The following is a 72,089-nucleotide window of genomic DNA, read 5'->3' as shown; positions in this document are numbered from 1 at the left end:
CCAACACAGTGTACTAAAAGTTTTGTACTGGAACAAGCAATAGACTAAGCTTATACAAGTGGCCTTGACCTTCAGTGTAAAAGTTCATTTCTTACGTTGTTAACTACTTAAATATTACAGACTTCTTACAGGCCTGGTTTTTCCCTTGATGAGGGAAGGATCACAATCAAACACCTGAGACTGAAATACATGCCGAAGTTTTAAAGGGTATGTCAACAAGTAGAAAACCCAACTCTCACTTTGTTATCTTGGTAGATTCTTCTGGATAACCCAGTCACTCTTGCTTATATTTAGTACAATATCATGTAAATATAATTTGCCTATTGTTTTACTGAACTACTTTGTAGTATGGCTGGGCAAACTTTTCAAGAGAGAGCTGTGCCCACCTGAACACAACAAATAAAAATAATATGCTTCAAACTGAAGTTGAACACTTACCAATTTAACTCCTTCCAGATAAAACCACAGAGACCATGAGGAGGAAAGAGCTTTAACATGCAGTGCAACACAAAGAATCACAGGAATCTTCTCAAGCTACTTAAAATTCTTTCAAAAGAGAAATTCATTTGAAGAGAATACCTCCTGAAATATTTCTAAAGCTTTTCATTTATTTGTTATTATACTCCATACAGTCTTACCTAAGTACAGGAGACCTTTGATAGAAGACTACAAGTATAAACAAGACTATCTTAGATAAAACCAGATAGAGTTTCAGAATACTGTCTTTTTGTCATGGTGAAATGAGAACAAGCTGTCTGCAAAAGAGAAAGATTTCACTTTGGTCTTGTTCAGATAACAGCTGCAAATTGTACGATGCAGCCACACAAAGGGGAAAATATGTAAATAATTGCTAGGCAAGTGTTTATGTCCATGTTAAAGAGAGACTGAACTAGTGCTGCTTCTTTGATTTACTGAAAAATAAAAAATATGTTTCACATACAAATATGAATATAGGTTGTTAACATGAAGGAGCTGAAGGCTTCTGGTAAGAGCCCTTTTTAAATGTCCCGAAGCACTGCAGCACTTAACACCAGAACAGCTAGTAGGACATTAAGGTAGCATTTTAATCCAAGATGATTTTAAATTGCCTGGCTGAAGCCACTGATGAAGTTCCACAGTTCTTCAGACCAACAACAGTAGTGAAGAAAGTAGTCTAAATTTGGTAAATGTGACAAAAAAATTCTGCTGTGGGGTGAGAGAAGGAATGATATGACACAATGCCAGTATGCACATAGTGATTCTGATTTTAACAACAGACATATATATAGATGTCTGAGTTTATACATTATAACTAAACAACAGTTTCCAAGCAGACTTTTCATTTGGACATAATAAAATCTGAGCAGATAAATTACTACTTCCTGCTAACAGAGAATTATGTATTATTCTTTGGAATGCAGAACATAAATTGCACAGTGTCACATAATATATGAATTTCAGTGAAGCTGCCATAGTCCACTGGACTAGTGCTTTACATCTCAAATACCTTTTTTTACCAGTATAAGTGCATTGATTATCTGTTTTCCTGAAAGAAGAAAGAGATCTTTCAAGAGAAACAAAACTAGGTTCATAAAACTTCATAGTATTGCATGATAATGGAAGCTGTATTCTCATTTCAGCTATAATGGTATAAGGCAGAATTATTTCTGTGATTTCAGTACAGTTGTACTGGACTTAATGTGGTATTACTGAGCAAGGAAGTTTTAGACACAGCCTAAAAAGTTGTTAGATGGAAAAGAACTGAAAGATACTTGGTTGATCACAGCTTAAAATTAAATAATACTTAAAATGAGAGCTATTACACTTATTCTAATTATGGCAATTACTGGAATTTTGAAAGAATCTAACACTTTTCCTTTTTCCTTTAGCAATCTAACAACTGGTGTCTCAGCTACTGCCAACATAGTTACAAGACATCATGAACCTACATGCAATCATTATAGAGTTTATATTTGGCACAAAAAGCATACAGACCTCGTGTTTCTGGTTCCTTTTTTGTCACTGTATTTTATTAATAAATAATATACACAAGCCATCCTTGCATCACGAATCATAAACTAAGACTGGATTAGTGGTTGTAGCTCACTTCATCAGCAAAATGCCCATTGTAAATCCCATTTTAGCCATCTAACTGTGGCCAGTCACTAGCAAATAAGCAGATACACAGAGAGGTAGATGTAGTAACAATGAAAATCACTTCAGCTAAGTTATAAATTACAGCTAATGTATGCATATAGACTATATATAAACTAAATTATAGTTTATGATTCTTGGCCAGAATGAAGAGGGAAAAAAACAACAACAACAACAACAACAACAAAAAGTAGATTGATCAAGATTGCAATACAAATATTAATAAAGGCAAAAATGGGTTAATGCCTATGTTAGGTTAATGTTTCACTTATCTCTTCTCCTGCCATGGTGTTTGTTTTAACTGTAAAATGGAGCTACAAACCTTAAAGTACCTGGGAAACAAAAATTAATCTGGGCTCATCATTTTCTATTTAACAAGAGATGAACTTGATACATCTGGCATGATCCAATACAGAGCATTTCTGTGTGAAAATCAAGCCAAATCATTGCCTTTTAGAATCCATGCTTTAACAAGCTATTTCCTCTTCAGAACAGAAGAACTTGTTCAAGCAGTATCAAAGAAATGAACATCCTTGAGCTGCTCTTTTTGGATGCTATGTCAAAAACAGAACCTCTCTCTTTTTTGTATTTTCCTAATAGATTCATTGAAAACTTGCAAAATATTCACAGGTACATTTGCAAGCAGAGCAGGCTGTCAGGATGTTCTGGACTTACTATGAATGCCCAGGCTGTTTGCTAATACAGCAGGGCAGTTGACTCTACCTGCAGATACACACTACAGGGAATCTAGATCTTGACCCTGAGTCAGCCTGTACAAATTGCCAATTCTGCTGCCATAAAGTCAACAGAAAAATAAAAGGCAATAGCATCTGTTAGGCAACAGATGATTTACAAAACACAGAATCTCTCACAGGGACAACAGTAGTTTTAACAAAAGCATTAAGAATGTCATTGACACACTTCTCTGTCAGAATAAGCATTAAACAGCACCTTAGTCATATTACATTTGAGTACTGCAACTCCTCATAGACTTCAGATTTGTTGTCCATTAAAGAAGAAAATTAGTCATAGATTCATCCTGAGACAATACACTTTAATTCTTACAGAGCAGAGCACATGGCTTGGAAGGTAGCTATCATTGGCCAGATAATGATTTAAATTCATACTTCCTATCATTTCTGGTTCTGAGGTTTCGAGATTCTGAGGTTTTGAGAACAGATTGAAAATATATTTTTTTGGCCTATAATTTATGGCAGTTTTTGGCATTCCTCCTCTTGATTGTGTGAATAGGAAAAAATATGAATGGGTAGCTGCTTCTTTGTAAGAGATTGTAAGAGAAAAAGAGATATATGTCTGACTTCCGTTCATATTACTGTCTCTCTATCATTTTCAGTGCAGTACCAACAGAATAGATCCAGCCACAGTTTTTCCAAGGAACCTACAAGCTACTTTTTCAGGATTGAGCTACAGGAATTATAAATTATTCTGATGGTCCTCTAATAATCTGATCACTTGGGGGAGTATCTTTAAAACCCTTCTTAGTAAGGGAACTGGCTGTGGTAGGGACTTGTTGCACATTAGTGACAAGACAAGAATGTCTTGCATACACAGAACGTGCAAGGATGGTGTGTTGCACAAGAGCATGCAAGTGATTTCTACGTGTTTTTATCACCCTGGGAATAGTAAGATGTCTTGCCTGAAATGTATCATGGTGTGTAACTCCAGTGAAGTAGAAGGGGACTTATGTGTTCAAATGTCAGTGGCTATACTGCTGTTGTTCTCTCCAGGCCATTCTTACACATTTCGATGGCACAAAACCCGAAAGAATAAACTCTGACATATGGAACAGCCTACTGTGCAGTCTTTCAGAGAAGTCTCTGACCAATATAACAAATAGTTGAGACTTTAAATGCTTCACGTTGCCTTAGTAGTTAAAAGATAATTCCTCAATACTAATACATATTTTTTGGAAAAAAAATATTAATGAAATGAATATTTTATTATTCCAATAAACATAAGCTAATCACAAGATATGGAACAGCCAAAAAGTGTTCTAGTTAAGTTGAAAAATTTTTCACTATTTTCAGACATCTTAATATTGAATTAGATGATGCAAACTGGTACCTCAGACTTAAAAATATTAAAAATATATATATATTAAAAAAAAAAAAAAAAGCAAAACAGAATGCATTATCCTTCTTTAGTCCAAAAGACTTTTATGTTGAAGTCTGCCAAATATGCTCCTATGGTAATGTAACACTTAGTTTTTGTTTACATATTTCCCATAAAAAATAAAGAATCCTGTACATTAATGTAGTCCCAAATTGCGGTCTTTTTTATTTGTTATTTTAACATTTTCTTGTGGATGTTGTCTTCTATTCCCCCTAGAGAGGGATGACCCCCACAATGATGTCCACACCTATCTTTCCTTTCTATGGATGTCCTGCTGAAACCACGTTTGAGATTTGACTACACTCTTCTATGACATATGTTTTTGAACAGTGTAACTCTTTTAATGAAAACCACATCAAACAGTAATTGTAGTTGAAAAAGTAAGCCAACATCTATCCACTCTCTAAAAGAAGAAATAAGTTTTTGTATTTTTGCAAATTGTTTTTTCATATTGGATCTCACACACACACACACAAAGAAAAAAAAAAAAAAAAAAAAAAAAAAAAAAGAGAGAGAGAGAGAGAGATTATCTAGACTGATTTTCCTAATAAGAAAAATTTGAAAGTAAAGTTATTCAGGGAAATGCCCATTAACAGCTGCGTTGTTTGCCTAAGAACCTCAGAATTTAGCCTATTAATGGTAGAGGTCATGCTAGGATGCTAGGAAAGAATTATATGAAGAGATATCATGAAATTTTAACCACTTACAACTTAAGGCAGACCTAATGTAAAATATAAGTAATTCCACTAAAATTATGACATTATACCTGCATATGAAACTTGGTTAAAATGGAACAACAGTCAGATCCTTATCTTGGTGATAGATCTCTCTCCACTGGAGATTATTGACATTTCTCTAACATTCATGTTTTTTTCTACAGTAATGTTATCTCTGGTAAAACTGTGAGAGTCATTGTTATAGCAACAGGTCTTAATGCTATAAATCACTACTATAACTGATACTAGAGATACTGGTGTCTGAGAAGGCAAGACAACATTTTCAGGAAAAGTTCCAATACATGAAATGACTTAAAGTAATATTCAATTAAAGAAAAAAAAAAAAAAAAAAAAAAAAAAAAAAGGAAGGGAAGGGAAGGGAAGGGAAGGGAAGGGAAGGGAAGGGAAGGGAAGGGAAGGGAAGGGAAGGGAAGGGAAGGGAAGGGAAGGGAAGGGAAGGGAAGGGAAGGGAAGGGAAGGGAAGGGAAGGGAAGGGAAGGGAAGGGAAGGGAAGGGAAGGGAAGGGAAGGGAAGGGAAGGGAAGGGAAGGGAAGGGAAGGGAAGGGAAAAGTGACTATGTGACTCTTTTTCTCCACCATGTGAGCTTTGGTCAAAGGCATCTATCTGAGTTTTTGGAACAGCAAGTTGTCCTTGTGAAAATTGCTTCTCAAGGAAATTGAATGCATTTTCCAGACTTTTTTTTTGGCAAACAAACCACACATAGGGAATGTCTGGAGACTAGGCTGAGTTCCTTAACAAAAAGAAACCAGAAATCTTCAAGAAAGCAATGTCTGGCACTTTTCTACAAAAAGGACAGTGGCATTTTCAAATATACCCCAGAGCTGGGGAACGTGATTTACACAAGTTAGCACTTATTTGAAGAAAGGAAGAAAGGAAAACTGACTGAGTTTGCTGGCTCTGATAAACTCAGACCAAAACAGGAAAAAAAATAAAAAATAAGAATAAAAAGGATGAAGAATACAGATTACTGTAATTGAACAGTCTATGTTAAATTCTACACATAAACAGAGATGATGAAGCAAGAGAAAGTTATGTACAGTAATACAGATCTTGATGATAAATAGCAGCTTATTTGAGTTTTATTTCTACTGCCTACAGAGGAATTTTTATAATAATTTAAACTTCACTGTTGACTCAATACTTTTAGCTGAGACCTCTTATGACATATTCCCATCATTGGTATCATTCTTTGATAAGTGACATTACAAAGAATAAGAGAATGTGTGAGATTCATTGTGCAGCCTGTGGTCTAAACCCAAACATTGTTTGAAATACTTCTAGCTGAGAAATTGAGGTTTCTAGGGCCATGTGCAGTCTGTCCATTAAAAAAATACATGGATGAAGGCTGATCTGATGATTGATGCCTTTATGACAATTTGTGTGTTACCCCTAATGTGCTACTGAGCACATTACTACTCTTATCTAAGAGAATTTTCATTTGACAGAAAGCTTTCAAATCTGGTGTTGATTACAACACCTTATCTTTCCTAATATTGGAAAAGACTTCTAAATAAAAGATCTTAATTAAAGAGGTTTTTTATTGCACAGATTTAACAATGAAGCAGATACAAACCTGGAACTCTGACAGTGTAGGAGTTAATGAAAATCAGTCACAGGAAAGGATGAAAGAGAACATAAAAGAGCCCATTCTTTTATCTATTTTCTTATAGCAAGCATAAGGGAATGAGCGTCTTACTCTACTAAGTGAGAGAAGGTTGGATGGCAAGCAGCTTCCTGGAATTTCACTAGAGACAAGGAATCAAAAAATGAGCTGCTAAGCAACTTTACAGAGTAGTAGTGAGTATAAAAAGATCCATGAAGCCAAAGATAAACTTCAATGAAATATTTCATTTCTAACTTTCTCGCTAAAAGTTTTGTGCTACCAGTAATATGGATGAAGAAAATATGCCTTTGTTATAAATAAATAAATAAATAAATAAATAAATAAATAAAACACTTAATTCGTTAATGCTTTTCACATGAAAGCAGAATTATTCTCAAGGAGCATTTGTACCCATACAATTGGAACTTCTCTTGCTTCTTCAGTCAACCTACAGTTGTAACATATAAAGTACCAATCTGTAATTATATTCCTAACATTTTTAATCATTTTAGTAGGCCAGTAAGGGTCACAAATATGCATTTTCCAAACATAATTTTAACAGTAGATTACAAGTAGAATTCCTGGCCTTTTTATGAATTCCTTTTCATTGTGTTTCAGTGCTGTGCTAAATCTCCTGGTACCTGCTTTTATGTTAGCTGAATGATTCATTTAATCATTGCAGCTAAATTTTCTTTCAAGACATCCTTCTCTGACATTGCTCCAAGATAAAATGTGTCGGAGGCTGACACATGCTATAGCAAATCTCTCAAAAATTATTCAAACATCAGCTGCCCAGAACTTCGCAAGCACTTAAAACTTACTCACCAGTTCCACCACATATGCCTATGGCAATTCACTCCTTCTGTCCCTTTTCTTATAAACAATACATCCCACTTTCCATTGTATTACACAAATATTTCTCAGTGGCCAGAGATATATTGCAACTTTCTGTTCAGAACAGTGACTGGAACATTAGCATACCAGAGTTCATTCTATCACCTGCTCCACAAAACAAGACGAAGATATTCCTTTACAAGGAGCATATTGTTGAGAACATTTACATACCTATTTACCTTTGCGTACTGTAAGCCATCCCATTGACTTGTCTAGTGTTCACATGTGTCAAATCAAGCATATGTTTAAATTCTTACAAGGTCAGAGCTTAAAGATGAGTTTAGGCAGACTCAGAATGATCTCCAGCTGTAACGGTGGTAGAACAGATTTGTATCTATTCCTCAGTTGTCCCAGTTCTTGATTCAGTGTCATAAAACATGCATGTTTGTAAACTGTAAGTCTAAGCCAAAAGAAAAAAAAAATTGTGAGAATTCTGCTAGCTTCATTGGATGCAATATTTAGGCTTTCCATAGGAGTTACTCTGCACAGAAAAATATAATTTATATTACTTTGTGGAACAACCATTCATATATTTATGTATTTTAATATATAAATCTCAATAATAAGATATAGCTATGTGCAGAAAGGTAACATAGAGAAACAATTGCTTGAAAACAATTTAAAAATGTCTCTAACAATATTTCTAAGCTTTTAAGAAATCTGCATCCCTGTGTCATTTCAAAACTATTATGAATAAATTACTATTCTCTTTCACTTAGGTCATTTTAATTCCAAACACTTTTAACATCTCTCCCATTGTGGGAATTCAGCATCGTGGGGAAAAAAAATAGAGTCTGGAGCTTTTTGCTTTAAGCTTTGATTTTCAGTGTTTTGCTACACACATACACAAACACACTGCTATTTGTCTTGTGTATTTGTGTATTACAACATATGAAAATTCTCACTTAACTGCCACATAAATCCAACATTTGACACTTAAGTGCCATTATAAATCACATTGTCATTTCAAAGTTATTCATACACATTGTGATCCAAAATGCAGAATAAATTGATTCTGCAGGAGATATGCTATTTCCACAGTTCTGAGAGACCATGACTACAGGAAGAAGGAAAAGAGAGTAGAATATAAATTTAAATATGCGTCCGTAAATGAGGGCTAGCAGACAGAAAAGAGCATGAACAAAATTCTTCAGCTGAAAGTATGGCGCTACAAGCTCCTTGTAACAGTTATGCTTGTGTCCTTTTTGAGGGGCCCCAATGGAAGAATACACACATTTTACTCTTTTGTTTTGTAGATAATTGTGTGTGCTAGCTAACAAATAAGAAATAGACGTAGACGATCCTTAAAAAGTAGATTCAACAGAGGAAAATAGATTATAATTAGGAAGAGAACTAAACCATTCAACTTTCTCCAGCCTATTTTTGCAGATGTCTCATAATTAAAAAAAAAAAAAAAAAAAAAAAAAAAAAAAAAAAGAACATGAGCTTCAAAAGCTTTGATGGGAATTCCTTGTCTATCAGGGCTTTGGTCTCAGATTAGACAAATCTCTGGGCCAGCTGTCCAGCTGCTACAAATCCATGGAATTACCCTGATTTAAACCAGGTTATGAGATGGCCAACCCTTAAATGTACAGCTCAGTTCCTTTTACCCAGATCATTTTTTCTTTTCTTTTTTTCTTCTTTTTAGAAAACCTTTTTGAAAAACAAGCTATGTATAAATATTAGGGTGAAATGTGATTTATAAGTTCAAAGTACTGTTATAACCCACCTTCACCACCACCACCCCCCAAACAGACAGATGCAAAATCTCAACTCTGCTGAGCAGTTCATAAGTTTATGTTCAGGATAATGGTGTTAGGTTACTTATATATATGGAGATATTTATGTTTCCACAAATCAGAGATAGATAATATTATTTGGTCATCTAGCACTGTCATCCAAAATGATTTCTTCTGTATATTTTCTAGTTCTCCATCAGTCTATCTTTCAATATCTGAAGCAACAGGTTTCTATATCTTTGTAATTTGTGTCTCTTGCTTTAGTGTCCCACCTTAGTTTTGTGAATGGCATGTTATGTTTCTACTTAAATCATCAGAATGGCTTAAGAAGTTCATTTTGAAGCTGAAGCTTGACACTTTAACAGTACCTAGGAAATTACAGTGGAACGATCCAAGACAACCTACTAAGCTGTTCCATTCTAGTTAAGGCATTAGCCCTCATACTGGCAAAACTATTAATTTTGAATATCTGCAAAGACACTAACAAAGAGGAAGAGCTTGCCCCAGTCTGGCACTTCCTGTATGGAACTGTATGCACAGATACCAGAAACCAATGTGTAACCAAAACCTTTAGGTTTAGACTAAAGACCAAAACAAAACAAAACAAATATATATATATATATATAAAAAGAATACCTACCTTGCTTCAGGTCTAAAACCAAATCAGGATTTTCCAGTGAGAAGATAGCAAACACAATAATAGAAAGTATTTTGAGCAAGTATAGAAGGTATTTTGAGCAAGTTTGCTGATGACACCAAACTTGGAGGAGTTGTGGACTCGAATGAGGGTGGAAAGGCTTTGCAGAGGGATCTGGATAGGTTGGAGAGCTGGGCGATCACCAACCGCATGAAGTTCAATAAGAGCAAGTGCCGGGTCCTGCACCTGGGACGGGGAAACCCTGGCTGCACGTACAGACTGGGCGATGAGACGCTGGAGAGCAGCCTAGAAGAGAGGGATCTGGGGGTCGTGGTAGACAGCAAGTTGAATATGAGCCAGCAGTGTGCCCTGGCAGCCAGGAGGGCCAACTGTGTCCTGGGGTGCATCAAGTACGGCATCGCTAGTAGGTCAAGGGAGGTGATTGTCCCGCTCTACTCTGCGCTGGTGCGGCCTCACCTCGAGTACTGTGTGCAGTTCTGGGCACCACAGTATAAAAAGCACATGAAACTGTTGGAAAGTGTCCAGAGGAGGGCTACGAAGATGGTGAAAGGCCTGGAGGAGAAGACGTACGAAGAACGGCTGAGGTCACTGGGCCTGTTCAGCCTGGAGAAGAGGAGGCTGAGGGGAGACCTCATCACAGTCTACAACTTCCTCGTAAGGGGGTGTCGAGAGGCAGGAGACCTTTTCTCCATTAACACTAGTGACAGGACCCGGGGGAACGGGGTTAAGCCGAGGCAGGGGAAATTTAGGCTTGACATCAGGAGGGGTTTCTTCACAGAGAGGGTGGTTGCACACTGGAACAGGCTCCCCAGGGAAGTGGTCACTGCACCGAGCCTGTCTGAATTTAAGAAGAGATTGGACTGTGCACTTAGTCACATGGTCTGAACTTTTGGGTAGACCTGTGCGGTGTCGAGAGTTGGACTTGATGATCCTTAAGGGTCCCTTCCAACTCAGGATATTCTATGATTCTATGATTCTATGAATAAGGATGAGGGCTGTGGTACTGGTTATAAAGTCTGTATAATGACATTATAAGGTCCTGCTGCCACAACTGTGTCAGAAAGTGGTCTTAGAATTAAAAGAGAAGCTGCCAAAACTAACTAGGAAAAGTGCTTAGTCACTTCTCAGGATCAGAAGGATTTGACATATCTGAGATTCAACAACTGAGACCACAGCACAACATGGAGACAGGTTCAACATCGGGAAAGTCTGGTCCATGGTAAATACACATACACTACAAGATTTGGTAACTCTTCAAGCTCTAACTCTGTGTGCTTCCCAAATTCACATCATTAAAAAAGCCAAACTGCCCCTCTTTGTTGCAGTAACATAGCTGGTTGGGTTGAAACAAGAATCTGATTTTTTTCAACATTCCCAACCTACACTGGACCCCAGGGCACATTACATGTTGCCCAAATATTGAAAGCAGCCACAGAATTCAGTTCACTTTTTGAAAAGCTTGCCAATTCAACATTTTAGAGCTATTTTAAGGCTCTAGTTTCCCTAAAACAGCTTATTTTAAGAACTGAAACCATGGGTAGTAATTTCATAGCAACTGAAAGAGAAACTTAAGCTTCCCCCACATACACAAACATGATGAGAAATACCAGCCTTAGAGTGCACTAAGGCAAACTTTGGTGGTTGGTCAAACCAGTAGCAAGAGTCAGGCTTCAGATCAGACAGGATTCCACAAATCTAGAATTTCTAGGGGATTATCTCTTATTAGAACTTTTTCTACGTGTCTCTGTATAGTTGATAAACTGAAAATAAAAGCTCAGAAACAAGGAAATATATATCTCCTTGAGACATAGACTTGGAGCACTGCCAATGGCAGCATTAAGTTTAATGTCCCACATGGAAAACAGACAAGTCTCTAGCACAATTATAGCAAAGAAGATGTTGACCAGACATTAATGCTCCCTTAACGTCTCACAGACTCACATGCAGTGGTACTATATGGATTCTGCCTAATGTCCTAATTCCCCTGTAATCAAAGCCAAAGGTTCACACTGCTATTAGTAGTAGTAATAATAATAATAATAATAATAATAATAATAATAATTAATAATAATAAAAAGAGCAAGAAAAAAACATTAAGCAACAGTTGAGCCCCATAAACTTGAAAAGATATGCCCAAAATTTCTTTGAGCAAAATCTGTGGGAATTTAAACTGAAGAGCATTTTTAATTGGGGACGAAAAGCCATTTTTTCATATCATATTCAGAAATGCAATTTCATGTAGCAAAGATCACAGAGATCTTTTTCAGAGCAGTAGAGAAACAAAGCAATTTCACCACTTTTTCAATACTGAATTCAAATTTACAGGTCCCTTACATCATTTAATTAAGACTCAATGATAGACATTTAAAAACCTCTGGTTTGATGATAAACCACTAGGAAAAACTGAATTCAAATTTACAGGTCCCTTACATCATTTAATTAAGACTCAATGATAGACATTTAAAAACCTCTGGTTTGATGATAAACCACTAGGAAAAACTGAAAATAGGAACAGTCTATTCAGAATGCTTCTCAGAACAGTAACCACCTATGAAGTTTTCTAAAGCTGATTTCCCCTGGGGGGGGGGGGGGGGAGTCTTTCAGTGACTTTACATCATCTGCAGTATGCTATAAGTTATGTTACTGAACATGAGAAGACTCAAAAACTGTTTAAAACAGTTATGGATATTTTTAGGTAGACCTATCTGTAAAGATGTGTTGACTTTAGTAACCCCTTCTAACAGGATCTGCAGGTAACAAACTGAAACAGAAGAGTTCACTGAGCTCTCCTGAGGCCAACATCAGCATTTAGTGCATTGCAGCCAACTGACCTGAACAGCAAGGAGCACAGAATTGTCATTTGTAGAACAGAGGACTGAATATATTTTGAAATTTTCCTATTCCATATTAAAACAGAAAAGAAAAAAAGAAAAAAGAAAAAAAAAAAAAAAAGTAAGGACAAAGGATATTTGAATTTCTACTACCATATAAAAAGACACTTTTTTTTTTTTAATCCTTAGCCTGTTTGTAGAACTAAATTGAGCTGAAGATTTATAAAGTTTTTCTCATGATCTTACATTTTTTCACTCATTTTTGTCTTTTTTGTGTTTCTAGTGTTGGAAAGGAAAAGCAAATGTCGAGATTCTCATGAAATATCCAACTGTGAATTTACAGTTTTGCAGACTAAAAGGATCAAATTAAGATCAGATGTGTAAAGCAGCAACTGCAGGGAAGTGACTGGTGATGCAGCCTCATACACCTGGTTTGAATTTTGTTGCACTCTGCTGATTCAGACACACTACCAAAAGCATTTCTCCCGGCAGCTCTTGAAAAAGACTAAAATTACCTAAGAGGGACTTAATTTAAAAAAAAAAAAGTACGCTGTATTATGCAGGAATGCAGGAAGCAGGACCTTAGAAAGTATACTAAAATTAATTTTAGGACAAAAACAGAGGAAGAGAGCTGTGCCACCATTAAATTGTGATTTTAAATCATTCATATGTTCAAACAAGCATGTATATATATTACTAGCAGTATATGTTTCAGTAGCACACATAAATTCTATTTATGGCAGCCTCGGATAGACATTCTAGAAGCAGAATTAAAAAAAAAAAAAAAAAATCATTAAAAAAAACTCCTATGTTTCCTTGAAAGGAAAACAAAGAAAAATAAAAAGGAAATTACCTATGTGATCTGTGATTTAGTTCAATAACCTACAAATCTATTCCATGCCTGTTTTCCAGCTTTCAAGACTTTGCAAATGATTGTATGAATTTTCCATATTGCATCTTATTAGACCTGCTGTTAATAGCAATTTCCTGCAGTTATGTTTTATGTTCTCTTTCTTAATGTTGCTCCTATGAAAATAGATTTGAACAAAGATCAGTAAAAATCCTTAAAAGTGCTGATGAATACCTGTTGATCAGCTGAAAGCATGTTTATTTGTTATGTCCTTATTGATCCTGACTCTCTACCGTTGAATCTAATCAGTTTTAACCACTATAAATTAAATGTAGATATTTAGCTTGGAAGAAAATAATTTTCCTTGGATGCCAAAACAGAAACAATGTTGCATTTTGCCAGTATATACTGTTCAATGCTGGAATATAAGGTGACGTGACACAGTGGCATTTGCTTCAAATTAGAAAACAACAAATCCCATTCTATTCTCTATTTAACAAAACAAGCTGCCCACATCATAGTAGAGATCATTCCAGTATAAGTGCTTTCTATGCTTTCAACCAAATTCACGCTGATAAACTTAAAGAGACAACTAGAAATCCTACAGATATACTTACAGATGGAGGATACAGTTGTACGAGTATTGCAAACCACTGGTGAAATTTGCTGGACAAATTTATTTAGTTGGTAGGGTTGTAATTATTGTCTACCAAGGCCTGTGGTACTGTGAATAGGAATTACTCTTTAAAAAGATTCTTAATACAAGCTTCAAAGTTATCACGGAGTCAGGTAAAAGATAAACATGGCTCAGTTTAAGAGAACAGTTAGGAAGTAACATATCATTCATTACTGGAAGCAGGTGTGGTATCTCATGAAAGCTCAGTTTTTTGTCTGGATGGTAGGAGTCTGCATGCTGACATGTCTAGTTCATAGCGATGAAAGTGCTTCTTCATTGCAGTTCACCAACTTTCAGGCTGTTATGGAACCCTGCCAAAGTTTAGTGCATGCTGACAGATTCAATCTATCTCAGAACTAACCTCATTTTAGCCTTATTGCTGTCTGCACCACTAGATTGATGAAACGAAAAAGAGGAAGTCTTCTTCAAGAACTTGCAAACTGTGGAAGATGTAATTTATCAACTCTACTGTTGATTTTTACCCCCTATTCTTGCGGGTGTAAAAACTTTTCAAGTGCACTGCGCAGTTCTTTTAAAGCATTACTGCTATGGTAAAAAGTTTCTGACGTTGATCTAAACAGTCAAAAATAATTAAAAAAAAAAAAAAAAAAAAAAAAAGGATAATTATTTTCTCAGCTTTTATAGGAAGAAAAATACTGCAAATTTACTAGGGAAAAATCAGGAGAGAAATATAACTTCAGAGTCTTTCACCACTCTGACCAAAAGGTAAGAAACTGCTGATGGTACATCCCTGTAGCAAACCACGTCCTTTATCCACCTACATGCAACATGATGCTCAGAAGACATAAAAGCTTCTTCTACAACTACTCTTCAGATATTCATGCCCATCTGTCTTGCACTACAGTCTATTCTCCCTTTTGGTTGTACCATCTATAGGTAAAAAAGGGCACGCATCACATATACCTGATTTGTGTAGCAAAACTCAAATCTTCCTTTGAGATTTTCAGAGCTCTGAGGATAAAAAGAGGGAAGTGCATGTGAAAATAAATAAATAAATAAATAAATAAATAAAAATTAAAAAATCCAACCAACCAATCCACTCGTCTTTCACAACATACATAGATAAGTCTTAAATTCTGGCAGAGAAGCAATTTCTGTTTATAAAAGAAAGAATTCCATCCACTGAGTAGTAAATGAAACACCAAGTTTGACTCTTACTTATTGGCAGATATCTATTCAGCCCAGTCTTGCTGGAGTTCATCTCAGAATCAGATATCCTTAGCTAGCAGAAGCACAGCAAATAGGCTTGTAAGTACTACAAGAAATATAAAATAAAATAAAATAAAATAAAATGTGCCTTTTGGTCAAAGTTATGCGTTTTAGAACTCCATATGACCAGAAACATTTGGCAGAAATGTACACACCATAAACTAAAACATTATACATTCTCGACACTCTGAAGTGGGATAAATCACTTAGAGTCAAGGTCTGTGGATTTATCTGTTAAAAAGAGCCCCGTCGCTTTGCCAAAGCACAGCTCATAAAATATTTGTAGAGCCTTGCAGACAGAGACAGACATCAGGATCTTCAGCTCAGCAGATATTTAAATGGACATGGTTAGAAGAAGGAGAAAAAGACTGTCAGCCACAGAAACTCAAATACATAAAATAAAATAAAATAAAATAAAATAAAATAAAATAAAATAAAATAAAATAAAATAAAATAAAATAAAATAAAATAAAATAAAATAAAATAAAAATAAAAATGCAGTCCAAAAACTAATAGAATAAAAGAATAGAATAGTTTTGACTTTAGTGAGAGTTAGGCCCTTAGCTACATATTTAGCTAAGTACTTAGGCCCAGGCTACCTACTTAAATACCTGTAAGGAGTAGGCCTGACTAATCACTGAAAGAGGAAGTGAGGCAGATCAGAGTTAGAAGGGGTTTTCCCCAAACAGTGTTGAGTACCAGAAAATTTAATATTATTATGAAACTGACCTCAGCCCAAGCTAAAATTCCCTGAAATTTTCAAAAAGAAGTGGTAGGACCTGGAGTTTCTATTAAGCGGGACACAAGCACCCAGACAGAGATAAAGTCTTGGGGTACTTATGTAACTACTAATATTGTCCTCTCCTCACCCAAGGTTTCAGGCAGAAAATCACACACCAAAAGATCCTTTTTTGTGCCTCCAGCAAAATTTCCTGATTTCTCTGAATTCTCTGATTTGAAAGAAGTCTTTGCAGACTCATGTTCATAGTTCCAGGTTCTGGACACTCATTTTACCCAGTATTTCTACCAAAAAGGGGGATTACTCTTGAATGATTTATCATTTCAGAAGGAAATTTACATGTTTTCACACTTTATATCTGCTTTTTGCACTTCATATGTTTATATCTGTTGGGCAAAATCCTGGCTTCTTTCCCCCCTTCTCTCCCCTCCCTTCTTCAATGCACTACAGTTCTGTGACTACAGAAATCCAGCTCTGAACTTCCTAAGAGTAGCTTTCTAGTAAAACAGAACATTGCTTTTTCTCTACCCTTTTTGGGAGTAACCAGATATTGCTATAAGGAGACATACGCAGCATGTAAATACAGCTATTACCAGAGTCTCAGTCCCAGTGTCAGTGTCACACAGTCAAATTCTTTGGGATATGTCTCATTTGTTGCATATGTAACATACAGGATGTTTTTGCCTCACCAAAACCTTATTTACTGTTTTTATTGCAGTACTTTTTGCATTCACTTGAGGAAATGTGGATTGAGCATGAGTTGTAACTGAACAAAAGTGGCAGCATCCACGAATCTTCTGTTCCCTTTGCACCCATTCGTCTTGTTTGTTCAGTTTCCATTCTTATGCACCGTGTCGTGGTTCTGCTCGAGTGGGCAGCCAAGCTCCACCACAGCCGCTCTCTCACTCCCCCTCCTCAAAGAGGAATGGGGAGAAAATATGTGAAAAGGGCTCAAGGGCTGAGATAAGGACGAGAAAATCACACATTAATTATTGTAACGGGCAAAACAGACTCAGCATAAGAAGATAGTAAGATTTATTGCTCATTACTAACAAGCTAGAGAAGTGAGAAACAAAGAAAAGAAACCAAAAGCACCTTCCCCCCCCCATCCACCCTCTTCCACCTCCTCCCCCCGAGCGGTGCAGGGGAACGGGGGAATGGGGGTTATGGTCAGTCTACAGCACTTCTTCTCTGCCGCTCCTTCTCGGTCACTCTCGTCCCCTGTGCTGTGGGGTCCCACCCACGGGATGCAGTCCTTGATGAACTGACCCAGCGTGGGCTTCCCACAGGCAGCAGCTCTTCCAGAACTGCTCCAGATATGGGTCCGTACCATGGGGTCCATCCCTCAGGAGAAAACTACTCCAACCTGGATCCCCTACGGGCAGCAGCTCCTGCCAGGTCACCTGCTCCTGCGTGGTCTCCTCTCCACAGGCTACAGGTCCGGCCCGGAATCTGCTCTGGCAGGGGTCTTCCACAGGCGGCAGCCTCCGTCGGTGCAGGGCCACCTGCTCCACCGTGGTCTCCTCCATGGGCTGCAGCGTGGAACCCTGCTCCACCATGGCACTCCATGGGCTGCAGGGGGACATCCTGCTTCACCATGGTCCTCACCACAGGCCGCAGGGGACTTCTGCTCCGGCGCCTGGAGCACCTCTCCCCCTCCTTCTACACTGACCTTGGCACCTGCAAGGCTGTTTCTCACTCCCTTCACTCTCCCAGCTGCTGTGTGGCGCAACGTTTTTTTCCCTGTCTTAAATATGCTCTCACAGAGGCGCAAAACAACATCACTTATTGGCTCAGCTCTGGAAAACAATGGGGCCCTTCCCAAACATGGGGCAGCTTCTAGATCTTTCTCACAGAAACCACCCCTATGGCCCCCTGCTACCAAAACCTTGCCACGTAAACCCACTACACCCTGTTAGCTTCATTTTCTTGGTAGTCCTACTCCTATTCTTAGCCAGAGTCAAATACGTATTTTCATGGTGCTGTTCTATCCACTCTTCACAACTCAGTGGTACATTGCCACTTTCCTAAGGAGCATGTCATCCCTGTATTTAACACACCTTTTACAGACCTTTTATAGGTTTTACAAGGCTTCTTGAGAAAGGGGCCCTATTTATTAAACTGGTGATTTTGTAATTAGGAAAGAAACCTGTATGAAAGATAATGTATTTCACACTCTGCTTTTGCAATCCTGCTGCAGCACTGCAATTTTTATTCTGTTTGCATCTCCATTTACAAATTTTCTCATAGTGCTCCCTCATTCTGAACAGCCCCTAGACAGTCATTTATATTAGAGACAGTACAGAACAGGCAAGGACATATTTCTGTTCTCACAGACTCCTCTGAGTTGCTTTCCTTCATCTTCCACTCTTCACCTCTGCTTTGATTTACTTTATTACCGCTTACCGCTCTGCCTTTCATCTTCATCATCAGTCACACTGTTTTCAATATGCTAAACTCTCCAACATACCCTGGAAGGTGAGAACAGGCTCTGGAGGCTTCACCATTCATGTAAATTCTACATAAAGCTTTCCTTCTCTTTCTATGGTATGATACCATCATATGGAAAGTGGAGAGGAGGAAGCCGTGAGAAACAGTATCTCATCCCTTCTGCCCAAATAGAGCAATCTGGACAGCATCTCATATAGCGAAATTCCTATATCCTTTCTTGGTGTTGTTTGAACCTGTAGGAGTAAGCATTTTACCCAAGGAAGTTGGGATTCTAACAATAATTTAGCTAATTGCTTCTTTAATGTCTGGTTCATTCGCTCCACCTTCCCAGAAGAGGAGGGGTGCCAGGGACTGTGAAAATCCCACTCAATCTCTAAGGCCTGCTTTAACCCTTGCAGTAAAGCTTTACACCCATTCAGTCACGTGGTCAATTAGGACAAACAAGTAACTCAGTAAAGTTTACCTGTATACTTTGGAAAGGTCAAATCCCTGGCTCCCGTCCCCCTCTAGATGGGTTACAGAAGACCTTTTTATTTACCTTTTGACATATGGTATATCCTCTGCATATATGCTTCGCTAAAGTGTATATTCCTACACAGACATACTTTCTTAGCACAACATCACACATTGCTTACACCTCCCAATGACTCTTTTGATGTAAAATAGTTAATATTTGCCTCATTATCACTTTATTCAGCATTTCTCTCCCATCAGAGAGTATCCATTTTCCTTCAAACTTCATGGCTCCTGATTCCTTAAAAAAAATCTTTCTTTTTAAAACTTTTTAGTTCTTTCTTAATTTTCAACAATTCTCTGAATCCTCTCTGGATTCATTCTTCATTTTCCCTCAGACATTAGATGCCTTAAATACCTGACTTCTCTTTCTTATTGTAATTTATTTTTCAATACTCCCAAGCCCTGCTTTCCCAGAAAGTTGAATAGCTTGTTAGTAGCTTCCTTACTGTTTTCTCCTGTCCTGACAATAAAAGATCATCCACATATTTGTAACATTAATACCTCCTTGGGAGGTTGTAATTGCTCCAAAATCTTTTTTAGAACTTACCCAAATAGATAGGTGGCCCTGTAAACCCCTGAGGTAAAATTGTCTACCTATATTGTTGCTTCCATCCCCATTTCAGGGTCTTTCCAGTCAGAGGTGAATATATGTTTGCTCTCAGGGCCTGAGAGCACTCCATTAATAACATTGTTATTCCAGTCTAACAATTTACTATTTGAATGCCCAATTTCATCATCAAATCCCTTCCCAACAAGTTAGTCCCTGCCTTGGGTACATACAATAATTGCCCAGTGACCATTTTATCCCCTATTCTCAGCTTGGTCACTCAAAGGTAGCACTGTTACCCCAGCCCCTTCTACCCCCATCACTTTTTAGGGTTTCATTAGTTAATTTAATCCCTGATACTTTACAAGCCAGTAATGACCTAGCTGCCCCAGTGTATTGGGTTCGATGGCAAGGTTCCCGGGGGGGGGGGGAGGGGGGGGGGGCGTGCAGGGAAAGAGAAGGTTCTTCTTTACGAGAATTCAGAAGCCTCCCCGTGGCAGATAAGGGACAATTTCATCCGGCCCCAAAGGGGCTCACCGCTGCCCAGAGCCAAGCCGTGAGCAACACAGTCAGTGCCTCTGTGAGAGCACATTCACGAAGACTAACAAACAAAGAAACAAAAAAAAACCTGCTGCTCAACTGCAGCTGGGAGAGCAAGGAGCGAGAAACCTCCCCGCAGACATCAAAGTCAGAGCAGAAGGAGAGGGAGGAGGCGCTCCAGGCGCTGGAGCCAAAGCTTCCCTGCGGCCTGTGGCTCCTGGTGGAGCAGGCTGTCCCCCTCCCCGATACTTGGGAAACTGACCAAACACCACAGCAAATATAATATACCAAAACTTCTAGACTGTTACTTAGATAATGCCTACATCCCCTTTCCCTGCTCATTCAACTTCAAACAGCTCTGTTAAATACTACGTGCCACACCTTTAACACCTTCAGCAACCCTTTTAACACTTCCTTTATCTTTCTCCAGTCTGTACTTTTCTAATACCAGCACCAAAGGCTCAGTCAGGGTCCAACTTAATTCCATACCTTTTCCCTCCAAGATACTGAAACAACAGTATACCATATCAGTATATCAGTATACCATATTTCATCCCATTTTCCTTCTTTCCTCCTTCTTCCACTCCAGATATTCCTATTCGAAGTGGCCAGCCTGGCCACACTTAAAACATCTTATCAAAGCCTGTCCCTGCTAGGATTCAGGCCACAACACAGGCAGCCTTCTTTGCCTGCCATTCCTTCATCTCTCTTCCTCTCCTTTCCATCCTAGCCCTGACTCCCCCTGAAGATTTTCTTCATCTTTCTCCAACCCTCTGCCTCACTACCCACTGCACTGTCAATACCATTAGTTTTGCTCTCTGCTTTTCCTTCTCATCTCCCCTCCGGACACACAGCTCCAGGGCCTCCCGCAGGAGGGTCCCCCAGTGACTGTTCACTACATCCCCCCACCTTCTGGAGCATTTTCTGCATATCTTGCCAGGCTTTAATCACACAATGAACTTTCAAGAGCCCTTGGGATACCGGGTCCTCAGGACTCATCCCCGAGAACTTTCTCATTCTGACCCCAGGTCTCTCATATGATTTCTGTGTTGCACACTGTTATTATCCCAGCCAGGATTGGCAAGTGGGTATTTCTGCTCTGCCGGTATTACCCCTGGTCCTGGAGGATGAGCTCTTTCCCATTCTTGTATAGCAGCTCTCCTCCTGATCATTCCCATTTCTTTCCCTGAAAACAACATACTTATAGACATAATTCCCTTCCCCAAGAGTATAAGTCAGGTCGTAGGAACTGGTCTAATTGTTCAGCTAGGCTGTTGGGGTCCTCGAATAAAGACCTCCTCTCCTTCTTAAAAGTCCTAACCTCTCTGCTGGTAAGGAGGGGGGGTAGTTCACTTAAGAGGATACACAGTTAGTGTTAGTACTGTTAGTATCAGGGAAGGCAAAATTCTCAACATATCTTCTACCTTGTTCTAATTCTTGCCAGAGCCTAGAGTACGATCCTTCTTTAGGGACAGTGTTAATTACAGTCCCTGTCTCCCTTCCTGGAGTGACTGCTGCTGCCACGGGTACAATATCAGGATTATAGGGAGCATAACTTGACTCCTTCTCCGAAAAAGGAATCTTATTGTTTACACATAAATTTAAAGCCTGAATTTTTATCAGACCCGTATTTTGGCCAAAACACTGCTGTTTCCTTAATTGGTTCTTTTGTCCAGAGTGATACAAAATATTTAACCTTTTTTTTTTTTAATTTTTATTTTACAATCCCTCTAATTTTGGGATTATGTTTCCAATTTCTTATCATTCTTCAGGAAGAACTATTGGCACTCCCCCAGGGATATCTCCCTGTCCCCTGGAACTCATATTTCCCATTTTTCCTGGCCCTCGTCAGTATGTTGCTACAGAAATTTCCCTTCTGCAGTGTACCACACACTAACGTTCCAATTCTGGAAAATGGGGGTGTACTGCCAAGCACTTCCCCGTGCAAGGATAACCGTACACCAAATTTCCCTGGTGTAGTGCCAGCACTTCCCTGTGCAAGGGCTTACCATACACCAAATTTCCTGAGACTCTTCACACAGAGTCTCACCCGACCCCCAGTGCAATACTTAATCTTTCTTACCTTGGTCTGTGCACAGAGTTACCCGATCGATTCTTAAAAACCTGGAGTGCCTACCTTCTTCCTTTCCCCACTACTTCATGGATCCTGCCTCTTTAACCAGTCTCGGGCCCTCTGTCAGCTTTCCGCAGAACCACCACCGTCGATGCTGAAATCAGGACTGCTAAAATCAGCGGGGCATGCCTTCCTGCTGCTGCAGCGGTGGAGCTCCCCAGTAGGTGACTGGATCCCGGACGAGCCCCCAAAGTGTGAGAAACACTCTGTAGCCAATAACTTAGGCTCAGGCAAGGATTTCAGTGAAGTAGTAATTTATTTGCAATTGCAATGGCGGGTGCCCCACAAGCAGGAGAGAGCACATCTACTAGTTCCAAAACACAGTTTATATATTTTTTGATGACAGAATCCTCCCTGTTTCCCCACTGAGTGGGTAATCCAGGTTCACAATCTATCTGATGCTTCACAAACAAGGCCTTCAGTAGCCGGCCTGTTAAATTTCAATTTCCTTTTGCCATTTTTACTGTTTGAAGTGGTAATGTTTCTTCACTTATCTGACTTGACTTAACACCGCCATTTTCACCTAATTGTCCTAAGGAGTCTGGTTGTCTGCATTTTATAAGGTTGCCTGCTAAGCTTTCTTATTACTGGAAGCATATCTCAGTATCACATTCCTTCCTTCTAAACAAGGTAACTCTGCAAAAACAACTTTTCTATTCCCACAAAGCTGTCCCAAATCCAAAACCTGATTCTTTCTGTAATCTCCAACTCCACTTATAAATTGATAATCCAACAAGAACCAGATTAGGGGACATTCTAGAAAGTTATCCAGGGCAAGACAGAATATGATTCATACAAATCATATACGAACAACTGTTTCTGATATGACAGTTTTTCTTCAAGACTTCATAGTCCATCTTTGGCACTAGGTTCAGGCTAGAGAGGAGAGCAGAAGAAACTAAGCAAGCAGTTGCCAGATCTGAAGGGTTCCTGGTGTGCTCACCATCTGCATAGATGTTATGTGCACCCTGAGGTATGCCCAGTCTTTTGGAACCCAGATAACTGGCAGAACAACAGCATCAGGAACACCTACATGAAAAAGTTAACACTGGGGCCAGACAAAAACAGCACAGAGGGAGCAGTGCTCAGTTCTCTTTTGCACTTCTTAGGCTGTACATATGGCTGCAAGCAGTGCTAATGAGTATGCAAAACAAAAGAGAGAGGAGGAAACCTAAGGACAGAGCATGCCTGCACATCTCTCCCAGTTAACACAGGACTGCTATTATCATCAGTGTCCACAGCGATCTGAAGGAGAATGAAGACATGTTCTCAACATGCTTTGTCTCTGTTCTCTGACTTACCTCAAGGAAGACCTGTAGATGATTTGTGGGGTAAAGGAATGTACTCAATCCCATTTTGAAACAGCAAGAGGTGCATAATACTGAAATACTGAAACTGTCTCTGAAAAATCTGAAACATTTCTATGGAGTGGAGAGGAAAGGCTGGAATGGGTCTGAGGTGAGGACTGGATGATGGATCAACTTAAATCTCCAGCAACTTTCTGGAAAAGCACCCAACACTCTGTAAGCATTGGGGATCAAACTCCAAAGCATTCCCTGTACAATGGACAACTATATCCATGTATGTGGTTCTAAGCACAACATAAACATAAGCATTTCCATAACATAAGCACTTAGTCCACGGATTTGCTAGTGGTCAGGTCATCAGGGGACAAAGAACGGATCCTGCAAAAGTTTTTGTGCAATATGTTGATGTTATATATGGAGTGGTAATTCGTGTCAAGAAAATGGTTGATATTGGTGGAGAGGGGGGAGATTTGGGAGTGTGGCCATGGGGATTTGGAAAGCCCCGTGGTTGAGATAGCATTAGACTCTTAACAACGAGGCCATCAGGAATATAAAAGAGTTTAGAGGGAACAAAGAAGGGTGATTCAGGAGACTCCATGCAGTCTCCGGTTTCTTGTTCTCCAGGTGGTTCTCTTGTTCTCCAGCCATTAAGGCATGGATGTTTCTGGGTGTTTGCTGTTGTTGTTACATTCAAAGTTGTTTGACCAATGAAAAGTTGTTTTGAAAAGAACTGCTGTGGAGAGAAGGGTATAAGAGGGGAGCCTGCTCTCAAGATAAAAAAGAAAAAGAAGATTAAAAAAAAAAGGCAACACGATGAAGTTACATCAATAAAGAAGCAGGAAAAAAAAAGTGAAGAGGAACAGGTTGGCAGAATGGAGACCTGGACGGGAACAGGCATATTGATCGCCTCATGAAGATAGGTTCGGCCAGACTCAGCAAACTGCTCAGAGAAGCTTATACAGAAAGTCGCTGGAAAGAGGCGCACTGGAGCTGGAGAGAAGCTCCAGCTGAGAGAAGCGGACCTGTGCACACAACTGCCTCTCGCTGGTAAGCCGTTGCGCATTATGGGGAATCATACGTCCTTAGGAACAAAGACTGTCCTGGTAACCTTACAGCTTATTCTCCTTATTAACAATTGGACAGTTTATGAGGCTGAAATATGGGACCGAACTGAGGTCAAGGTGTGGGACTCTGCAACTAAAAATGACAAGGTTGCAGTGGGATTGCTCGGCACCTGGCGAGCAATCTTTGAGGCCTTAAAGAGCCATGTGGAGCCACAGTCAGAAACATGTGGCTTGCCAGATAGTGAGGAGCTGTGGGCTCCTTTACTGATCTGACTGCTACGCCATGGGCCCCTCTGCTGCTACAGCCATCGAAGGCTTTTGCTGTTACGCCCCCTGTTGACCTGGACGTGCCTTTTGACCCAGGCCTATTGGCCTTCAAAAGGAGATGGATATGCTTTTCTTTGATCCGGGAAGAACGGGATACATAAGGCCTGAAGACCGAGTTGCTTGACAACTTAAAGCGAGACATATTGTTCAAAAGGAATGGAAAATGGAGACTTGTTAGTAATCAAGAAAAGGAATGGAAAACGGAGACTGTTAAATCATGGAACTTAAAGGATTGTTTGTTACCTTTTCTGATCATGAATATGTATAAGCATACTTGATTTTAGTAAGTTAGGGAACCTAAAGGATTGTTTGTTACCTTTCCTGATTGTACATATGTATAGGCATACTTGGGGTTAGTATGTAAAGCAATGTTCTGTATATTTAGAATGTTTGATGTTTGTGTGTGCGTGCTGGTGGAGTGTAGACTCCCCGCACACCCAGCACTGTTTACTTGCCTTTTATACCTTTTAGAAATATTTGTTTTATAAATATTACAAAATTCAGATTGAGTTGAGACCTCATTTATAACATCGATATGCAGAAAAGAGTCTTATATCAGATATCTGCCTCCTATGCTGGGAAGCTCCTAATCTTTACTAGTTAGTTATGGACAGAATAATGAGTTTAAATATACTTCCAAAAAAATAATCACCACAGATCAGAATATGCTACTCACACATCTATGTATTTAGTCTCCGTATATCACTCAAGATCAGGCATTGCATTTTTTATATCCTTTCAGCATGTTTCCCTAATTCTTCTGCATACAGTGGTGTGTTTGCTTGGAGTTTAATAGCATCTGTTAATTTAATACAACTCCTCCTTGTCCTCCACTGGGAGGCTGTTAAAACAAAAATGTAAGATTTATTACTGGCTCTTGCATTTTTGGCTCTTGAGAGCAAAACAATAATTCTACGATATCGTGATGGTTTTGACCAGTGATGAACAAGCACCTACAACCAGTTTTCTCCTAGGTGTATGACTTGCAGTGATGGTATTCTCTGTAAGGATAGCATTCAAGATTTTTTAGATTATTTGCAGAGCTTCAAATAATAAAGTTGCATGACATATTCTGAACTAGTACTAAAGACAGCATGAGGCAGAAATGCTAGCCAAAGAAAAGAAAACAGATCAGAAAAATCTGGATCAGAAAAATCTGGCTAATATGTTAAGAATTATGTTGAAAATTAACATGACACAGGATAGTAAGAAGAAGAATAGAAAAGCAGGGTGTTCTCAATGCAGCTTTCACTCTCTGCTTCCCTTGGGAAGGTTACAAAGATTCTCTTTCCTTAGCCTTTCTATTGCTAGCTCTTGTACAGTTTCTACTTTGTGAAAAGAGCACCTCCTAGCCTACACATATGAAGCTTATAAATCTGGCATTGATATGCCAATGGCTTTTAAGCACAACTATCTTTCTGAGATCTCCAGTTTTTGCAGACAATCTGGATTTACAGTTCACTTTTTCAATCACACATAACAGCAGAGTGCTTTGTCCTACAATTATCTCTCTTGAGATCCCAGACTTGGAAAGTCAATTCATTGCTTATCTAAGCTTCCACATAAATACATGGTCATCAGAACTTAAAGCCACGTTTGATGACAATGCTGTGTTACTTTCTCCAAGAACTGTGTTATAAAGTAATGCAAGATAACCTCTGGCAGTCATTGATAACAGAGAAATTACAACACCAAAGGTATTTCATGTTTTATGTGGATGTAGATATACATTTATACATTTCCTTAGTTTTTACAATATTCAAAATTCATGGATATTGCATATGGAACACTGGATAGCATAAATAGGTATTCTCTAGGTAAATCCTCACTGGAGTTTTATTTGAAAATTGATATTATCCACCAGGAGGGGATATCAGTATAAAAATGCAAAGGTAACTAGCAAAACAAATATGCATGGATATGCTTTTCATTCATAACAAGACCCCTTTATACTATACTGACCATGTGCAAGAGCTGTAGTGTGCATTTTTTCCCCAGAAGATTCCTCAACGCTGCATGAAAATATGAAACACAACAGTATAAATTAAATTTGTTCCCTGTATTTTTACTCACCAGATGTCAGTATCCTATGAAAAGCTAACTGCTGGGGGTCAACAAATCTTCCTAAAAAAGGAGACAGATTCTCCCCAAATCAGCTCAATAGTCTTCCATCAACTTCATTTGGAGCAGACCAAAACCACATTTTGTACAGATTATCTTCTGACTGGTCTCAGTTTTTATTAAATTAATGGTAAAAACTCAGCGAGGACAAAATGCAAAGCCTCAGGTTGATGGTCTGTTCATCAGAAACTTAAGAAAGCAGAATTGTCCCTATTTGAAAGCATTTGGCTATTGGTTTTTAAATCTGTCTCCCACCAGGTGCTATTCTATCTTCTTCACCATTGCCTGATGTGTCTTGTGCACTTTGCATTAAATTACCAAGGATGTATCAAACAACCTTTTAAGGCACTTCTTCCAGTGCCTTATTTAGTAAAACTACCAGGATCTTCCCCTCCCTAAAATGATACTTTGCACTTCATCATGTTTGTATTATTGGCATAGGTCAACCTGTTGCCTTGGTGATGGAGAATCTGTTTTTTGCTTTAACCTCCATTCTCCAGAGAAAGAAGATAAATGCATGAGGTAAATACCCTCCTAATTCCACATTTCATCTAAACTTACTTCTTTAAAATAGAAGTAATTAAAAATTAAGTTCAATTAAGGATTAAGTTCAAAGGAAGATATCTATTTTTCCCAAGCTGTCTGAATATAGAACATGCTGTTAGAATGTAAAAAACAGTATTATTTCAAGTGAATTCTGTCGATTAATATCTGTTTCTTTATATGAGGTTTCACAGCCCTAACGAGAAAGACCTTCTAATAAGCAGTTTTTACTGCAAGCTCCTGCTCCTCTTCTTCCTCTTACTCCAAAATACAGCAAATCTACAAAGCCAGAAGTCACAGGCAGAGTTATTTTTAGGACCATCATATGACTGAAATTTGGAGAAAAAATAGCACAGTTATTGAACATCCTTACTGTGAATGCATCAGGGGAGAGAACCTTAAATCAGTTCTCTTTCTGTAGCACAGTTGAGAAAATGCAGGAACCAAATCTAATGCATAAAATGACCAAGCTTGAGAGAGAGACTTGCTACAAAACTCCTGAAATTCCATCATATTTTCCTTAAGAAAAACAACAACAACAACAACAAAAACTGTCACTCATACGTAATAAAATGAAGTAGGGATGAAATGTACCTTCTTTTAAATACAACCATCAAATTATCAATTGGCACTCAATTATTTTAACACAATCTTTTGGATCACAGATGATAAAGACCAAGAAACAGTAGACTGTCAGTTCCTCAGGAAATAGATAAAAATTACAGTAGACCGATCACTGTAATATAAGTGATAAGAGTAGACAAACCCACACACTCCTTTGCTTTGTAGACAGAGTGAGGTCAACATGTATCAGACTCTATAAATCAAAACTAAAGGGTTTACCCCATGACATTTTATGCTATACATTTTCTTAATCACATAAAACATTAAAAGCATAACTGTTAGTTTTATAAAACCAAACACTGCTTTCTTAAATAAGGATGTGGAAAGTTTGTTTCCAAATTGCAAACTCCTCAACCCTTCAAAAATCAACGATGTGTAAGAGTCAGATAAGATCACTGCTGGAAACTAACTTGAATTTTTGTCCTAGATAGTCTACGGATTTATAGTGGTTGTGAGCCAATTGGTTACATGAGGAAAAGGGATGAACCAACAAGGACAAATGTAGGAAAGAATCAATTGTTCTGTCCATTTTGGTTCTGCACTTACCGAGCTTTCAGAGATTCAGAGATGAAAATTCTTACTGCTTCCTAAAGAATGCAAATCTCTACAGATCCTCTTTTTTTCTTTTCTCTACTCCCTTAGTTGTTCTAAGCACAGAAAAGATGGAAGTAATTCAAACTGGCAGCTGCAGGCAAATTTGGTGGTAAAAATAGGAACTAAGAGCTTGGAGCTTTTTCACAAGATCATTTCTCTAGCAGTGAGGTTTCTGTTTAGACAGAGCAAACTAGAGCTCTTAATTCTCTAGATGAGTTCTGGAAGTAATAACTGTAATAAGTGAGTTGTTCATAAAGGCTATATAATGTCCAGAATTATTACAAAATCTCTTTGTCTTGCAACACGCAACATTTGGAAAACACAAATTAGTCCATTGGCTCCCAGTCCAAAGGCTGGCCTTTTGGTTTTCTCCTGCCCAGGAGGAGAAATTACAACAGATGAGAACTCAGTAGTGGATCCAGTTGAAATGTTCCAAAAATTCAACACATTGATGAGAAGAAGTTACATTTTGTGAACATTTTTTGATCATCTTCACCGAGCAGAAGAGGCAGAGCACTGGGGATAATTCCATGGCACTCATTTAACTCTACAAAACCCACCAAGGTGCAGAATCCATTCACAGAAAGGAGCCTTTTGTACATGCCAGGCTAAGAAACAGCCCCAGGCAGCACAAGAAAGGATGCACATTCTTGGGTGTGCACCAGAGAGCCCCAAGGACTGGTAACTGAAAAACATAAACAGAAGTCCACATACAGGCACAGACATATATACACTGGCATTACAAGTTCCAGCTGGATGCCTTTTCTCTGTTTGATAAAAGAAGTAATTTTGTGCTTGGGGCAGAGGTGGTAAGGACCCTCAGTCCCCCAGGGAACCCTCTTTACTTCTGGGCCAGGCTGTGTGTGAGAGGTGCTCTCTGCCTGCTCCCTAGTTACTGTCATGGGGCACATCTATTTAGAGAGGAGGTAGCAGAATGAACTGACCCTTACTTTTCCCTGCCATGTGACAGCCACATGGCATGGGGTGGCTTCACTTCTTGCAGGAGGTGAAAGTGGTGCACTTGTGAAAGCTGTGAGCGCTTGCCCTGTCACTCCCAGCCCCCTTAGCAAGCTTCAGGCTCAGCACAGCTGGGATGCTGGCAGTGCTTAAGCTGGAGAGGAAGTTTTTAGGTACCTCCCCTGCACTGAAATCTACAGGCAGTACAGCGATCACACTGAGAAGCAGAAAACTGTGATGCCTGGTACTGCAAGGGAGCTTATTTATGCCACTTGAACTGTTCCCACTTCTGGGACAATGCCCATGAGAAATCATCTCGCCTTTAAATGGCTACAAGACTCCTGCATTTGATTGTAATAAATGCATTGTTAGGCTGGTGGAACTGTTGTTAGAAAAGCTCAACAAAGCTTGTTTTCAGTTCTAAAGCATAATAAGCTAAAGCCACTTGCATATCTGTCACAAAACAGATAAAATAAATCTCAATAAACAGAGCAGGTGAAGATAAGGCAGATGTGCATCCAGAGATCTGAGGAACTACATGTACTGTTTGTTGACAAAAAAAATAAATAAATAAAAATAAGTCTGAAGCCAGAAAAACGGTGTCTATACCTAGTGGAATTCATTCAGCTACAGGGTTTGGGGATGCCCTATAGAAAAAGCACGTAATTAATTATGCTTTATTCCTGACCTATTTTATATCAGTAAACCACAAATGCTAAGCCTAAAAGTAAAAGAAGTGCTATGTCAGCTTTCAGGGTGAAAAGCACTGTTTTTGTTTCCTCCACAAAAGTGTGTTTAATTATCTCCTGAGACTGAAGCCAGTAGGAATGTTGAACTGTGATCTGTTCTTATTATTCATTATTCAGTCTTCTCTGAATTAGAAATGCATACAGTTTACACCAATAAAATAAAATGAAATAAAATGAAACAAAATAAAATGAAACGAAATGAAACGAAATGAAACGAAATAAAATAAAATAAAATAAAATAAAATAAAATAAAATAAAATAAAATAAAATAAAATAAAATAAAATAAAATAAAATAAAATAAAAATCTAACAACCATCTTCAGGTGCATTTTTATAAAGTAATTCAGGGCTTTCTCCAGTACTACTTTGAGATTTCCCTGCTGCAGAAGTTTGAAATATGGAACTGCTGCTGTACAACCTGACTTAATACCAAAGAAATGTCACTGTAGATATTAATCCTGATGCCATACAGCAGAGCACAACCTCTGGTTTAATAGATCTTTAAGCTAGTCTGCCAGCTAATGGAGGTAGCTAAACCTTCTAGAAGCTGAGCGACACTTCAATTTAGGCCAGCTGTGGCCCAGAACAAAGCACAGTGGGCCTACTTTTGCTCTGTTCTGTGTCATTTTCAATTAAGTATTGCAAAGGGTCCACCCTTAATAAAATCATGAACTTTATCCACTACTCATGGCTTATTTTGATTATGAGCCAGCTCCAGGAGAGAAATCACAATGACTATCCAGCCATGTGTCAGAAGCCATAAAGTATTTTTGTTCCCACCAGAGCAAAGTTGGAGTAAAGTCAGTTCAGCACAAGCCTGCCTAAAAGAAAAGCAGGAGAGCAACATTTTACATTAATCCCCTAATAAAATTGGAAACGGGAATAATGGGCATTCTTATCCTGTTCCTGATTTGCTACTCTAACAGTACTGTATCTATTATCTTCTGTAATTTGTGAGCTATTTTATTTTAAATTTGCTGCAATATAACTATTACTCGGTGAAACTGAGTAAAATTTGGACCCACTGATACTTCTCTTTTGCCATCTGTGTGAAATCAAGACTGCTAATAATGAATATCTAATAAAAATATGCTGATGTAACTTTTGGATATTGAGGAATGTATCATGAGAGAAAGGATGACAATTGTTTTAAAACTCAGCTATCCCTATATACCCTAAGAAGAAACACAAGGATAAGAAAAACATGTCTGTTAATACCACTTCTAATATAAGCCTTTAGTCATTTGGATATACTACTAACCTTAAGTCTTCTATTGTTATCATTTAATATTTTTCCAGACAAATTAATCTCAACATTTTTCAGGACCGTTTTTTTTCCTATAATTTCCACAGCACTGTATCTCTATAAACCTTTATCCAGCATAAAGCTGTAAACCCAAGAATGATCGCTCAGGACACTGGTTGGTGGAGTCCCTTGGGAGGCGGTTCTGAAGGGCAGAGGAGTCCAGGAAGGCTGGGCACTCTTCAAGAGGGAAGTCTTAATGGCGCAGGAACGGTCTGTCCCCACGTGCCCAAAGACGAGCTGGCGGGGAAGAAGACCAGCCTGGCTCAACAGAGAATTGTGGCTTGATCTTAGGAGGAAAAAGAGGGTTTATAAGCTTTGGAAAAGTGGGCAGGCCACTAAGGAGGACTTTAAAGAAGTAGCGAGGCTGTGCAGGGACAAAATTAGGAAGGCCAAAGCTCATCTGGAGCTCAATCTGGCTACTGCCGTTAAAGATAACAAAAAACGTTTCTATAAATACATCAACACAAAAAGGAGGACTAAGGAGAATCTCCATCCTTTACTGGATGCGGGGGGAAACTTAGTTACAAGAGATGAGGAAAAGGCAGAGGTGCTCAATGCCTTCTTTGCCTCAGTCTTTAGCGGCAATACCGGATGTTCTCTGGATACTCAGTACCCTGAGCTGGTGGAAGGGGATGGGGAGCAGGATGTGGCCCTCATTATCCATGAAGAACTGGTTGGTGACCTGCTACGGCACTTAGATGTGCACAAGTCGATGGGGCCGGATGGGATCCACCCAAGGGTACTGAGGGAACTGGCAGAGGAGCTGGCCAAGCCACTATCCATCATTTATCAGCAGTCCTGGCTATCGGGGGAGGTCCCAATCGACTGGCGGCTAGCAAATGTGACGCCCATCTACAAGAAGGGCCGGAGGGCAGACCCGGGAAACTACAGGCCTGTCAGTTTGACCTCAGTGCCAGGAAAGCTCATGGAGCAGATCCTCCTGAGAGTCATCACACAGCACTTGCAGGGCAAGCAGGCGATCAGGCCCAGTCAGCATGGCTTTATGAAAGGCAGGTCATGCCTGACGAACCTGATCTCCTTCTATGACAAAGTGACGCGCTGGGTGGAAGAGGGAAAGGCTGTGGATGTGGTATACCTTGACTTCAGCAAGGCTTTTGACACCGTCTCCCACAGCATTCTCCTCAAGAAACTGGCTGCCCTAGGCTTGGACTGGCGCACGCTTCGTTGGGTTAGAAACTGGCTGGATAGCCGGGCCCAAAGAGTCGTGGTGAATGGAGCCAAGTCCAGTTGGAGGCCAGTCACTAGTGGCGTCCCCCAGGGCTCGGTGCTGGGGCCGGTCCTCTTTAATATCTTCATCGATGATCTGGATGAGGGCATCGAGTGCACCCTCAGTAAGTTAGCAGATGACACCAAGTTAGGTGCGTGTGTCGATCTGCTTGAGGGTAGGAAAGCTCTGCAGGAGGATCTGGATAGGCTGCACCGGTGGGCTGAGGTCAACTGCATGAAGTTCAACAAGGCCAAGTGCCGGGTCCTGCACCTGGGGCGCAATAACCCCAAGCAGAGCTACAGGCTGGGAGAGGAATGGTTGGAGAGCTGCCAGGCAGAGAAGGACCTGGGAGTGATGGTGGATAGTCGGCTGAATATGAGCCAGCAGTGTGCTCAGGTGGCCAAGAAGGCCAACGGCATCCTGGCTTGTATCAGGAACAGTGTGACCAGCAGGGCTAGGGAGGTGATCGTCCCCCTGTACTCAGCTCTGGTGAGGCCGCACCTCAAGTACTGTGTTCAGTTTTGGGCCCCTCGCTACAAGAAGGACATCGAGGTGCTTGAGTGGGTGCAGAGAAGGGCGACGAAGCTGGTGAGGGGCCTGGAGAACAAGTCCTACAAGGAGCGGCTGAGGGAGCTGGGCTTGTTCAGCCTGGAGAAGAGGAGGCTCAGGGGCGACCTTATCGCTCTCTATGGGTACCTCAAGGGAGGCTGTAGCGAGGTGGGGGTTGGCCTGTTCTCCCACGTGCCTGGTGACAGGACGAGGGGGGAATGGGCTTAAGTTGAGCCAGGGGAGTTTTAGGTTAGATGTTCGGAAGAACTTCTTCACTGAAAGGGTTGTGAGGCACTGGAACAGGCTGCCCAGGGAAGTGGTGGACTCACCATCCCTGGAAGTCTTCAAAAGACGTTTAGATGTAGAGCTTAGGGAAATGGTTTAGTGGGGACTGTTAGCGTTAGGTCAGAGGTTGGACTCGATGATCTTGAGGTCTCTTCCAACCTAGAAAATTCTGTAATTCTGTATTTTTAAAGACAAAAAAAAAAAAAAAAAAAAAACTTTTTACAAAGAACCAATGAATGTCAAAGGTCAAGGCTAGGTGCATTTTATATTTCAAAAATCTCTTAGGAACAGTTTACATTAAAAAATATATTTTTAAAAGTATTTGTTAATACAATACAACTTCACAAAGTTTAGACTTGTTCATTATGTCAGTCTTTGTAAATTATATGTGATAATAAAGTGCATTGTAGCATGGTAACATAATTCACAATAAATGAGAATTTAAAATGAATGCTTAGTAACCAAAGCCTTTTTTCAATGGTTCAAAGACACATTTTCATTTTATGACATATGTTTCCTGCTCATTACTTGGTACATATTTCATATGCTCGCATTTGGTTGAGGTGTTTAGTAAACAAACTTCAGATGATGCCTAAAGCAGGAGAAGCAAGAGTATTGGATCTGTCACCTTAGCTAACTCTTAGCTAACTCTTACAAAGTTAACAAAAATCTTATTTTAGTTCCTGCTCTGACAGTTCTCACATCAGTCTTAAAAGCCAAATGAGACAGAGACAGAGCAAGAAGGAAAGAAAACAGACAGAAAATATTTAGCAGGTTTTTAAAAGCAAATGCACTACAAAATAAGACAGACACAGAGCCCACCCTCTGGTGTATGTGGAGGGGGGTCCCAAAGGCATAGACTTTCAAAGCCAAGTCCAGAAATCCTGAGTCCTGGCAAGAGCACTTCTTGTGACTGTTGCTAACATCTCTGCCCCCCAGAACCTTAATTACAAGATAATCTATTGACACCCTTACAATATGCACTTCCTTATTTTCCAGAGAAAATTAAGTAGTTGTATGAGCCATTAAAAAAAAATAAATAAATTGGGAAATAGAAATTGGTTGCTTTTTAATATAAGAGCTAGCACACAAGTTTGTCTTGTGGCTTTTCAGGCAAGAACAAGTAAATCTCTACAAATAAGATAAATTTGTAGTCCACACTCCTACTATGCCTCCCTGTCACCTTTACCATACACAGGAGTTTATGGTCTGGATACGACATCCTTTTCAACAGATCTAGCTCTTTAGTTGAAACAACAAAAACTCCCAAATTCTGAAGTCTGAGAATCATTCCCTGCAGGAAATTCAAATAGGTAAAAACTCGCCCCCTATTATATCTTCTAATCATTCTTCAAAGCAGGATGTACAATCCTGATTTTGAAGGTCATGTGCTAGAATATAAAAGGGGAATACATAGCCTCTGATTTATCTAAGAAAGAAGGGAGTTTTTAAGACAGAACTGGACTATCAAGGGCATATCACGCACTGGATCAAGGACAGGCCATGCATCTAATGGTAGCAGCTAAGCATTGCTGTTCCCAGCAGTTCCCTAAAATCAAAAAATGTAAACATTTTTTACTGAATCTGTGTTAGGAATAGTAATGTGCAGCAAAGGCTCAGAGTGACAGATCAAACCAGTAAAGCCTGAAATGGACACCGTGAATTGGACCTATGTCAGAACCCTGTTTTTATCAAAGACTGGGGATTGGCTCAATTGTTTGCATGCAACTTAGAAAGAAAACTTAATTTAGTCTGTAGTAAAATCTGAGGTTAAATGAGTGTGAGCAGACTGGTTGTTTCATTAATAATTTCTTTATAACTTTTTGATCTACCTACCTTATACCCCCCTCCCCCAACCCTAACCCTAATGCCCCCACCAACCCCCACCCCCGCCCAAAAAAAAGCACTCTTCAGGGATGGGGATTTAACATTGATTCTTCGAGAAATTACCTTCCTTAGGATGCTTCTAATGATCTGTTGACTCTTTTACCAATACACCAGCAGATGGAAGATAATCCAGTTTGACAGAGATTAAATGTCACTTCTGCTGCACAACACAGAGTTCAGTATAAACTGAATTTAAGTCCCTGTTCTTGTTTTCACAATGCAATCTCTTCATTGCAACTGCGTCAAGGCAGAGCCTTTTTGGTTTTTGGCAGTGAAGGGGGAATCTCAGCATTTTTTCAGTTTGTGGAGACTGAAAGTACCAACCAGAGAGAGGATCTTGAAGTGGAAATCAGCAGAGGAACTTGGTGGAGGAGGTGGTGGTCATAATAGGGACAACAGCTGAAAGGAAGGCATGAGCAGGAAGAAAATCCTACTACGCAAAGACTGTCAAAATAACACAAAAGCAGAAAAATAGCATGAATTGTCCATATTGAATGTTTTGAATGCCCTAGGCTGAAGCTATTAGGCCATGATTTTCAGAGAATGACAATGATCAATAACTTGTTGCAGAGATGCGCAAAATCTGTCAGTGTTAGAAAGAATTCTTTGAGCCATTTTGCAGTGGTTTAAACAGTATTTACAGTTACATACCACCCCACAATGCAGAAGAAAAAACAGAAACACTTCATCTGAGGACTGAAACACCCGATTACAGCTGGAAACATGCAACCGATTTCTAAATAAACTTCCAACTAAAACCTAACTACACAGTACAGAAAGGCTCTAGAATATGTTTACCCAAAGGACTGCAAACAGTAACAACCTTTAGTAATTGGCTGATCATGGTGAAGATGATGTCACTGGGAATAAAGAAAGGGTTTGGACATGTATTATTTATTATTCCATTTACAAGTAGTTTATGAATAGCTAAGAGATTCTTAATAGCAGTCCTAAGCATGTCACAGACGTTGATAGTATATGCAATACTTGGTTATAAGCAATACATTGTTATAAATTATGCATGGATTTCTGGGACTTTCTAATGGCACTTTATTAAAAATCTGCTGGGTCTATTATTGACCTATTCCACACAATTTTTGAAAAAAAAAATGCAAATTTTGATAAATGTTTATGTTTGACTTTCCACTTACAGTCTCTATTCTCCATTTGATGGTTAAATCAATGGGTGAAGAAAATTAATGGAAATTACTATTTCAGAAAAGCACATTTTAACCAAGCATCATTTTTCAAGTACCTGCATTATATAAAAATGACGATGTTTGTTCAAGGTCGGAAAAACAAGCTGAAAATTACTTTGTATTCAGATTGCAAAGTGCCTTATGCTACCAATTAACTGCATCAGTTTATTTTGTATGTCAAATTCTCTGGTTGATCACTGTCTGCTGCTTTACTACAGCAAGATATAGATATAAAATGTAGCACCATTTTGAGACAGACAAAATACTGAACGGTGCCCATAGGAAACAAAGTTCTGATGCCTTTATTATCATTTTCCTTTACAAGCTGGGAACTGTTTCCAGACTGACCATTTATAATACACCTGTTTCTCACCTTCATTATTTTAGTAAAATGCTGACATTCTATATTCTACACCACCTAAAATCTGATCCCTTGTCTATGCATTTGTTGCAAAGAGATGTTTTAAAATATCATGAAATTTCATCTCAATTTCCCACAGGTGCTTGTTTCTCTCCCATGAACTACCTCCTACACTAAATATGTAAGGTTACTGTGCCCCTTAAACAATTTACTGGTGACCTACTGTGAAGAACATAAGAATTGCTCTTTAAACATTTACCCAAAGCCTGAACTGAATTAAAAGCTTTTCATTTGTTTTCTGATAGTCTGAAAAACTTCAGCAAAGACAATAATGAGAACACTTCCAGTCACTGTCGAGAAATGATCCTTTCTTCCTCTTCCTTGTCACCTTCCTTTCCACAGGGTCCCTTGCTTCATAGCCCTTTTTTATTTTCCCTGTCCTAGGGTCTTGGAGAGTTTGGGGATACAATGGCATCCCTGTGTTGGCTGTGTTCTGCTGAACTCTTGGACTTGATGATCCTTGTGGGTCCCTTCCAACTTGGGACATTCCATGTTTCTATAATTTTATGATTTTACTGTGGTGAAAATCATCAGTTAGACAAATTTACCAACCTCTAACAGGGTTGTTCTCTCTCTCAGGATCAAAAGACCCAGCACCATTCAAGGTGGAACTGAAAACAGAGAAACATTCTGAATTTCTTAGCCACTTTTCTTTCCATAGACTACAGGGCTGTACTTCTCCCATATGCCAGCACCAACTATCTGCCTTTCAGTCTACTGTTATAAATGAGGCCTGAATTCAATCTGAATTTTGTAGTATTTATAAAACAATTATTTCTAAAAGGTATAAAAGCTATAAAAGATATAAAAGACAAGTAAATAGTACTGGGTGTGCGGGGAGTCTACGCTCCACCAACATGCACACACAAACATCAAACTTTCTAAATATAAAGAACATTGCTTTACATACTAAACCAAGTATGCCTATACATTCATACAATCAGGAAAGGTATCAAACAATCCTTTAAGTTCCGTAACTTAGCAGTCTCCATTTTCCATTCCTTTTGAACAATATGTCTCGCTTTAAGTTGTCAAGCAACTCGGTCTTCAGGCCTTATGTATCCCGTTCTTCCCGGATCGAAGAAAAGCGTATCCATCTCCTTTTGAAGGCCAATAGGCCTGGGTCAAAAGGCACGTCCAGGTCAACAGGGGGCGTAACAGCAAAAGCCTTCGATGGCTGTAGCAGCAGAGGGGCCCATGGCGTAGCAGTCAGATCAGTAAAGGAGCCCGCAGCTCCCTCACTATCTGGCAAGCCACACGTTTGTGATTGTGGCTCCACATGGCTCTTTAAGGCCTCAGAGATTGCTCGCCAGGTGCCGAGCAATCCCACTGCAACCTTGTCATTTTTAGTTGCAGAGTCCCACACCTTGACCTCAGTTCGGTCCCATATTTCAGCCTCATAAACTGTCCAATTGTTAATAAGGAGAATAAGCTGTAAGGCTACCAGGACAGTCTTTGTTCCTAAGGACGTATGATTCCCCATAATGCGCAACGGCTTACCAGCGAGAGGCAGTTGTGTGCACAGGTCCGCTTCTCTCAGCTGGAGCTTCTCTCCAGCTCCAGTGCGCCTCTTTCCAGCGACTTTCTGTATAAGCTTCTCTGAGCAGTTTGCTGAGTCTGGCCGAACCTATCTTCATGAGGCGATCAATATGCCTGTTCCTGTCCTGGTCTCCATTCTGCCAACCTGTTCCTCTTCACTTTTTTTTTCCTGCTTCTTTATTGATGTAACTTCATCATGCTGCCTTTTTCTTTTTTTCTTCTTTCTTCTCCTTTCTAGAGGACAGGCTCCCCTCTTATACCCTTCTCTCCACAGCAGTTCTTTTCAAAACAACTTTTCATTGGTCAAACAACTTTGAATGTAACAACAACAGCAAACACCCAGAAACATCCATGCCTTAATGGCTGGAGAACAAGAGAACCACCTGGAGAACAAGAAACTGGAGACTGCATGGAGTCTCCTGAATCACCCTTCTTTGTTCCCTCTAAACTCTTTTATATTCCTGATGGAATTCCTGATTCCTCGTTGTTAAGAGTCAACCGCGGGGCTTTCCAAATCCCCATGGCCCCGTTCCCAAATCTCCCCCTTCTTTATTAATATCAACCATTTTCTCGACACAAATAACCACTCCATATATAACACTACCATTATATTTCTCTTCTGTGGAAAAGACCTCAGAATAGGCAGGGCTGGTGAAAGGTTTTCAAGTGAAAGATTTTTTATATTTTCTTGATCCAACTATTTCAAGACAAAATCCCACCCAGTTTGGTCCCTTAAAAAGACCAGCCAAGTCATTGTGTATATGTGCAATCACCCTTTCAGTCTAAACAAGCCACCTACAAAGTGCTAGATCAGGAATTCCATTCCAAAGGTGCAGTCTAGTGAATGCGTCAGGCAAGTCTTGTGCAGTCAGTTATCTGTTATCAACTGTTGGGCAACTCACTGTTTACACAGTATAGTCTGGTTTCTGCTTGGAGACAATACCTACTGTAGTCAGACTATGTACTCTGTAAATAGAAACAAAATTCCCCAAGGAGTCCAAGCCAGTGCCAACATTTTGCTTTAAATTATTGGACCAAATTAACCATTTCCTACAGTCTGGGATTTGATTTGATTTGTCTCATACTAATCTCCACAATGATTCAGTCACCCTCACATAAACTCCTCATGACGACTCTTCACAGGTTTTATACAACCCCATTGCCTTAAGACTTATAATTGATAAATTATTATGAATAGTATTATCAGCTAGCAGTCTGGCAGTTTAATTACTCTGCATAGTACAAGGAGTTTTATTGCTTTTGCTTTTTGGAGTTTCCATTCAAAAACAGAACAGGTTTATGAGCACAGCATACTTGAAAGTCTAGTTTGCTTCAAGCTGTTGAAATAGTGTTTCTTATTTTCCAGGTTTCTTTCCTTTTTTGGGGAAACAACTGATTTAAGCCTATCCTGGTGAGTAACTCCATAAACACATTTCTGATTTAGTACTAAGTTTCATGTTTCTACAGATAATCCAGCCTCTCCTCTAATGAACACAGCCCGTGAGTTTTACATAAAAGCATCTTATCTTTCAAAGTGACTCAAGTATAGTTCAAGATACTTAACTACGTATATTGGAAAAAAATGGGCCAATTGGCAGGACTGCTAACTGCCCAAGTAACTTTGAAAAAGAACATAACCATCTGGGTCATTCAAGGCAAAGCAATCACACCTATGAGAGTTTTCATATATTCCTAGGATTCTCTTTCAGTTTATTTCAATGAGGGAGTAAAGAGACGACTTGCACCTTTGTGCCTCTAAATAGTTTTCAGATCTAGACACTAAGCCATGCAGCCTAAAATCTTTAACATTTTTGTCCCTGAGCCTCTATAAGCCTTGGACTGGTTGACCTCTATTCCCATGTTTCTCACCAAATAATGACATAAAACATCATCGAATAAAATCAGTTTATTTAAAGTAATATTACGTTGTCATTGCTGCACCTGAACCCGCCTTCCCCCCCTCTCCCCCCCCTTGCAACAGCTTCTTACTGATAACACTGGATAATCTCTCTTTCTTTTATCATGAAAAATATCACCAATGAAAACAGACAAGACTTAGTTTTATTTGCAAGAGATAAATGAAATTCTGCAAAAACAAAGTTGAGACATGCTCCCTTCTCTTTCCCTCTTCCCTCCCCCCCCCCCCCAACAGGTTTTTATTTATTTATATATATTTTTTATTTATATGTTTACAAAGAATGCAGTGCGCTGTCTTCTTTTATGGGACACTTCACAAGAGAGTGAAGTGACTCCTTGAAGAAAAGAGAAAATATATATATTATTTTGCTATGTGATAATATGCTTTGTTTATGTTAGTCATTTGAATACTGAAGAAGTACAAGACGCACAACATAGAGCCAAAAGAGTCAGAACATACTTCTGGAGTTTATTTCTAGCACATGGTGAAAGTTCACAGTCTAGCTCAGAAAAACCATTTACTTAGCTATTTCCGATTGTTTAACTTCAGCTTGTCCCTGCCTACTGAATCATAAGGTAGCTCCCTGCAGGCATTTAAAGAAAGTCCCTCTCCATACTCCCATTGTGTCATTTAAAGGGATAAGGGGAAGCTACTATTTTTTTATCTTCCTGTAACTAAAAATATATTAAACAAAAATAATAGTTGGAGACAGTTTGTTAAAACAGTATCTCTAAAATGAGGCTTTTCTTGGTCAGTTACTGATGTTATTTTGCTTAGCAGAATGTTTTCACCATTTCCTGTACTTGTTTGAACTAAATTACATTAAAAGGTTTTTATTACAACCAAAACATCAGAAACATTTATGTAAACTAACTCTGAAACTTTTTAAAATTAAGGCATACATTTCTATTAATCCCAGAGACTTTGGCATAGGCTGTACTGGTTTCCTTCTTATAAGCATACACTTTTAAAAGTCAGAGCATAAAACCATCTCTACAAAGAAATCCTTTGGACGTGAGATAATATCTTATGGAGTTGTTCCTTCCACCTATTAACTTCTCCTCATGCTTGGTGTTATGACCAGGTTCACCATTACAGATGAGCCCTCAAGCAAGGGTCTGTTACTCAGCTTTGATTAAAACCTGAATTCTCCAGCAAAACCACAGACCTCTCACCTAAGATCTGTTTTAGTCAATTAGTTTCTACACAAACAATTCAGTGAAAACTCCTCATGAAATTTGTCTTTGATTGCAAGCCATGCATCCCTCACAGGTATCTATTTATTCAGTTCCACAGAATTAAGTGGAATTGCATCTTAAGAAAATAAAAAATAATGTGGCTTTATTCTACTCTCCCTCATCTCCCTAGTTTGACAATATGCAATTGTCTGCAGTGTAAAAGAATAAATGATTTTACTTCATCTTTAGCAGACACTGGAGATAGCAGGGTGACATTTAAGTCATTCAGGGAAGTAATGGGTAAGTTTAGAGCTATTGGATAAAAAGCAATAAAAGGGGTTTTAGTTCAAATGGCCTTCAGTGAAATAGTTAACTATTTTCACATTGGCAAACTGTAAGACTGTTCAACCTCTGAATGGGTACTAAGCACTTAAGATATGCCATAGTCATTGCTTCAGTTGCACTGTCCAGACTCAACCATTAGTAAAACATCAGTCCTCAGGTGATTTGTGGTTGTGACTTTTATGGATACATGAGATGGGAAATGTATACAAAAATGGACATTTATATCCTGGATCACAGTTCTGTGGACAGTGTAAAGGATGCAAGATATTCCACTGGCACACAGTACCAAAGGATTTAAATATTTCTGATCTTACTGTGACTAGCACCATCACATGTAGCAACATTCTTTTTCTCTACAACACACAGTTATGCTCAATTCCAGGAGCCTGAGCTCACTACAGACCAGCACACATTACTGCATTACACCAGTAGGAACTGTTTGCCTTGATTTGCTCCCTGCTGCGTTTCCCTATTAGCCTTGTTGCTCTACTCTGTTAGATCTGTATTCCTGTCAAGTTCCTATCTCTGTCAATCCAGTAAAGACAAGTCTGGAAGATTTTCATGATTCCCAGCCTTTGAATTTTGACATATAAGGGGAGAAGGAGAAGAAACATTGGAGAGCTAGATTAGGACAGAATGAGGAAACCATGACAAAAAAAGAAATGGCTAGAAAACAAACAAACAAACAATATATGCTTATGATCCCTTTTCATTTAAAAGCTCAGTGTATTTTTACAAATTACGTAATGGCTCCAGTTTGGTAAATGAACAAATTCAGCTCAGTGACCTTTAGCAATATATTCAAGATCCTTCATGCAGTACTGAAATCCCACTCTCCCCTTCATTGTCCTTTTGATGCATATCACATCTAGCCTACAGCTCAACAGAACAGATTGAAAAATAAACAATTAACTATTTTATATATTTTATACAATTTTAAGATTAGAACTTGCCAAAACTCATGGATAGGCCTGATCTCAAACTTGGGCTACATCTGTCTAAACAATCAGGCTGCTTTTGACCCAAGCTTTCAACACTCAGCTTTAAAAAACACATTCAAAGAATTCAAAATAAACTTAATTTAAGGTCATGTAAATAAATTATTTTACTTTTAATTATGCATTTTACTTTTAATTTATGTAAAATGTTGGTATGAATTTTAATTATTGTTAGGAAGTTTTGTATTTTGACAGCTAGTGATATGTGTCACCTGATTAGCACAGAGGAAGAAAGAGAAAATACGGGCAGGTAAGTTAACTAGCCTGTTTTTTTGCTTAAAAGTTAAGCAGGCAAATATTTAATAGCTTTGATTTTTATGTTATACTCTTTCAGTTTTATATTCATATTCAGTAGACATATTCATGTCACTAATGACCATAACTGGAATAATTCAATTGCCTGGTCATGGTTAATTTGCAAACCCAGGAAAACAATACCAATTTTCAACATTTAAATCAGAATCATAGATATTCAAGATTAACTTAAAAATATGTATCAGGTGAAAACGAGGATTCTAAAGACCATTAATCCAGGAAGAAATGGGCAAGTCATAAAATATACCAGTCTGAGCAGAAGTTCAGGTCTATACTGTATAAAGTCTACACAAACCTGTTTTTATCCCCACCATAAGGTGAAAGGTTGAAACAATCCTTGGAACTGTACAACACAAGAAGTGACAAGACATTACCTGGCAAGCAACAGGGAAAGTCATATGATCCAAAGTCATAATGACAGTCGTTATTTAACAGCACTTGTTCTCCCTCATAAAGCATAGACTGAAGAGTTGTGAGCAAAATCTCCCTGTCAAGAATGAAACAGTGATTAATGTCAATAAATTAGTACATGTCTTAACTGCCTACATAACCTGAGAATAACTCATTGTCATGTCTTTTATGCCCATAAGCATACCTTGGCCTACATACTTCTGTTTTTCACTCTATTTGATGGGGCAGTCTTCAAAGGATTCCAATTTCTCAACAACACATATGAAGGGATTTGAGCTCCTAGGACGAGCCACAGGAAAATAAATTTAAAAAGCAGAAGCTGAACTTTGAAATTATCAACATTCAAGAACAGGTATGAAACCAAATACTGCAGGTTCTCAGTGTCCATAAAAGATTACAGTCAGTTACACTCAGAAAGGAAAGAAGCTATGGTGATGGCTTTCAAAACATAAAAAAAAAAAAAGCAATCTGTGAAGAAAAGTCCAGTACTGGTTGCTCAAAACTAAGCAAGCCTAGATTCAGAGGCCACAAACAGAATTTCTGCAGGTATCTGGTGATACAGTACTTTATAGACATTGAAATACTTGGATATGACTTTGTATCCACTTGCTTTTTTGATATCCCATTAACAATATTAAATGACTGACTAATGTGTGAGCCTCTCTTGTACATTCTTTTGCTGTAATATCAAAGCACTTTCATACTGGTTTCCTAACTTCTGTGGTCATTTAAAAATGTTTGTTATATATAATCAAGCTTTTTGTATGAGGACCGAGCTTTAAATTTGGACTCTAAGTTACCACATTTGCAATCTCATCTGATATAGACAAGCAACATGATTGGATTCATTCAATCTGTTCACTTTTGAGAATACACCTTAATTTGAGCTTAAGTTCCAATGGCTGTTTTTTGATGGCCCATGAACAGAAAAAAGAATTGTATTCCTCAGGAACCTAATATTTTTCAAGTTACAGCTCAGCATCTAATCAAGGTTATTTTGGTTAATAAAGCAAAAATTCCATCAAAAGAAATAAATTATTTTCTGAAAATTTTAAGGAGCCAAACCTACCCTGGGAGGATCTATTCTATAAAGCAGAACAATTCTGTATGAACATTGGATGTGTCCAGATACAGCTATACAGTTTAAAAACAAAACAAAACAAAACAAAACAAAAAGTAGTTATGTCAGACCTAATTTAAGGTTGTGCATAATGTCAAACAGATGAAAATTCAGTTTCCACTCAATAGGCAAGAAGTAAAGAAGATAAGGACACTATCTATGTTCATTTCCTCCTAATATTTCCTCCTAATATTTGTTGTCATCATGAAATCTAAAAGTGAAGGTGAAGCTTTAGCAGGTTTGATAACAAGGAATTCTCAAGGACATTACAGCTTAACACAGACAGGGTCAGAAAAAGTAAAACCAAACTGCTGTTGTCAAACCTGGAGTTCAAAGCAAATCGATTTTGAAACTATAAGACATATACAGGCTGTTCATCCGAATTCAGGCAGTAATGGTTGTACACCTTATCAAAAGCCTTCTTTCAAAGACTCCAGTTGGTGCACTGCCTTTGCTCATTATTTGAGAGCAGTGGAAAACATGTGCTGAATAGCAAGTATGTTACACAAAAGATTGAGCTAGGAGAATGGAGGAAGACTAATGCTGATATGTCCACCACAGAAAAACAAAATGTACTAATTGGTTTTGTCAGAAGACAGAAGCAGGTGCTCTCTTCATGATTTAACAAAGACCTGAAGGCTGATTTGTGGTAACAGGCTGATTTGCTCCATTGGCAACAAATTATCAGGCAACACAAGGGTCTGCAAAAGGAATACTCAGTCCTCATTTTTATAGTATGGGCAGAAAATAGGTAAGCATGCTCTAAATCAATAAATTCGTGGCTTCATTACGGAATTTTATATGGTCATGTTCACAGCAATATCTGAATGCTTCAGAAAAACACAGAATTTTTCTAGAACAGAATAGGATCTTCACATTTCTACTGCCAGGAAAAGGGGAAAAGCTGAAGTTTGAAAGGCAGCAGAGCTTAACCCAATTTAGAGATTGGCAAGCAAAGCATATACAGGAATGCTACCCAGATATGAGTAGTATCTGGTTTTTGAGAGTACTTTGCATTCTTATAGTTATTTCTGTGCCCAAGCCTCCGTTTCTGATGGATTCAGTAGCAGCTGTGTATGTTTAGCACTTTCTTTGAAACACTGGCTTATAGTTAACAGAAGTAAGTAAAACTTGTCATGACAGAGAGAATTCTCCTACGCAGGATCCATCTGCTTTACCCTAGCAATACCCTTTCACTTCCTGTGAGCCCTTCCCTCATTCTCTGGATGGCCTTGTTGTATATGGAGTGGTGATTCGTGTCAAGAAAATGGTTGATATTGGTGGAGAGGGGGAAGATTTGGGAGTGTGGCCATGGGCGTTGGAGGGCCCCGCGGTTGAGACAACATTAGACTCTTAACAACAAGGCCATCAGGAATATAAAAGAGTTTAGAGGGAACAAAGAAGGGTGATTCAGGAGACTCCATGCAGTCTCCGGTTTCTTGTTCTCCAGCCATTAAGGCATGGATGTTTCTGGGTGTTTGCTGTTGTTGTTACATTCAAAGTTGTTTGACCAATGAAAAGTTGTTTTGAAAAGAACTGCTGTGGAGAGAAGGGTATAAGAGGGGAGCCTGTCCTCTAGAAAGGAGAAGAAAGAAGAAAAAAAGAAAAAGGCAGCATGATGAAGTTACATCAATAAAGAAGCAGGAAAAAAAAAGTGAAGAGGAACAGGTTGGCAGAATGGAGACCAGGACAGGAACAGGCATATTGATCGCCTCATGAAGATAGGTTCGGCCAGACTCAGCAAACTGCTCAGAGAAGCTTATACAGAAAGTCGCTGGAAAGAGGCGCACTGGAGCTGGAGAGAAGCTCCAGCTGAGAGAAGCGGACCTGTGCACACAACTGCCTCTCGCTGGTAAGCCGTTGCGCATTATGGGGAATCATACGTCCTTAGGAACAAAGACTGTCCTGGTAGCCTTACAGCTTATTCTCCTTATTAACAATTGGACAGTTTATGAGGCTGAAATATGGGACCGAACTGAGGTCAAGGTGTGGGACTCTGCAACTAAAAATGACAAGGTTGCAGTGGGATTGCTCGGCACCTGGCGAGCAATCTTTGAGGCCTTAAAGAGCCATGTGGAGCCACAATCACAAACGTGTGGCTTGCCAGATAGTGAGGGAGCTGCGGTCTCCTTTACTGATCTGACTGCTACGCCATGGGCCCCTCTGCTGCTACAGCCATCGAAGGCTTTTGCTGTTACGCCCCCTGTTGACCTGGACGTGCCTTTTGACCCAGGCCTATTGGCCTTCAAAAGGAGATGGATACGCTTTTCTTCGATCCGGGAAGAACGGGATACATAAGGCCTGAAGACCGAGTTGCTTGACAACTTAAAGCGAGACATATTGTTCAAAAGGAATGGAAAATGGAGACTGCTAAGTTACGGAACTTAAAGGATTGTTTGATACCTTTCCTGATTGTATGAATGTATAGGCATACTTGGTTTAGTATGTAAAGCAATGTTCTTTATATTTAGAAAGTTTGATGTTTGTGTGTGCGTGTTGGTGGAGCGTAGACTCCCCGCACACCCAGTACTGTTTACTTGCCTTTTATACCTTTTAGAAATATTTGTTTTATAAATATTACAAAATTCAGATTGAGTTGAGACCTCATTTATAACAGCCTCAATGTTCAATGGATGCAACACTGATTTATTTTTTTTTTTCAGCAATAAATGGAGCCAGTGCATAGACAAAGATGATAAATCTTAAATCACAATTATAAATACCAATCAAAATATTCTTCTTTTACGTGTTTCACATTAGGGTACATTTACAAAAATTTGCAGCCTTCCACACAGCTATGCATACTGCATACTGAGTGAGGTAGAGTGTCTCAAAGAAAAAGTATGCCATCACATGATTAAATGTGAGATCATATAAACAAATTCAAGTTAAGCTTTCATGGAATTTAAAAGCACAAACTGTAGTTAATTATGTAGCAACACAGTGACACTGAATCATCAGTGGGACATTTATCTTTAAGGGCATTAATCTCTATCTTTGAGCAAACAGAGAGACAACTGCAATCACCTCAAACCTGGGACCAACTTTATCATTACAATTCTAAGGGAAAAATAGGAAAACATATTTTAGCAATGAGGTTCTCATACACTAGCTGACAGTATGTCAAAGCCCTGAGTGCACTCCCCCCACTCCTAGGAGTTTTGTTGGCTACACAAGGTCAGCTTGATAAGAGCTGTTGTGAAGAAAAAGCTGTGTGGGGAGGCCCCAGCGAGGGTTCCCCACTTCCTCAGGGCTGCTGTTAGCTGTGACTTACCTCCACTTTGGCTATGTTGCAGATGTGTTGTAGCCATGTCTGTGTCTGGCCAGGTAAAAGTAAGTTTCACACAGTAAAGTGAAATGTGTGTTGGTTTTGTTGTTGTTATTGTTTTGCTTTGCTTTTTTATATGACATAATTGAACTGTCCAAGACATTTACACAATAAGTTGCTGAAGCCAAAGGTTTGAATGAGTTCAAAAAGGAATAGGACAAAAAAGTGAGGATTGCTCTATGCCTGCCCTCTTGTTCTCCTTCTAAGCACCATCTATAATATACCATCAAAATAGAAGACACCAATATAAACAGAACTTCAGACACAGCCTTCATGATACATTGCTTTGGAAGAAAAAATATTTTAAAACAAGTGCATTTTTTTCCTATTCAGTGTCACATTTTAGTTATTCTGAAGTCTTCAGGGTCACAGTTGGGGGCAATAACTAAGGAAGGAAAACGTGAAGAAATAGCAAGTGTAATCAGCAAACTTATTATTTGAGTAGTGTTGAATGTCTTGGTACTATTTGAAGAAAATAACTAAATTAAATGGCAAACAGGACTAGAAAGACAGATCATGTCTATGGTATGCATAAAACTGTCAGTTATCATTACACCTGAAACAGATCGTGAGACTGTGAATCATTTTGTAGCAATAGTGAATTTACTGCCCACAGCAAAATGTATTGTTCCAATTAGCCTTGTGCACTTGTAACAATAATAATCTCAATGCACTTTGTTTTGAGGATCTCAAAGCTCTTTGCAAATGTTTTCTTCTCAAGTCCTCTGTTGCAGATATTTGAATAGCTTTTTATTAGTTTTAGAACAAGCAACAGAAATAATAAGGAATGTCATTGTATCGACAGAATTTTATTCTTCATGAAGTGAAGACCTCATTCACATTCATGAGATAAAGCTTCATTTCCAGGCATTCCACTGAAAACACTGGAAGTACTTACACAAGATTATCTGAATATATATGTCAAAAATCTCTCTGAAAAAAAAAAAAATATATATATATATATATGCATATATATAATAATAATAACCTCTTCTTGTATGTCACACCCTCTGAATGCATTGCAACTCATAAAGCACAGGCCAGATTATCAGACGGTATAGATTTGCATAAATCCTTTGAAATTGATTGGAACTCCAAAAAAATACAAAAATAGAGGATCTCAAAATTTGTATTTCATTAGAAGTTATAGAAAATATTCAAGTTACACTGCCATTTTCTATTTGCCTTTTATCAATGTTTATACTGTCATAGGCATTTGAGGTTTAGGATTATTTTTTTCCCTATAACTGCATTTTATAACACTGCATGAATGATGAGCACATTTCTGCCTTGATAAAGTAAAACAATATATAACAGTAAAGCTAACACTAGCAACAATTTGAATTACTATGAGTGTTTTTAAAAGCTCCTAGGATCCTGAGACATTTAAGATAAAGACTTTAAGATAAAGACATTTAAGACTCAATAAGTCTCCAGTGGTTTGTTTTCGTATCTTAAACTGATTCTTTTGTACAGTGCTATAGCTTCTCTGTAGCTTCCCCCAAATCAGAGAGCAACTGCAGTGCCATGCAGAGGTTTTGGTGTGCTGCACTGTGTCCTGTTCTTTTCAAATTTGCCAGTGCCTGCTATTGTATCACCAAAGTAGGGTGTGACTTGATACACGGACAAGTGTTTGGGAGATCACATCAGTCATTCTTTTGGTATCACAGCTACACCTGCCCCTAAACAAACAAACAAACAAACAAACAAAAAGTCAAGTCTCACTGAATGTTTGTAGTTACAGTGTCTGCTCTATTTGACAGTATATGTATGTGTTCCAGGCACAAATGGATGCACACAAATGCACACATTTATGATCAGTTACATAAAGGCTCCTCTGCTCTCCTCTCCTCTCTGTGCAGTCTTCATAAAAAAGCATCAGTGTCAAAATTCTCCTGTCCTGTAAAAAGACATAAGAAAAGTCAATTTCTCTTCTGTGCAGTGTAATTTTCTCATTTTGAACAGCAATACAGTTCTATTTTATTGCAATGACACCAGTTGCTGCTCTTTTAAGTCCTTAAGTACAGAGGAGCAAGAAAAATTCAAACTCCTTGCCTAAACCCTACATGGCTTTGTTAAAGCCAAATTTTGAAGCCATGGAGGGATGATAAAAATCTTGGCCATTGGCTCAAAAAAATCTGTGAAGCAGGGCAGTTTTAGGCAGGTAAAACTAATACAGTTGGTGAGCATAGCCTTCCTTCCATTCAGAGGAGCCTCAACACTTCTGACCAACTCCCACAATGCAGTAGCCTTCTCCATTACACAGGATGTGTTATGCACACTGGACCACCACTTCACTCAAACCTGCCTTAAATGAGACATCTCTGATTCCAGTTTCCACAGCCATTCATACTTATATGGTATACCAAAAATTGTTTTTCTTCTAAACTCCTGAATTGGTCAAGACTCACAGCAGTGTCTCTAATGTACTTTTTTCCAGGTCATTCACATTTATTGGTCATTTGGATAGGTCATCCTAGCTCAAGTTTTCCAACAGCATCAGGATGACAGAGCTGAGTCTCCTTGAACTCTTGAAATGTCTAATGTTCTGCTTAAGTCCCTTGCCACAAAGGCTATATCAAGAGCTCCTTGGCTCATTTGGTTGAATAGTACCCTGGTGGATGGGTGTACTCCTGAGGAATACTTCTGTTACTAGTTGTGCGATATTTCACTGGCCTGGGATATGTGGCTGAATACCTTTAGCAAAGTGGGTACACAGATAAAAAGGGGAACTCAACTATATGGCATTTCCACCCAGAGAGAGTGTCTTTGAGCTTTTAAAGTTTTAAATGGCAGGGAAGTCGTGATATCCACTGGATTCCTAACATATCAGCTGCATCAAACCAATTGCAAGTGCTACCTGAATCACCGGTTTTCCCACATTTATTTTGCTGTGGGCTCCTAGAACTGGCTTCAGAATATTACAGTAACATGTAATTTTGCAGGGGAAAAGAATTCAAGCATTCCTTTGTTACAAAGAAACTACTGCACTTGTGATTAGGTACTCAGGAGATGTACTCTGGACAATATTACTCTGTGCATACCTCAGAATTCCTGTTTATCTGCATGGCATTTATATGGGGGAGAGCGGGGGGGGGAGAGAGAGAGAGAAGACTAATTATGGTCTTGAGCTGAAACAGACTCAAAAAGGCAGGTGAGGGCTGCAGGGAGCTGTAGACCACCAGGCCTGCTGTGGCTTTGCTAGAGCAGAGATATGGACTGTATTAAATTATCTGGAAGTTCTCTTTGAAAGGCCTATTGTTCTCTTTGAAAAGCCTAACGTTTTTCCAAATTGGTGATGTAAGAGAAGGCAGACAGTTTAGGCAACAGCTTAGATGTCTGCCTTGTTCTACAGTGTTTAATCTTATCTACCTTTCCCTTCATTATTCTTTGGGGAGTAGGTGGAATGAGATCATCACAAGCCAGTGTCAATAGAGGTTAGAGGTTCATGAGATAGATATGGATCCATAAGCCCTGAAATGTAGTGAATGAGATAACTAATATGTTTTGACAGACAGGTTCCTCTTCCCTTGCAGCCACTGTTCAAGAGAGGGCTGATGAAGAACATTTGAGTGGCTGTTACACTGTATGCCTTGATCACTACTCTCTAACCTAATTAGATGCCCTTGCATGGAGTCTATTCTTTCTTAGTAATCAGTGAGCCTAACAATTAAATGGGAGTGCAACAGAAGAGATTGCATAATGCAATGAAGACAGCAAGGGGGGGTACAACAAATTCTTTACAGAGGTAAGGCTGGAACAACTGTGCTTTGTGCAACCCACTTAATTAGATAGGTTGCTCACGTGTAGAGACCCAGCAGTAGGCAAAATATCTAGAAGTAGATTCTATTTTCCCTTTCCTGCAGAAAAGGCCACATACTGTCACCTTACTTCTCTATTTAATAATCCACGATACATGATATAACCCTTGCCAGACTTCTCTCTTGCATTTATGCATTTAATTTTTTCCTTATTCTACAGTTTTGCCTTTATACAGTACATAACACAATAGCATCAAAGTGTTGGTTTTGTTGTTGTTGTTTTGTTTTGTTTTGTTTTTTTTAGGATCATTCATCTGTCAGTCTGTCAACCCCAGATCTGTTTAACAGATCAAACTGATTATAGGCAATCATTTCAGAAGCAGTGTAGTGCTAAACGAGACCTTCCCAATACAAGTTGAAGTTCTCAGTAAAGCTCTATACTTGCCTTCTGACCACAAGAACCCTTGGCACCTAACTGATATAAGTGATTTCTTGTTACATGTGAATACATGTGAATATTTCAAAGAGTTTAATATTTCTACAGCCTTCCAACATACAAAAGAGATCAGAGAATTCCCTTGGATTAAGGGGACATAAATTTGCCACTCAAAATAAAGAACAGTAGAAAAAGTGCCTTGTACAGATGAGCTTATAAACAAACACCATCAAACATTTAAGAGAGAACAATTCCCAAATCAGTAGACCTGATGATAACCTAAAGCAATAAGACATGCCCTAATGCTTCAGAAATCATCAGCTCTCAGGGTAGAAAAGAGTTCCTTATGAGTTCCTACAGAAATGACTTTTATTGGTGAACCGGTGTTCAAGCTGATGCTAATGTCCCTGTTGCCTTAAGGGAACCAAGCAATCCTCTTTCCTTCTGGAAGCCTAGAAGGTATTAGACAACAGACTTTGGAATGTCCTATTTCTTGTGTTCACTAAATGGGAAAGTTTCAAGTCCACTGAATCACATTTCATACATCATATTAATCTATGATGTATGAAACGTGATTTCTTACTGCTACTGTTGACTTGGCTCTAGTATGGCTGGCTGTTCCAGCCTTTATTAATCAGCACGCCTAAGACATCTAAATAGATCAAACAGCATGGAATCACGCTGCCTGTTGGCAGTGTTTCAGTAAGCTCACAGTTCATTTCCAAGTTGACTAAACCTAATTAATACACATCTCGAGATAAAACATCAGTAGGGATGTGTTGGAAACTCGGCATATGCAAACAGGTTCATAAGAACATCAGTGATAATTGGAATTTTAGATAGCAATGCTACTTGCAGTGTCAGGATAGTAACCATTCCCATGGAGATTAAGAATTTACTGAAAATTTATTTAGAGGCTTTCACAGTCTAAGTAATGGAAGATTTGAGCAGATGGAGAACCCTTTGCCTCTGGGGCAAAATTAATACTATCTAAATGCCTGTACATGTATTTCCCAGACTGCTGCATGCCCTGAGAGATCTCCTAGTTATTATTCTGCCATTTTATTTCAGAAGAATTAATGACTTCTTAAAATATTTTTAGGTTAGCAAAGGGGATGACAACAGTGAGGTGGGAGGCCACACAGAGTGCAATGTCTCTTCATACTGAAAGGTTTCCATTTCTCCTTCTTTTGGAAATTTTATTTTGCTCCAATGCCTATCCAAAATAGCCCATGTCTCCTGCGTGACAAAGCAACCTGATCACAGTTTTCCATCCTGCACTGCGGTACAACTGGCACTGCCAGTGACAAGATTCTTCACACTAAAAAATATCAATAATATCACCACTAACATAACAGTGATATGCACAAGCTTACAAGAAACCTGCAAGAGCAATAGATTTCTATAGACACAGCCTGGTGAGCAGCCAATATTTAGAAGTTTTCCAGCTTTGAAATGAAATAAAACTACTTGATCTTAGGTACCATCAGCTGCATCTCAGGGTGTGATGATAGATGACATTCAAGGGAGTACTTATTTAATATTTGTATTCCTTAGAATAACAAAACCCCTTGCCTACAAGCTTCCTGTGGTACTTCATCCTTCTGAAGCTCTATAGCCTGCATGTTGTAAGAGCCAGGAAGACACACAGTTCTACCTGCCAGGAGACAACTGGCTGAGTCATCTCCAAAAAACAGCACAATCCTGAAAAATAATCTCTCTTGTTTTCTGTAGCTTGGGAGTAAATCTAAAATTCTAGGATATGTCACTTTCTAGGATGAACAGAAATAATTATGTCAAGCTGAAAGTTTCCTTTCTCAAACTATGCCAAATCATTGCGGTATGTAAGTGTGCATTAACTTTCATTTAATAAGCCATGCAAAGCGCTTGCTGGCTCTTACGACATTAGCATGTACTGCAGGCTAATAGGATTCTTCCCACCATGCTCAGAGGAGCAGGACTATCTAACCATCTATCCGTGTCTATCTTGGGTACAAAAATATTATGCGCAGGAAATACCTGGTCATGTCTTAAATTTTACAAAGTCAGCCACCAACATCTTAAAAGACTGAAACAAACTTACTTTACTGAAACAAACACACATTAAAAAAAAAATATATATATATAAAAAATAAATAAATAACCAAACACACCAAATTTATTTATATATCGGATCTTTAATATAAAGCCCTGTATACAATTCTGGTTTACAGCTCAAACAGCAGACCAAAACATATACTGAAATTCCTTTTTGCTGTGGCAGGCGGCTTCTATCCTGAACACCAGATAAAATGTTTTGCCCTGGCCCTGTGAGAGTTGTAGGAAGATCTGTTACCAAAATGGAAGGTCAGAATGTGAACTACTGGTGTATTTTCCAAGAATTATTGACCGAGGGTGGGTTGTGTTTTTGTTTTTTTTGTTTGTTTGTTTTTTCCAGTAACAGGATAAATGCTTTCAGAAAAAGGACTAACACAGCAAAAGGTTGGAAATATTATTTTCTTTCTCTGTGTTGGAAGAAGCAGGGGAGGAGGGGCAGAGTTTCACTGTTTATTTTAAGGAATGAGCATTTTATACAAAGACTGAGGCCATTATCACTGTAGTCACAGACCACACCAAAATAGGAGTGGATAGGATGTATCCCTTCACCATTTTAGATTACAAATCAATAATTCCAATACTATATTTAATTTGAGTGTATTAATGTGTATACTCAGAGCTCAACAATGACTGTCTTTTCATCTGTAGCTATGATTGAGTGCATCTCTTGTTCCAGCTGTGTTGTTTCCTAGCTGTCTTATTTGCACAGAAGAAAAAAATGCTGTTAACCAAGACACCCTCAGGACTCGCTATGGTGAGTCAGCCCACAGCACTCGCAATAGACGAGGGCCGCCTATTCCTGACAACCCCTTTTAATAGCAGAGAAGACCCATTACCCTTTTGCTCATCACTTTTTCCCACATTTCACAGAATCACAGAATGGCTAAGGTTCAGAAGGACCTCTGAATGTCATCTGGTCCAACCCCACTGCACAAGCCCCTGCAAGCTGGGGGGGGGGGGGGGGGGGGGGGGGGGGGGGGGACGGATATTGTGTAGGTTTGGATTGGGTTGGGTTGGATTGGTTGGTTGGTTGGCTGTGGTGGGATTTTTTGTGTTTTTGTTGTTGTTTATGTTTGTTTGTTGCCAACTCAATAGTTACTCTGCTGTTGGTTAAAAAAAAAAAAAAAGGCACAGAAAATCTTAGTGTTCTGATCACTTGATAAATGTAATCTCCATCATGAGCAGAACTTTCCCCACCTGGATTAGAAAGATGAGAGTAGCCAACACTTGCCTGTTCGCCAATCTATAACTAAAGTATAAGACGCAAAGACGCAATATGTTTTACTTGAAGTAGTAACTTCAGAGTACATGAAGAGAATTAAAAACCTTACTAGTAATTGAGATTTACTGATGAATCTCTGTGATGTGAATAGTAAAAGCTTTTTTTTTTTTAAAAAAAAAAAAAAAAAAAAACTTTCAAAAGTACAGTCCTCAGTTTTGGCATTTTGACATTCTTTTCCATAATGAAATAGAGCAAATGCATTGACATTTTTTAGGGGAAAAAAATGATTTTTTTCTGACTTTTGTATTAAATTATTAGGAAAGTAGATGCATCTTAGCCCATATTAGAGCATTCTTACTAAGATATGAAGTGAATTATCATTTCAGCACAAAATCAAAACATATGATTTTTTCCAAATATTTTTGTTCTGCAAGTGAAACTAATTTAGTGAAAAAACATTTTAAGTATAAATGTTCTTTTATAAAAGAAAATACTGACTACCTCTAAATATTGACAGATAAATCAAGCTAGATATATTGTTTGCTAGATTGAATGTTAGATCCATTGGCCTTCAAAGCTATCACATTTTGCAACCTATATTCAATTGCCTTACAGCAACACACTTTTCTTTATCCTCTGTCAAGCAAATACCTGGCATACTGTGTGCAGTATTGTCAAACAACATAATGTTTCTTTCCCTGGAGTATGGCATGCAGGTTGGGAGGGGAGGAGAGAAGTAAGGATTATTTTAATTTAACTTTCAGTTCTCTCTCAGACAAGTTGCTCAGCTCGCCATAAATTCATCACCACATATCTCAGCTATTCCCAGTATACTTCCTTCAAAAATGTATTATATATGGATGCAGTCGTGAAGTAACACAAATGTCTGCAACAATTCCATGACAGAGATTCAGGAGGAATAGTGCAGCATCTCTACATTTTCTAGCAGCTCTTTCTTAAACTGATGAAGCGATTAAAATTAAACACAGTATGATCCCAGTTGCTGTACAACTGCTTGGAAAATATTGCTTAAATTAATTGTCCATCTAACCCAAAGAGCTCTAAGGTCCAACACAGCCTTTACAAATGTTGCTGTCACTGCAGAAAGAGCATATTAGGAAAGAAGGATAGCTATTGAAGGAGGAAAAGGCAAACAGCCTCATGAACAGGAAAAAGTTAATAGCTATTACAGAACTGGTATGCTACAACCCATTCAACAGCTCTCCAAAACAAAGTACTATTGGATTAAATTTTCTCAGGCAGGATATTTGTCTGAAATTCTAGAGCCATCTAGACAGGATTAAATAGGATAAGAGTGTTCCCCATGATAATAAATGTTAAATCCAGTGACTGAATGAGAGGCTGAGGGTGATCCTGTTTGTGTGTGTGTGCGTACAGGCATTCATCCCACTGTATGCAACGGCTTCCATAGGCTCAAGCAATTTGCCTGCATTTCTGGCACAGCCTGCTATTCTACATGCACACAGTTGTACACATTAAATATTTACCATTGTGGAGCAGAGCGATGCTCTGAGTTTGCAGTGCTGGTAATGATCATGTCCAAGCAACTCTCTAATAAAGCACAGATGTGCTTTCAAAATGGAACAGAAGTGCTGGACGCACATATGCGCACATGCATGCGTGCATACACACGGAATACACTATGGGTTATTTACATTATGCCTGGTATTGATTATTACCAGATGGTAGGGGAAAGCAATAACTGACAGATTAACCATATGGATCTGCTTTATTTTACCCTGAGTTATAGGTTTGCAGTTCTCCCTCCTCCCTTTTTGGCTCAGAAACCAGTGACATGCTAAGAGGAAAAAAATGTAAACTTACAGTAAGGAGCACATTTCCATCATAAGCTTCCCAGTGCTACTCTCAGGGATTGAGCTACATGTATCTTTTTTTAAGGGGATTGCAGTTCTGGCACCATTTCCTAAAGCCTCAGCCAGTACCATAAGCGAGAGACTGTTACAGACCAATGAACAAAAAGTGGTTTAATACTAATGAGACTTGCAGACAATAGATCCAAACTGAAGAAGCTTAATTTAGGATTCTGCTTTTCACACGGCGATTTCAGCCAGCCTCATATAACAACGTACCGACAAAAAATCCAGAGTTTGAAGTTGTCAAGGCATCATTCTATTCTGAAAACTGGGAGCCCTCAGCAGTGATTTGAGCTTCAAAGCCTTGGCTCTGGAGGCTTTCTAAATAGCTGCTCTTCCTACAAGAGTCAGATATAGCAGGAGCTACAGACTCTGGTAAAGCAACAAAGAAAAGCACAGTCCCCACCCAGCTGTGACCTTCTGAGACTTGTGCATTATGCATTAGATGGCTGAGTGTAAATGGATACTTCAGAAGGCTTAAACGAAAAAAATGTCTAATTGACAAAAAAAAAAAAAAAGCTTTTGGTCTTTCTGCTTAAAGTGGTTTTGAAACAATGTATTTTCTGTATAGTTTAACCTTTAATTTCTATTGTTTTGCTTGGCAGCCACCTCCATCCCACTTCCAAGGGCAGAGGGCAAATAACCTTCTATTGCTCATAGGTTTTGTTTATATATATGTACTATTATAGCTATCTAACCTTTCTGCTTTTCAAATCCATCACTTATGCCTACTTCCAAACAAGTTGTCATAGATTTTTCAGTGCCCTCTAGATCCACAAAAGAATCCCAAAATGTGGCACAGTCATCAGAGAAACAACATACAGAGCTAGGACAGAATGTAAAGAGACAAAACAAACTAGGAAATCATCACCAGAAAGTAATATGAAACATGTTTCAGTGTGCTATTCACATCTTCTGAAGAATACAGGCAGATTGCAGTCTCTCTGGCACTCCAAAGCATTAATCCCTCCTTTCAGTTCTTGAGTCAAGAACTGTGACACGTAGAGTTTGTGAATGGTCAGTTTGGTCCCTCAGTTTTGTGATTGTTTTTGTGCAATCTTGGACAACTGCTTTTTAAATTTATGTTTTTATTACATTTTCTCAGCCCTAAAATGGGTATAAACATTAAACGATGCAGGGAACTGCTAGGAGAATTTGAAAGGCATTTTTGAACTCATAGTTGAAAGCCATGCTACATCTAATCTAACTCTGTCTGGACATAATTCTAAAACCACAAAGAAGCTGAGAAGGTTGCACCCAATCTGGTAAACTGTTCTTGGCTGAAAATTTAATAGCCTGCTGGAACAAATGGCAAAAGCCCTGCTGATTTTAACACAGTTAGGATTTCACTCCACTAAACAAAATCCCTGATGAAAGTCATGCACTTCAAATATTTGCCCACTGTAGCCCTGCATTTTCAATTTCAGAAAGGTATTTTGTAACCCAGGCATGATTGCAGCTTTACAAAATATTATTAAATAGAATGTCAGTGTTTAGTGAAACCTATAAAAAATAAAGTATTTGGTCATAAAATAATTCTGTTTTGTAAACAAAACATATTCAAACTATATGAGCAAGAATTTTTTTTCTATTATTATTTATGACAAAACCTAACAGCTTAACACTCTGCAACACATATGATCAATGCCCAAAGACATATTTTAGAAAACATAAGGCCATTTGTAGTATTTCCCCTTCCTCAAAAAAACAGGCATAAAGTGTTCAATTTACTACAATGCTCTCATTTCACCTACTAAGCCTGTGACAAATCCAATGTGGGAATCAGTAGGTCTTAAATCCCAGACCAATGCATTATCAGATAAACCACACTGTTTCCTTTTGTGGCATTGCTGCTCTGACTGTAAATAAGACAGGAAGCTAAGTCAAGGAAAAATTACTAATCTGCTAAAAAAAGAACAAAGGTTATGGATGTCTCCATGCAGGTGAATAACAAAGTAATATGCGAGTGCTTCTCTTGATAATGGAAGCTCTGCCTAAAATGACTTGTGTGCCCAGGTCTAGTGTTCTTTCTGCGGAGAAACAGATTGACATCCAGTGACAACATCCTAAGTAATTACTCAGAATGACATTACAGTTGATTATTTTAATGTGTTGGCCCTTACTTTGATGGTCCAACTTTTATCTTTTATCTAGAAAAATCTTAGAAAGAGGCACAGCTGATCTGAGGCCCTTTAGCTTCAGCCTAAGGATAATACATTCATGCATTACTTCTGGGCTTGTGGAGTGGAAAAGTTAGTAGGATGCAGGGACAGGCTATTTAGATTTACAGTGTTGTAATGCAGAGGATGAGCACAGTACAAAAAACAGATGCAAATGGGCACACCAGGAATCATGGTAAAAATCATTAAACTTCAGCCATAAATTGTGGTTACACATTAAATGCTTTTCCATAACAGAAGATGGAAAATGTGCTTTCTGTGGAAAACTGTTTGGAGAGCAAACTTAGTACAGAGCACATCATGGTAGATGTGCAAATCCAAACATTCACCCTAAAAAGTCAAATTCAGAAATTTTATTTTTCACACTGTTTTCACCAAACCAGAAAATGCAAGCAATATTTGATACCCAGCTTTGCTCCTGATTCCACTCTGTATTTTAACTCAAAGTTTAAGGCATACCTAACCAATATAAATATTCTCTAAGGAATCAGAATATCAGAGTAGGATTTAAATGGCAATGTGTATTCAAGTCCTTCCATATGCAGTACAGGCAGAGGACAAGTTTACCTACTTGAGATGCTATACGCAACGTACCTCACAAATGTTCAAAATACCGCTGAGTTGATAGAGGCCCTGAGTGCAGCTTAAACACATTCAGTAGCTCTGCTAGGTTTCTTGACTTAGCTTCTTCCTTACTAGGAAGAAGTAATACTATTTCTGCCACCAAGCAAACATGCCATTTATATGACAATATATATGCCATATGGTATGTTACACAAAGGTGTGGACCCCTTCTTATATAAAAGTTTGTAAGAAATTTTAGCTGGAGTAGTTATACTACTTAAATCCAAAGCTGTGCATCTGTTTTGCAGGAAAGAAAGAAAGAAAAAAAATAATAAAAGAAAAGAATAAAAAAGGACATTCTTATGCTGCCTAAAGTTCTATCTTAGTGTTCTGGCACACTGTGACAACAGACTGAAATTAGATGAAACAGGTGTTCTGTGCATCTTCTTGACAGATACTGCTAAGCAGTGACCCCTGATCTACTAGAGACTCTCTATTAGAGACTCTCTATTAGAGAGAGACTCTCTAATACTCTATTAGAGAAAGACTCTCTATTAGAGAGTCTTTCGAGGCTGTAGAACTCGAGGTTGGGAATGACAAGGTCGAGTCCCTTTGGGTTAGGATCGGCAGGGACAACAAGGCTAGTGTCCTGGTCGGGGTCTGCTATAGACCGCCGAACCAGGATGAGGAGACGGATGAGGAATTCTACAGGCAGCTGACAGAGGTTGCAAAATCATCAGCTCTTGTACTCGTGGGGGACTTCAACTTCCCTGACATATCCTGGAAGCACAACACAGCCCTGAGAAAGCAGTCTAGGAGGTTTCTGGAGAGCGTGGAAGATAGCTTCCTGACGCAGCTGGTTAGTGAGCCTACCAGGGGAGGTGCCCCGCTAGACCTTCTCTTCACAAACAGAGAAGGACTGGTGGAGGACGTGATCGTCGGGAGCTGTCTAGGGCAGAGTGACCACGCAATGGTGGAGTTCACTATTCTTGGCGAGGCCAGGAAGGGGACCAGTAAAACCGCTGTATTGGACTTTCGGAGGGCTGACTTTGAGCTGCTCAGGACATTGGTTGGTGGAGTCCCTTGGGAGGCGGTTCTGAAGGGCAGAGGGGTCCAGGAAGGCTGGGCGCTCTTCAAGAGGGAAGTCTTAATGGCGCAGGAACGGTCTGTTCCCACGTGCCCAAAGACGAGCTGGCGGGGAAGAAGACCGGCCTGGCTCAACAGAGAATTGTGGCTTGATCTTAGGAGGAAAAAGAGGGTTTATAAGCTTTGGAAAAGTGGGCAGGCCACTAAGGAGGACTTTAAAGAAGTAGCGAGGCTGTGCAGGGACAAAATTAGGAAGGCCAAAGCTCATCTGGAGCTCAATCTGGCTACTGCCGTTAAAGATAACAAAAAACGTTTCTATAAATACATCAACACAAAAAGGAGGACTAAGGAGAATCTCCATCCTTTACTGGATGCGGGGGGAAACTTAGTTACAAGAGATGAGGAAAAGGCGGAGGTGCTCAATGCCTTCTTTGCCTCAGTCTTTAGCGGCAATACCGGATGTTCTCTGGATACTCAGTACCCTGAGCTGGTGGAAGGGGATGGGGAGCAGGATGTGGCCCTCATTATCCATGAAGAACTGGTTGGTGACCTACTACGGCACTTAGATGTGCACAAGTCGATGGGGCCAGATGGGATCCACCCAAGGGTACTGAGGGAACTGGCAGAGGAGCTGGCCAAGCCGCTGTCCATCATTTATCAACAGTCCTGGCTATCGGGGGAGGTCCCAATTGACTGGCGGCTAGCAAACGTGACGCCCATCTACAAGAAGGGCCGGAGGGCAGACCCAGGAAACTACAGGCCTGTCAGTTTGACCTCAGTGCCAGGAAAGCTCATGGAGCAGATCCTCCTGAGAGTCATCATGCAGCACTTGAAGGGGAAGCAGGCGATCAGGCCCAGTCAGCATGGCTTTATGAAAGGCAGGTCATGCCTGACGAACCTGATCTCCTTCTATGACAGAGTGACGCGCTGGGTGGATGAGGGAAAGGCTGTGGATGTGGTCTACCTTGACTTCAGCAAGGCTTTTGACACCGTCTCCCACAGCATTCTCCTCAAGAAACTGGCTGCTCTTGGCTTGGACTGGCGCACGCTTCGTTGGGTTAGAAACTGGCTGGATAGCCGGGCCCAAAGAGTCGTGGTGAATGGAGCCAAGTCCAGTTGGAGGCCAGTCACTAGTGGCGTCCCCCAGGGCTCGGTGCTGGGGCCGGTCCTCTTTAATATCTTCATCGATGATCTGGACGAGGGCATCGAGTGCACCCTCAGTAAGTTCGCAGATGACACCAAGTTAGGTGCGTGTGTCGATCTGCTTGAGGGTAGGAAAGCTCTGCAGGAGGATCTGGATAGGCTGGACCGATGGGCTGAGGTCAACTGCATGAAGTTTAACAAGGCCAAGTGCCGGGTCCTGCACCTGGGGCGCAATAACCCCAAGCAGAGCTACAGGCTGGGAGAGGAATGGTTGGAAAGCTGCCAGGCAGAGAAGGACCTGGGAGTGATGGTGGACAGTCGGCTGAATATGAGCCAGCAGTGTGCTCAGGTGGCCAAGAAGGCCAACGGCATCCTGGCTTGTATTAGGAACAGCGTGACCAGCAGGGCTAGGGAGGTGATCGTCCCCCTGTACTCAGCTCTGGTGAGGCCGCACCTCGAGTACTGTGTTCAGTTTTGGGCCCCTCGCTACAAGAAGGACATCGAGGTGCTTGAGCGGGTGCAGAGAAGGGCGACGAAGCTGGTGAGGGGCCTGGAGAACAAGTCCTACGAGGAGCGGCTGAGGGAGCTGGGCTTGTTCAGCCTGGAGAAGAGGAGGCTCAGGGGTGACCTTATCGCTCTTTACAGATACCTTAAAGGAGGCTGTAGAGAGGTGGGGGTTGGCCTGTTCTCCCACGTGCCTGGTGACAGGACGAGGGGGAATGGGCTTAAGTTGAGCCAGGGGAGTTTTAGGTTAGATGTTAGGAAGAACTTCTTTACAGAAAGGGTTTTGAGGCATTGGAACAGGCTGCCCAGGGAAGTGGTGGAGTCACCATCCCTGGAAGTCTTCAAAAGACGCTTAGATGTAGAGCTTAGGTATATGGTTTAGTGGAGGGCTGTTAGCGTTAGGTTGGAGGTTGGACTCGATGACCTTGAGGTCTCTTCCAACCTAGAAAATTCTGTGATTCTGTGATTCTGTGATACTTGTGAATCCTAAACTACCTCAGTTTTCAACCTGGTGTATTGAAATAGACCTAATTCAACGCTGTGGACAATAACTACTCCAACCGTCTAGTTTTAATCCATTGCCACAAATCTGCTGGATACCATAGAGGCAGTTATATTGTCCAAAAGTGCTTTAGTCAGTGTAGCTCATTTCACACATTGAACCACTGTAAACAATGCTAGCCATAGCACTTTTTTTGCTAGTATAACTGTGATTCCATTAGTAGGGTATTATCAAGAAAGTTATCCAGTAAAGCTATCCGTAAAGCCAGGTCTTTCATTAGGAATGAAACTGCTAACAAATCTGACATTTAAATTGCCATTACTCGCCAGCTGAGTTATCTTGCTGAAATAAATGGACCATCCACACCTCACAGAACTACTGCTGCAAGCTCTTTGCTCCATACCGATGATTCAAGTTTCTGGGGTTTTCTTTGCAAGCAGAGTCTATGGAAAACATTACTGTTTTTTGAAGTTCAGAGGACCAAGCTACTGCTACAAAACAGTTCCTGATATGATCTGCTACTACTTCCACACCTACTGCAGGCTTTTACCTGCAGTAGCTTGGAAAATCCCCTAGGCTACATGGGAAGTTCCCAAGCTCCGGCTCAGCAGAAGAAAATCTAGATATTATACTGATAGAAATAACTACCTCATGGTTAATGTGAAGTTCTCCTACATGGCTTTGGGTAAGTATTTTTGTTGGTTTTGCTGCAGTCCTCCCACTGGTGAAAGGGAATAGCCCTTTTCCCCTTACCCACTGGCTGTCATGGACCTTACACCTCCCTGCAAGCATAGAGAGAGTCAAAAGTAGACCCCTTAGCTTTCAAGTGCGTTCTGGAAAAAAAAAAAAAAAACTGATCAAGAGCCTGCTTGCAAAAGAATTGCAAAGCTCTTTCTGCATGCTGCTGTACTGGTCTCAGTCTTTTTAGTTGAAAATATAAGCAGCAGCAATCTTGGAATGTCAGTCAAAGAGACTCTTAGCTCAGGCTATGGCCACATGATCAAAGAGGCCATGCTGCATGTTTACACTTGGAGCATAAAGTGAGTATGGAGCAGACCATGCAGTTGAAAGCCTGCAAAAGAAACAAGCTACATGCTGAAAGAAAGACATTTGATCACACAAGAAACAGCCTTGACTCATTCAAGGGTGCTTTGGGACAGCTCAGAGCTGTATTCAAGTCATGTGGTGGCTTTGTTGCTTTTCAAAAAACAGGACAGATGGATTTGCCTTGGGTTCATGTGCCCCTGGCCTACATGTGATCTCATGTAGCTGTTTACTAGGATGTCCATTTGGTAGGGAATGAAAAAAAAAAATAAAATACAAGTTTGGTGATTTTTTATTTTTTAAGCCATGGGGTTCCTGGATAATCAAAACCCTGTTTTCTTTGGACATACATATTAATGTGATAGACTATGGGTTACAGAGGTATATTCAGATTCTGAAAAGACCTTCAAAAACTGGAGGTTAGTAAATACATGTAGGCAGCAGGAGGGGGCTCTTGATTCCCTTCATGAAAAGAAAAAAAAAAAAAGCACAGAGAGAGACATAACCTTCCACATCTCTGTACAATAACTCAGCACAGAATTATAGCCCTATCTCACTTGCTTCACACAAGAGTAATGCACATGAATGAAGGTACCCTGGCCCAAATTCTGCTCTGCCTCCTTTCATCAGCCAGCATGCTCAGCCAGAGTCTGACTAATACTGCGTAATTGATGGCCTGGTAAGTAACAACATTCACAGCAGCTGAGAAGAAAGAGATTCTTGTTGAATAAATTGGACCAGAATTAGAAGGCAAGCACTCCAACGTTTCTAGACATTTCTAACGTATATTTCCGATATCTTGTTCACTTGCTTCAAGAGACACAGAAATGTACATATGTTTAAGACAGCTCTCTGTGCCCTCGAGCATTTCTGAAGCTGCATTTTTAGAGTTTAAAAGTTAGTATACCAACTTGGTGTGATGTATTTGAAAAATATTTGCTTGAACAAAGGAACAAACCAAAACAAACAAAAATTACTATTTTCATTGCTGCCTTTTGCTCTACAGGATGCCATCACAGCTTTTCAGTATATGAAAGGGTCTTATAAAAAAGATGGAGAGCACCACTTTGCTCAACCAGATAATGATAGGACAAGGGGGGATGGTTTTAAACTACAAGAGGGGAGCTTTAGAGTAGAGATTAGGAAAAAATTCTTCACTCAGAGGGTAGTGAGGCACTGGAACAGGTTGCCCAGAGAGGTTGTGGATGCCCCATAGCTGGAGGTGTTCAAAACTGATTTAGATGAGGTCCTGGGCAACCTGATCTGGTGGGTGGCATCCCCATGTTCATGGGCATCAAATCAAAGCTCCTATGACTTTTTTTTTTTCTTTCAAAAAAAAATCTGCTGTTTTTTTAACAATGCACAGATCAGACTGACATAACCTTAAAGAAATGGCTCTTGACTTAAAAAACAACAAGAAGATATTTGTGCTTATCTCTCTGGGCATGGTTCTGCACTCTCTCCTAGCTATTGTACCCCATTGACTCTCTACTTTCAGAGCTCTCCATACAGAATGTCTGGATCTTAAAATGTTGTTTGGCAGTAAGTACTATGGTCTTGGAGGTTTTCAAACATATGGGAGAAAAATGCGATAATCCCTTTAATTCTTTATATCACCAGGCTAACCCAAATGTGTACACCCATTTGTGTAACTCAGATAAACAGTCCATCTTTAATCTCTTTGCCTTCTTTCTCTGGCTGTTTTCTTCGCACTGAACCTAGGCACTAACTATCTCCCTAGGAGGCAAGAAGGAGAAAGGTATGGAAGAAGTGTTAGCTCAACTTGCTCATGCCTTGAGACGCTCAACTTGATGACAGATTTTGAACAATTCTGAAAGTTATGATGGTAGTTACTGGCCATTGTAATATTCTTTTTTTTTTAGTACTTGAAATAAAACAGAAAAGAAGCAAAACTGTTCTTTCATTTTCTACTAATGTGACACAATCAGCTTACTAAATATGGTAAGGGCATAAATCATATTTTGGTTTTGTCTAGCTCTTTTTCATAGATTTGTGGAAAGCTGGGGGTGGGTTGAATTTTTGTGAAGATTTCTTTACTTATCAAATGGCAAACTCTTCCATAAATAATCTCCAGTGATCTTTTGCTGATAAAAATGACACTCAGATCAGAACAAATAAATGAGAATCAGATTGTTTAATTCCCTGTTCAAAAGAAGAGACTGGATTAATGCAGTGATGACATTGAAAACAATTGTGAGTGGATAAAAATTTCTGTTTAACTACATGGACAGTATTCAAGCCTAAAAGTTCTGTATTTGTAAGGTGCATTCATTTCTTCAGAGTGCTTTATAAATGTTAGAAATCAGATCCTAAAAGGCTCTGAGATCCTTAATTTCCTACTAGGAGTGATTCAAATCAGAAAGACTTTTTGTAAACAGACTATACATTCTCAGACTTCTAAGAATTGGGTTGTGGATGAAGAGGAAGTGAACAGAAAAGCTAGCACTTGATCTCCAAAGCAATAGCCTCCTGCCTGCTCAGGTTCATCAGGGGGATTGGAAAAAGATGATCTTTAAGGCCCCTTCCAACACAAACTGTTCTATGATTCAGATCAAAATAAACCATCTTTTCTCATCTGGCCTTTTTTTTTTTTTTCCAGTGATAACAGTTCTTAATACAGAGTTTCTTAATAAAACAGTTCTTAATAACTGTGAGTTTCCACCATTCACTCAGTCTAGTTGTCAAGACATCCTATATTCAGCATTCAAAGGCAACAGCCTTTATCATGACCACTGCCATCATAATTTATTACAAAGTGCTCTAACAGTACCTAGATACCCATGGTCCACATTAGTACCCAATGTGCTAAGGATCAGCCAACTGCTTAGCAGTGCAATTTACTCCTAATGAATAGATCCGCTGGAGATAAGCAAAGTCGTAATGAGTAAGTCCTCCCCATTCATAGAATCATTAGAGTTGGAAAAGACCATCAAGATCATCTGGTCCAACCATGCCCCTACCACCAATGTCACCCACTAAACCATGTCTGTAATACCAGGTCCAACCTTTCCTTAAATACCCCCAAGGCCGGTGACTCCACCACCTCCCTGGGCAACACTGCTCTTTCTGGGAAGAAATGTCTCCTCATTTCCAACCTAAACCTTCCCGGCACATCTTGAGGCCATTCTCTCCAGTCCTATCACTAGTTACCTGCAAGAAAAGGCTGACCCCCTGCTCCCCACAACTTCCTTTCAGATAGTTGTGTCAGTAAGACCTTGCAATCTGCCCACATTTAAAGAAGCCAAGGGATAAACCATTGGTGGTTGAATCATTTGCAGTTGAGCCTGGAGGCAGTTCTGAGCAACTGAGACTGTGAGTTTTGATTGAAAAATGTTTACACCCCAGACACTGTTATCCAGAAAACATTTCAGAAACAGATTCAAAGTACTTAGGTCACAGGCTGCAGGCCATACCATAAACCTCAAAGATTACTAAGTAGCTGAAAAATCTACTCAAATTCATTGTGAGATTCACAACCTTTGTTAAGCATCATGCATACACTTAGAGCAGCCCTCAAGCTAGATAGCTCTAAAGTTATCTTGAAAAGGCCTTTATTAACCACAATGATTAACTACAATATTGGTACATCCTTAAATTGCAAAATTTTTCAGGAAAGATAATACACATTTGTCAACATACTGAGTAACTCAGTGCCACTGTCAAGTACAATGGCACTCCAACCTCCAGCTCGAATTTTAATCACAAATATGAAGTAGGAAGTAAAAATTACTAAAAATAGGTGTCAAACGTATAAAAATACTGTGTCAAACAGATGATTTTTTGAGTATGCTCAGTAAAATAAACAGGGTTACTAGGTTTAGGTTAAGTTTTGTTTTCAGTCATTTCAGCGTTAAAGCAAACAGTTCTCAAGAGATGTGAGAGTACATATTACAGATAAAACCCTCACAAAACAAAAGTGCAAGGTCTCACAGAAATCTATATATATGCTATACTTAATTTGTCACTTCTGTTCTTATTGTTTCTTCCTTTTTTTTTTTTTTTTTTTTGACTTTTACTCTTGAAGTAAGTTTTCCTTCCCACACATTCTCTGTCCATCGTTCACCACCTACCATCCTATAACAATAATAATAAAGGGATTTGGTCTGATTTGATGAAATCACTGTATTCATTTAAAAATAAAAATAAAAAAATAAATAAATAAACAAACAGAAAGGTGATTTTTACTTATTTTTTACTAATGTTTTTTTGTTTTCTTCCTCAATTCACGTACAATGTATTTGTTGTCACAGCTTCTGGAACTGTGATGGCCCCTTTAAGAAATATATTTTCTAAATAAGTTAAAATTAAGCTATACAGGAATTGATATGAAGCAATGAAGTATTGCATTTAGCTCTGGGGCCCCCAGAACAAGAAGGACATGGACCTGTTGGACCAAGTCCAAAGAAGGGCCACAAGGATGATGAGAGGGCTAGAAAACCTCTCCTATGAAGACAGACTGAGGGAGTTGGGGTTGTTCAGCCTTGGAGAAGACAAGTTCTCTGGGGAGACCTTACAGCAGCCTTCCTGTACATGGGGCCTACATGAAAGCTGGGGAGGGACTCTTTGTCAGGGAGTGGAGTGACAAGACATGAAGTAACAGCTTTAAACTAAAAGAGGGTATATTTAGATTATACACAAGGAAGAAATTATTTACTCAGAGGGTGGTGAGGCCCTTTTTCCAACTCTTTCTCACTCCCATTACTACCCTATCCTCTTATCACCTCTTTATGACTTATCATCAGAAATATTTTCAGTAAGTTTTCATAATGATGATGCTGATGAGATTTTGATGAGACTTCAAATGCAGTAGAAGGGGCAGAGAGAAAGGGAAATTAACTAAGTAGAAGAGTTATCTCACAAAGCAATTATCTACAGTAACACAAAACTTAGCAGATTGGTGCCTAGTAAGAATATACGACTAATGCTGTGTGACTGTATCAAGAAGACCAGTTTCCCACTAGAGATCCTAACACATTTCTGTATAAGAAGTAATTCCATTTGAAACCACATTTTCAAGCTTGCAGCTGCCCTCAACATTTTTTTTTTTTTTTGAGTTTTCTGCTTCCTTTTTTCCATAATTATTTTTGACAACTCTGTTCCTCCTACTCAGCCTAGTGCAATGCAATGCAGTGGAAAAAGCATTGCACTTACACCAAGAAAATGTGCACTTGCATTATTTACTTGTCCTTCTAACTCTCTCCCTCCTCCTTAGGAAGCCCCAGACCTGAGATACAACAGAGAACAAAAGTGGAGCATGCACTCTTATAGAAATGAGAAAGAAAACCTTTATGCACTCCAATGTGAAAAGTATCTGGCCTGGTATTAAAGAATTGCTTGCCTCCTACCCGCACCCACAGTTTCTCCCCAGTACAACTTGACCACCTCAGACTGATCTATTTGGTAGCTCCTCCTTAGCAGTTTCTTAGGACTGTAAGATGGGCTAAAAGCAATGTTACTTTGCAAGTGATCCAACACAAGCTGTATCCATGCCTGGTTTCCAATGGTACTAATCACTACATGATGGCTTCTAGGCTTCAGTGCTATTTGACATTGTAGTAACACTGAAAAATTGCTACAGACCTTAAGAATTTGCCCTTGCAGGTTTCCTGAAGGCTGCAACACTGGTCCTTGGGTAGGAAGATAGATGGCAAGTGAACCTCTGCCAGGCTTCAACTCAGAGGCAACCCAAACACAACAGTAAGTTAAACATCACCCTCCTCCTCAAAGAACCACCTTACCTGTGTCTGAAGTCACACATTTTCTATCAGCTTCATATTACCTTCCTGGAAGACAGTCTTGGAAGACAGATCCATGCCTTCGTATCTGTTTAAGGCTGGAAGAAGTAATACAACCTCTCTTCTTCCTCTTCTCTTTCAGTAATACTATCAAGCATATTCAATACTACAGTTCTAGTAGATGAAAAAAAAGAAAGCCTGGAGGTGTTCAAGTTCAGGTTGCATACAGCCTTGGGCTACCTGATCTAGTGGGTAGCATCCCTGTCCATAGCAGGGGCATTGGAACTGAATGAGCTTTAAGGTCCCTTCCAACTTGAGCCAATATGTGGTTCTATAAAAGCCACTTAAGGCAAATGTTTAGCTACTGTTTATTCAGTTTCTCTCTCACACAGCTGATAGGTTTCTCACATACTTAATTGCATGAAATTAAAAATTGCATAAAAAAAAAAAAAAAGTAGTACAGGAAAACTGCTGCAGAAATCTGACACATATTAAGGGAGTAAAGGAATTGATAAACAATACAAAAAATAAAGATCAATTGCTTTAAGAACAATTGATGAGATCATTCACTTACAAAATAGCAGGCGTGACAGCAAGGATCAGGTGTCCCTGAACTAGCTCCTGAGGTGTAACCATACCATGCAATTAGTATCAGTCATCGGAGAGGCCAACATCAAGTCTCTTTTCCTTCTGCTATCAGTGAGTTTTCCTGCAGGCTTGAGGCACAGTGGAGCAGACCAGGGAGTGCAGTGCTGTTACCATACAGGCTGCATTGTCTGCAGAAGCACACTGCTAGTTGGTAGTGGAAAAGGCAACAAAGAAATTGCTGGAGGGTCACTTGGAAATTAAAAAATAAGAAAATAAAAATGCCAGAGCTGTAGCAGTGCATATATGCTAGCTATTATAACTTGGCTTGGGAAACAGAAAACTTTCCAGGGTTATTTCCAGCCTTTGCAGGAGACCATGCACCCTGGAACACAGAGCAGCCCAGGCTGAGAATGTTTGTCAGGCCTGGTCACACTGTTCATGTCAGTCTTTCCTGGTTTATCCTCTTCTGTTCTGAAGGGCAGGGCAAAAAGAACTGTCCCAAACAACTCTTCCAAAATAGAGAAAATGCCAACCAAAACCAGCAAAAGTAATTAAAACCTAAGGCCAGTTTAAAAAAAAAAAAACAA

The 72,089-nt window shown here is 39.4% G+C and overlaps 1 long non-coding RNA gene across 1 annotated transcript; it reads right to left on the bottom strand.

Moving 5' to 3' along the window:
* Positions 1-43,666: 43,666 nt before the first annotated feature.
* Positions 43,667-71,236, bottom strand: LOC311432774. The gene is made up of 4 exons (XR_014690319.1): positions 70,918-71,236; positions 50,450-50,624; positions 44,461-44,555; positions 43,667-44,352 (listed from the first exon to the last, which is right to left on the bottom strand). It is a non-coding gene; the product is annotated as an uncharacterized lncRNA (long non-coding RNA).
* Positions 71,237-72,089: the final 853 nt, after the last annotated feature.

This window comes from Aythya ferina (genome assembly GCF_964211825.1).
Source record: "Aythya ferina genome assembly, chromosome: 2".
NCBI lineage: Eukaryota > Metazoa > Chordata > Aves > Anseriformes > Anatidae > Aythya > Aythya ferina.
The sequence above is the reverse complement of the archived record's forward strand: the minus strand, read 5'-3'. Positions and strand labels throughout refer to the sequence as shown.